The 72,089-nt window shown below is 45.7% G+C and overlaps 1 pseudogene; it reads right to left on the bottom strand.

The window, feature by feature from the left end:
- Positions 1 to 27,611: 27,611 nt before the first annotated feature.
- LOC146854222 (actin, cytoplasmic 1 pseudogene) lies at positions 27,612 to 34,852 on the bottom strand (annotated as a pseudogene).
- Between the last annotated feature and the right edge of the window lie 37,237 nt (positions 34,853 to 72,089).

Raw genomic sequence — 72,089 nt, forward strand, 5'->3', positions numbered from 1 at the left:
GTGGGGGTGTGTGAGTTTCTGCGGATGAGCTGCGGGTGCACTCCACTTCATTCACTTCGGCAGTGGGGCTGTGTGCTTATAGGCAGGTACGTCTGCTTCCAGCACTCCTCCATTAATCTCGGCGGCGCTGGCAGCATACCGCCATACCTTCCGCCCCATTCGGCCACGGGCTGTGCGGTGCTGCGCTCCGGAGGCCGCTTAGCAACCAGGGCTCACCTTCTGCCCGGCTGGGCTTCCTTTTAACGCGGGTTGGCACCGCGTGGTCCACGCCTCTTGAGGGGGTCGCAGCCGATGCGGGTGGGCTCCGCTCGGCGTGCTTCTCCTCCTTCACCGGGCAGGTCGCGGCCGATGCGGGTGGGCTCCGATCGGTCCGCTCCTCTCTCCAGTCACGGCGGCAGGCTCGACGGGGTCGGGGTGGGCACCCAACCTCCTCCTGCAGAATCGCGGCGTCGCGGCCGATGCGGGTGGGCTCCGATCGGTCCGCTTGTCTTCGGGGCGCTTCCCCCCACCAGGGTCACATCGACCAGCGCGACGGAGTCGGGGTCGGCACCGACTTCCTCTCCTGCACTTTGGGGCGGTGTGTACGCCCGCAGGTCTTCGTGGCGGTGCGGGGTGGACCCCCGGTCACCGCTTACGCCCGGGGCTCTTCACACGCCCAGCGGCGATCAGGCGCTGTTCGTGCCTGCTGGGGGTTCACACGCAGGCAGCTCTCTCCCCCCTTCAGAACAGCTGGGCTCCTGCACAACGGGGCACAGACCCCTCGTCGCCATTGTTATGTTGGGCCCTAGGCCCTCAAGCTCGGTGACAGGACTGACACGGACACATCGTTGGGGTAGTGGGATACTGGCCACGAGCATGTGCGCTCGGCCTTTTTATTATCCTCGTCACCTGGCCCAGTGACGTAGGTGGTGGGTGGGTGTATAGTGTATTACACACACATTGGAACACTAGAACGTGTCCATGCTAGGACACTACACCCCCGAGCAACTTTTCCTCCATCTGACGAGATGCGTTACTACATGAGATGAACACCGAATCAGAAATTCAGGGGCATATTATCAAGGACGGCGTTAAAAAATTATCTCCGGTTTAGCGTCAGAAAACTTCCGCTAAAGCGGTGATAATGGGTTTGATAATATGCCCTTGAGAATTTCCATAGAAGCCCATGTTCTGGTGTGAACATGGGCTTCTATTGGAATTCTCCTTCGTGGCTGCAGAATATAATCTGTTCCATTCTCCCCCTGTACCCTTCCTCTCTTTGAAGCCTCGGGGAGGAAATAGTGTCCATTCGTTACAGTGTGTTTCCTAGTTCCGTTTTATTTTCGCTGCTGGCAGGTCTGTGATAGTGCGTCGATTGGCTCTTCTGCTTTCATTTCCCTTTGTGTGTTTTGTTTTCTAAGAGTTTCCATCCCTGGCAGCGTATGTGACTAGCATACAACAGGAATAAAGCTGGCAGATTTCATCTTGTCTAGCCAATGAATTCAACAGTATAGATCGCTGTGGGTGGAGGGGGGTGTTAACAGCAGGGAACTGCAAAGGATATTTCCTGGAAAGTGTAACCCCTAGGGTTCGGTAGTCCCTGCAGGGGCCCTCAATAACCAGCCCCCACTCCCCCCCACCACTGTTTCGTGATTTAGGAAATCGTGATATTCCAGTGTAATTTGGGGAGGCACGCGATGACCGCTATTCTAGCTGATCTGCAAATAAAGAACATCCTGTTGTTTGCTTTATTACTGCAGCGCCAGCGACCTCCTTCCTGCCCTAGGATGAGATAATTAAATCATGGCCTCAGAGCCTGGCCGGCAGCAGCAGAGAGTCACCTTTACACAACTCTCCTCCCTGCTGCAACAGTTGTTTGGGTGCGAAAGACATATATCACTTCTACTTTTTTATTTTATTTTGCCAAACACTTATAAAGCCAAAGGGTATGGCATAATGTCCGTGTTAGAAATGGGATTTCTGGTTGGCTAAGGCATGCGCCTAAGCCAGGCAGAAACCACCACTCTAGTCAGGGCAAGGGAGTTACACGCTGAAGATAACCCCTGCTCACCCCCTTGGCAGCTTGGCACGAGCAGTCAGGCTTATCCCAGAGGCAATATGTAAAGCGTTTGCGCAACACACACACAGCAGCAACACACTAGACACACCACAAAAAGGAACTCCACACAACGTTATATAAAAAAAGTAGCCTTTGTATTATCATAAACACAGTAGAAAAAAAATCACGGGGGGCGTGGCCAGCCATCATGACCGCTTGGATGTGAATCCGAACGGCTCCATCCCAGGCCCCATGACTAAAGTTATTTAGAGGGTGCTCACCGGTTCGCCGAGTCCCACCAAGCTTTGTGTTTCTTGGATGAATCCTCCGGCATGTGGATCTATTCCTGAGCCTCGAGCCGACCAATTCAGGACTTCAGAAGCGGCGGACCGGATTTGATGAGGCGCCTCAACAGATGACGGTCCGTCGCCAACGGCATCCTTGGAACCTGTAACGCTGCCCCGTCACCGCCAGCACAGCCCCGGGTTCTGACCGGTTATCAAGCATGGAGGGGAGCCTTCGCGAGCCCCCTCCTCCCCGAGGAAGAGCAGCGGTCTGGCGAGAACGGGGCCCAGATGGGGGGTGCCGCGACGGTATGGTTCGGGTGAGTGGCAGTGCAGGCTCATACCGGAGCAGTTTACCGGCAGCCCCATCCTTGCACCGGAAGACGGCAAAACACCCCGGGAACGATCCAGGTGATGGGCGACCCGAGCAGTGCAGCAAGTCTGTTCTTGAAGTGGTGGCTGCCTGACTTCAACATGGCGGTTGCCACACGCAGCGAGTCACCATTTTACGGCGAGGGTTCTCCGATAAGTGCCACAGACCCGCAATGAGAGCCAGCAACAACCTGCCTCCTACCTATACCAGGGCCCTGCTTTGAATCCACAGCACTGGTCCAGTGCCACCTACAGCAGCACCATCAGGGCCCTGCCCCGGGTGCCTCATTTATCACAAGCTGTGGCCTTGGCACTCTGGCGGGGGCAAAACAGCATAAAGATGCCAGATCACATACAGTGCCTGCGGGCGCGGCTCGCTGGGCGAAGGGGGCTGTGAAGCAGAGTGGATGACACGGAGTGGGAACCTACCTCCTGAGTAGAGCAGCTCATCTTGGCGCCGCAGGACCAGTAACCCGGGGCCATGGATAGACCCCCTGCTCCCGGTATTGGAGTAGTTTCATGACGCCCAGAAGCGAGAAGCCATCGACCCCCAGGAGACCCCCCGCTTGTGAGCCGAGCCTAGAAGGTGGTCTAACAGCACGCGGCCTGAGCATCGAGTCAAGGGTACGGTTCAGGGAGATCCTCGGGACCAGGTCAGCAGGGAATCGCTGTGGGGCTTCCCCTCTGGAGACTTATCACGCGGGAAGCTTACTGCTGTGGAGGGCCCTAGGAGGCCACTTCCTCGGTCCGCATATGCCACCCAAAAAGGCTCCAATCAACAAAGTCTGTGAATTACTTTGGCCAACCAGGTACGGACCCCGCCAAGGAAACCGACGCACAATTAAGCGGCAACATGGCGCTCACCCGGGAGGATCTTCTAGCGTCACTCAGAGACTTTAAAAGGGAACTGAGAGAGGACATCAAGGCCAACATGACTGCCTCCTTTGAATCCTTCAGGACAGAGATGAGAGAGAAGATGGTGGCTCTGCAGTCCGATGTAGACTCAGTGTGGTCGCGTACATTAGATGTAGAGGCAAAATGCCATGAACTGGAAGAATGACTGGGCCCACTGGAGGAAGACACAGTGTCACTCTTTGAGCAGCCGCAGGCCTCCGTCCTTAAATGTTAAGATCTCGAAAATCGCTCCAGACGTGACAACATAAGAATTAGAGGCCTGGAAGAAGGATGTGATGGACCGGACCTGGAAGCATTTCTGGTGGGCCTATTCCCCTCAGTCATCGGAGAGGGGAGTCGAGAGGTGAAACTTGTGCGCACACACAGAGTGGGACCAAAGCTACCTGGCTCTAACAAAAGGCCACGGGATGTCCTTGCAAAATTTAGCTCCTTCAAAACAAAGGAACTGGTTCTGCAGAAAGCAAGAGGATCGGAGAAAATCACCTTTCAGAATGCTACCTGTTCACTCTTCCAAGATGTAGCCCAGGCCACCCTGATACGTCGACAGCAATTCCACCCGGTAAAAGAAGATCTGAGAGAGCAACAAGTCAAGTACAGATGGACCTACCCCTTCGGCATTGCCTTCCACATGGATAATAAGCCGGTTCACTGCACTGACCTCGAAGAAGCGATGGAGCTCCGGGCCCTCAGACCTCCCACCTACCCCAGCGAAACCATGCCACAACGCAATGAGGGGACCCAGAGAAGGGAACAGACCAGCGCCGGTGCCTGGAGGATGGCAGGTCGAGTAAACAAAAAGACTCCAAGTTAATGGCGGACAGATGCAGGTACTCTGGGTACATTATCGAGCAAGCAGATCCACCTGAGGTGGAGTGACATTGCATGGTGGCAAGATGATTCTGGCGGTCACGGTTGCCAGACCGCAGGCTTCAAACACCCTCATAGACTTCCCCAACGTGGTGCCTCTGCCGCCCACTGAGCGAACTGGGTTTCTGGTTAGAAATATGGAACCGCGGATGGCTATATCTGCGTAAGGGAAGAAGTACACACCCCGATTATACAATATCTGGGGTAACTGGGAGCGGAAATGGGCTCGCTCCTGGGGTTGTCAGACAGGAGTTCCTCCTCTGAGATGGAGGTTCCTACAACTCACAGTTTTACTTGTGTGTTGTTTTATTTGTTATGCATCATGGTGATTCATTATTTTGCGCCGTTAAGTGGTAACGAGTGGGTGGGGGAGGAGGGGGTAGACGAGGGGCCTTGGTAGGATGTACTGCAGGCTGGGTCAGTCATACCCTGGAATATGGCAGTTAACTCTCTTTCCTGGAATGTAAGGGGGCTTAATTTCCCTAATAAAAGGCAGTCCCTATGGAAGTACCTAACGGACCATCAGATCCTCCTGGCCGCACGGCAAGAAACACACCTTAAAAAAAGTGAAGAGGGTAGGCTGAAACACAAGAAATACCCCCAGATATTCCGTTCTTCGGCTGTCTCGAAGCACAACGGGGTAGCCCTCCTATTTCACTCCACAGTCCCCTTCAATCACCACGCTACTAAATCTGATACATTAGGGCATTTTTTAATGGTGCGGGGAGAGTTCAGGGGCAGGGAGTGCACTATAGCCACACTATATGCACCTAGCACAGGACAACTAGACTTTATGACCTCTTTCCTGACCGGACTGGAGGGGTTTGCCAAGGGTAATATTTTGCTTTTTAGGGGACTTTAACCTCATCTGGGGACCCTTGTTGGACACGACCCATCCCCAACGGGCTGCGGGAGGGACATTTAGTAAATCCCTTAAGGCGGCATTTCAGCGCTTGGGCTTGGTAGACGCATGGCGGGACACCCACCCCACCGAGAAAGCCTATTATTTTTTTTCCATTCCCATAGAATCCACTCTAGGATAGACCACACCTTTCTCAGTCAATCTCTCCTGGGAGTGGTATCAGATTCCCGCTATCACCCGATCTGCCTTTCAGATCATGCCCCACTAGAGACCACATTAGACTGGCCTGCGCCACGGTCAAAACACAGACGATGGTTTTTCCCCAATGTTCTTAGCTGGGACAGACTTTTTAGAGACGACTTAAGGGCGACTATCACGGAATTCTTTAAGAATAACGACCCAGCCCTGACCTCCTTCACCAACAATTGGGACGCCTTCAAGGCGGTGATCCGGGGCGATTTGTATAGAATTAATCACAGCCCTTCGCAACCAACAGAAGAGGGAGAGACTACTACTGGAGAAAGATTTACAGGCAGCGGAAAAGAATCACCAAGAGTCCCCATCAAACCAATCGCTCCGAAAAGTCACAGCCATTAAGGGTAAATTAAAAGCCATATTGCCTAACAGGGCGGAGCACACATTGTTGAGATTACAGGCGAGAGGATACGAAAGTAGCAACAAGATAGGCACACTCCTAGCACGCCAACTAACGGCAAAACAAGAAAAAGCCTTTATCAAACAGGTAGTGGATAACGCGGGCGTCTCCCACTCCTTGGGAGAGGGTAAATCTTTTGGCCGATTCTACAAAGCACTATATTCTGCAGATCCAGTTGACAACCACGCCCAGGAGCAATACTTGCAGTCACTCTCCCTGCCCCGGGTCTCGGCCCGCAGCAACAAGGAACTGAGTAAGCCCTTTGCCAAGGAGGAGGTTCAAAAGGCTATAGATGCTCTGAAATTACAAAAGGTGCCGGGCCCAGATGGGCTTAATGCCCACTTCTATCGTACGTTTGCTCCCGACTTGACCCATCACCTGGTGACCCTATTTAATGAGATAGCAAAGGCACGCAAAGTCACGGACACCATGGGGGAGGCCCTGGTTACACTCATCCCAAAACCGGGTAAGGACCCAACAAGGTGTGCCTCTTATAGGCCAATTGCTCTCCTGAACCTAGATGCTAAACTGTACTCCAAGATCCTCGCTATGCGCCTGGAAAACCTCTTTCCGGCATGGATCGATCCCGACCAATTGGGGTTTGTCCAGGGGCAGTGTCTGACGCCTTCACGCTCATGAGAGGGACGCGACAGGGCTGTCCACTGTCCCCCATGTTATTTGTGCTTAGTATTGAGCCTCTAGCTGACAGGATACGAGCCCCCCATGACATCAAGGGGGTGCCCTTCGACACGGACACACACAAGATTTCCCTTTTTGCAGATGACGTGCTCCTGTCTATTACCGACCCACACAAATCGCTTCTGGCAATTTTAGCAGAGCTTGAAGGCTTCGAGAGAGTGGCGGGATTTAGGGTGAACAGCTCCAAATCGTTCCTCCTGAACTTGACCTTAGCAGCGGTGGATTGGGAGCGTTTAAAGGATACCATGCCTTTCTGTTGCACAAAGAACTTACCTACCTAGGGGTTAAACTCACTCCAAAGCTCTCGGGGCTCTATAAGGCCAATTATTTGCTTCTACTGAGACAAATTAAGGCTGACCTCAACAGGTGGAGAGCGGCCTACACATCCTGGATTGGTCAAATAAATGTGATAAACATGAATATCCTCCCTCGCCTTCTCTATCTCTTCCAAGGCCTCCCGATTTCTGTAGACAGGGAATTTTTTGTTGACCTCAAATAAGCGGTCACCAAATTTATCTGGCAGGATCAAAGAGCCCGTCTCTCACACCGGACTCTGGTACGGCCAAGATCAGAAGGGGACCTAGCCCTCCCGGATTTTAGACGTTATTATCGTGCAGCCCAGCTGCGGGTCATCACTGAATGGTCGCTTAGGGAATCTGAAAAGCACTGGCTGCATATGGATCACCAGATAACGGGCAGGGCCATTTGGGACCTTTTATAGATAAAAAAACAACACAGATCCCCAAACGCGTACATCAGTACCCCCACAGCCACTACTCTGAGAGTCTGGGATCTGCTTACTAGAACTCTATCCCTGTCCACCTTTCCCTCGCCTTAGACCCTCATTCATTTTGATCCCAACTTCCCGCCGGTCATGCAAGAGGGGCCATTCACACAGTGGAAACAGGGTGGTTGCCTAATGATCTCTCACCTGTATAAGAAGGGAACTAATTACTTTTGCGGAATGCGTGAAAGAATTCCAGCTAGAGGCATCTGAGGGCTTCCACTACACGCAACTTAAACATTGGGTGCAGCAACCACAGGAGCAGCTGGCCGCCACCAGGGACCTGCTCCCAATATAGAAATTTGCACAGTCAGGGAGCTCCTCCAAGTGTACTATCTCTTTTTTGTATGCCCTCATCCAATCCCTGGGACCTCGGGAGAGACCGAGACACAGGGTTTTCTGGGACGCCACCCTATCCCACCCAGTAGAGGAGAAGCAGTGGAGCCGCCTCTATAAAGACATAACCAAACATAATCGCTCTATGTACCTCCGGGAAGCTCATTACAAAATTATGTACAAATGGTACATGCATCCGCAGAAGTTCCATAAATAATTCCATAACACTTCCGATAGATGTTGGAGAGGCTATGGATTATTGGGGGTTTAAGGCACATTTGGTGGGACTGTCCATCCATTAAGCCATTTTGGAGGGAAATTCTATCTCAAATAAAACTGATCCTAGGGTATCCCTTACCTGAGATAATCAAACACACACTCCTGGGGATTCGTGATCCACTACTGAAGAGACAAACAAACAGTCGCAGAGCCATTGTGTGGTTGTGTCTTGGAGCGGCTAAGATGGCGATCGCAGCGGCTTGGAAGAAGACGGAGGCCACCTCCCTCACACAGTGGAATGTGAGATTATGGCGAGCGCTAGCGCTCGAACGACTGACGGACATTATGGAGAACTCTAGGAAAGGCTTTGACTACATTTGGTCTCCGTTGGTGACATACCTCTCGGAGGGGCTACCCTTATTTGCATGTAGCCCCAGACTAAGGGCCCTTCACCTTTTCCACATATAACTGAGTAGGGAGCCCATCACAGGGTAATATCCCCCAATTTGCGATGCACCTGGACTCTGCTCACCGGCCACCCCACACAGCATATCATTTTGCACCACTTACACCATGATGCACTGTTTACACTAGTTTCCTTTTGCTCTTTTTCTACGTGTTTATGTTCTTTCAATGTTGAGCATAGTATTGACAGCAGACATTCACATTCTCATTCAGTGCCCCCACAACCGGGTCACTACCAAGAAGACCTGCTAACAGAACCGAGGGGATTAAGAAGGGGTGTAGAAGCATAGATTTATATTGGGTCTGTTCCTCATCCACATGATGTGTTTACCTGAGAGATATCTTTAACACTTGACCTGTTTACTGTAAGAATGTACCTGTCCTGGTTTTTTTTGTACTGTGTCACTCCGATTAAATTCAATAAAAAGAATTTGACAAAAGAAACAAAATCACACAATATACACTGTGCCAACTGGCACTAGGCAATATTCACAGGGGACTATATAGAGGACAGGGCCAATCGGGCCACTGTCAAAACCATCACAAAGCACAAGTAGCAAATGGAAAACACAACCACTATCTACTGGTACCGTAATGACCTCAGCATTATCACATTAGGCATAAAACATATCCTGTATGACATTAGGCATAAATACATTAGGCCCAAACCTCATTAGCATAAACACATTACGCACCAGGCCTCACCAGCATAAACACAGTATACAATAACCTCCTAAGCATACATCACATTATGCATTAGGTATCACCAACATGAACACATTATGCAATCACCTCATAAGCATAAACACATTACACATTAGGTATCACATTAGCATAAACACCAGAAGCATAAATCACATTAGGGCCTTGCGCACTATCAATCATGAAACTGACCCCCTGGACAACTGGCCTTTCTATGGGGCTCAAATGCCCTATGTCCTAAGTGTCAGGGTGTAGCTACCAATGCAGCAAAGCAAAGGGCGCAATGCGCTGGGGCCAAGGAGTGTATCTCACTCCTTTATCTTCATGAAAAACAAAATGCCCCTAATGTTGCAGCTGCCCACTACAGCGGTGCAGCTGTGTAGAAGACAGAGGCACCGGCACCTCTGTGCCTTAGGGGAGGGCACTGACAATGTGCACCGACACACCCCCTTGCTTCTGGTTAAAGACAAAAGTGCCCCTAAGGGGAAAATGGCACAGGCATTACACGTGCAGCCTGAGTCCCACTCCGGGACTCCTTAAAACAAATGTGCCCCCTGGGAGAATGAGCGCAGGCACCACGGTGCCCCGGGAGCATGAAATCGGCTCTGGTCTGCCACTACCGTGGCCTGGGTTCTGGTGTAAAGAAAAGGTAAAGGCTCAGCCCCACTCACCACTCCTTGGGTGGCTGAGCGAGAGCAAGCACTGCTGTCCTCCTGTCTTCGGCATACGCTGGGCTCTTCTGACTTCACCAGGCCGCTCAGGGAAAGGGGCACCGGCCCTGCACACAGCCAGGCTCCTCCTGGCTTCCGGGGACTCTCTGGACTTCTTTGTTGGGCCTGGGACTCCCTGGGAGGTGGGGTAGGCTCTCGTCCTCCCTCCTGCACACACCCCGGCTTTTCCTGGCTTCCAGCCGCAACTCCCGCCTACAGTCAGGTGGGGGTGCCTGACTTCCGGTTTTGCCGCTCGCAGCGGCTCACTTCTCTTGTCGGCTCCTTGCGTGCGGGCTGGGCACCCGCTTAATATAAAAGCAATTGCGGGGTGGCCATCCGCTCGAGAGCACAAATACGCGGGGTGGGCACCCGCCTTTAAATTCTGCATAAAGCAAGGTAGGCTCCCGCTTGCCGGAACTGTGCAAATGCGGGGTGGGCTCCCGCTGGAAACCACCAAATGCGGGGTGGGCTCCCACTCGATTCCTGCGCAACTCAGCGGAATCCCTATGCTGGGGATTCCCTATCTCCATGCAGCGCAGTGCTGCAGACCCAACCAAACGCTCCTCTGTTTGGTACTTTAAATATAGCGCTCACAAGGCGCTAGGAGCCCCAGCTCCAGCAACGAAGTTTTTAGGGGCACAGCTGGGCGCCTTGGAAGGCCAGCACACAGGCCCTCCAAAAGCGAGGCAGTCCCTCGTGGTGGTTCCTCTTGGTGCCCAGCAGCAGTAACAGGCCCTCCAAGTCACAGGAACAGCTCTCCTTTATGGGGTCACAGCCCCTATATTTATATTGCACATTGGCTTTTTCTGCCCTGGCACAGGGCTTGGGGGAACCAGCAAAAACTGGTTCAGGGGGGAATTGGAGCACTCTGTTTACCAGGCTCCTCTTCCCCTTTGTCAGGTGGGGGCTCGTCATCAGACACACCACAGAGGGACGGAGCCAGCATTGTACAGGCTAGGCACAGACCTATTCGGGGACCAGTGACTTCTCCTCCCACTACTCCAAATGCAGATGTCCCATTCAGCCTAATGCTGACTCACCCTGCCCCTCCTGGAGCCACACACATCTCACCAGCCCGTGCCACTCAAAAGCCAGGCATGCAATTCACATCAGGCAGGAAGACACATGGCACACAGAAATGCCAACTTCTAAAAGTGGCATTTCTAAAATAGTTTTAATAAATCTGCGCACACCATTGCGCAGCATTTATTATCACTATTCCAAATATACCAAACTTGACAACGCTGCGCCTCTCTTATCAGGAATTACCACTGAAACACTTATCAGGGAATCCCCAATGCATTCCTATGGGAGGGCAGCCCCACAAAAGTGAGAAACCAAAATGGCTGTTTGTCGCCACCAGGACATGTCACACACTTAAGGTACATGTCCTATCTTTTACCTACAAAGCACCCTGCCCATAGGGCTAGCTAAGGCCTACCTTAGGGGTGACTGACATGCAGTAAAAGTGGGGTCACAGACATGGCACACACTTTAGGTGCCACGTCACAGCGGCAGTAACACTGCGCGCACAGGCCCTGCAATGGCAGAGGCCTGGGATAGGTTTGAAAGGCTACTTTGGTGGGTGGCGCAAACAGCGCTGCAAGCCCACCAGTAGCATTTAATTCACCAGCCCTGGGTACATGAGATACCACTTTACAAGGGACTGAGAGGTAAATTAAATAGGCCAAACAGGTGTAGACCAATCTTACCATATTTATCACAGAGAGCACACGGACTTTACACTGGACAGCAGTGCTAAAGTGCCCAGAGTCCTATAAGCACCAACACCATGTCAAAAAAAGGCTAGGAGAAAGGCAAAAAGTCTAGGGATGACCCTGCAAAAATTGCCAAATTCAACAGTCAGACTTTAGAACTCGGAGACTGGGTTTGAGTCTAGGAGTGGGCTCAACATTCTGTGATTCTGGACAAATTGCTTAGTTTCCATGTGCATACAAAAATGAATGATGTTCTTCTGTAATGTAGTGGAGGGTAAATCCCTAGGCAATCAAGTGGTCAACACGACAAATAAGGACTCATATTAGGAAGGACATGGTTTGAAAAAACTCAGTGTGAGAGGTAAAGTACTGTCTAAAACATAGTTAATTTTATTCTCATTTTCTTAAAAACATATCTTATCGTGAAACATGACAACAATCGACAATAGCCATCCTAATGGTGGCACAACACAAATGACATAACACATTAAATATGACAAACAATCAAATTGATGGCCTATATAACAATTATTGGGACATGATGCTGGAATCCTAACAGAAGAAGGATGGCAACATAGTGGCTATATGATGGGTCTTCAACGCACGTTTCGGAGCTCTGTGCTCCTTCATCAGGGAAGCCACAACTTTGTCTGAATAATAGAGGGAAAGAAAATCGTCTCTTCCCACAAATTGTAGCGTACTGGGGTATCAGAAATGCAACAGACTGATTCTATCTGATAATAGAGGGTGTTGACATGGGATATATAGTTCTCATGCTATGGTAAGTATACACCAATCAAATTTCAGGATTACTTATAGTCGAAATTCAAAAGATATATTACAGGTCACACTCAAGGAGTTTCTGATAATAGTTTAATAGCGTTGCTTATCAGTTTTTTAGGCTTCGTAAAAACAAGTTAAAGCATTCTCATAAGTAAAAATGAACTGCTGACCCAAAGAATTTCACGGCAAAAATTGGTAACCTCTCGAAGGGAGGTCAGAATGTCTGATAGTATTGAGGCTAGCGACCGATCTGCATGGCCCCGCTGATATGTGGATATCATTCGATGCACTTCCGAGACATCCAGCAGACTAACCTTGTTCTGAAATGTAACTGGTGCTGATGTGAAGCACTCCAATACTTTCTGGTCGGGATCCCGCTATGTGAAAACAGCTGGGAAAAAAAGACAAAGAGCAGCCAATAGGGTGCAGGGATTCAAACAAGGTCCTTTGAATGCTGACTTTCTGGGGGGGATGTTACAGCTGGATAACAGAAAGAGGCGGTTTTATTCTGCTTCTAAAAGAAGGGACATCGATCATGATGTTAAGTTGGGCATTTCCATTTTTTTACAACATCAGAAGTCCTAGGGCCCTATTATGATATGGTCGGAATTGGCTCCGACCATTGGTTGGAGCCTTCCTGACCACATCGTAATATGCTGGCCGGATGACCGTTTGGATTCTCCGTCCGCCTCTATTGTAAAGAGGCAGTCAGAAAAGAATCCAAACTGTCATTTCGACTGGCTTCCGACGGGCTCGAAGAGTCTGTCCACCAGTTGAAATGTGGCCAGTAATCCCAAGGGCGGTCTTTCCGCCTTGAGAATTACAATGTCTGGTTTTGGTAGCCTTTCTGTGCTGGCCTTTCTGACACAGAAAGTCTATCAGAACTTAACTTTGGGGGCCCCTAGTAGGGCTCTCTTGGGTGCTCAGCCTCTGGTTAGAGGCCGAGGGGGCACCAGTGCCCCCTATTGATCCCTGCAACCCGTGGCAGGCACCTTGAGGCATCACCAAAGGAATTCACCAAACCCCCCTGCGAAACCACGGACATCACCCCCTCCCAGGACCTCTGCAACAAGCTTGGCTCCTACTTCCATCTGAAAATCAAGTCCCTCTACGACAACTTCAACGAACAGACACCTGACTCTGAAACCACTCCCTCCTCCAGCAATGCCAGCCAGCTCATCATCTCCTCCTGGACTCCAGTCATCACCGAAGACACTGAATCGACCTTGAAAGGCATTCACTCAGGAGCCCCTACGGACCCTTGCCCTCCCCTCATCTTCCAGAGAGCCACGGCCGCCATCGCACCGGAACTACGACACACCATCAATGCCACCTTCGATATCGGCACATTCCCCGATGACTGGAAACGCGCAGCAGTCAAGCCCCTACTCAAGAAGCCCTCAGCAGATCCTACGGACCTCAAGAACTACCAACCCATCTCCCTCCTCCCCTTTGTGGCCAAGGTCACTGAGGAGACTGTCAACATCCAACTAACGAAATTCATCAAAGAGTACTCCATCCTCGATTACTCCCAATCGAGATTCCGCAGCAACCACAGCACTGAGACCACTATACTCACCACTACAGATGACATCCACACCCTCCTCGATTCAGGATATGCCACGGCCCTCATCCTACTTGACCTCTCTCCAGCCTTCGACACAGTCTCCCACTGCACACTCACCGCCAGACTCCACAACGCCGTGATACAGGGAACCGCCCTCGACTGGCTCCGCTCTTTCCTCACCGGCAGAACCCAAAGAATCAGACTTCCATCCTTCCTCTCCACACCCACAGAGATCAACTGCGGAGTACCCCAAGGATCATCACTCAGCCCTATGCTCTTCAACATCTACATGGGCCCCCTCGCCATCATCATCAGACAGCACGGACTCAGCATAGTATCCTACGCCAATGACACAAAGCTCATCCTCTACCTCACCAAAACCCCATCACTACCAGACTCAGCTTCCAGGAAGGAATGAAGGACATTGCATCCTGGATGAGCAGCAGCTGCTTGAAGCTCAACTCGTAGAAGACAGAGATCCTCCTCCTCGGACCCTCCCCCTCTGCATGGGACAACACCTGGTGGCTCATTGCCCTCGGCAGCCCCCCCACCCCCACAAACCCCACCTGGAACCTCTGAATTGACCTCAACTTCTCTCTCTCCATGATCCAAAAGATCAACTCCGTCACCGCCACCTGTTTCAACACCCTCCGCATCCTTTGGAAGACCTTCAAATGGATCCCTCCCGAATCAAGATAGACCATCACCCACACACTCATAACCAGCAGACGGGACTACGGAAATGCCCTCTACGTCGGGATCAGCAAGTCTCTGCTCCGCAAACTCCAGACCATAGAGAACACCGCAGCCAGACTCGTCCTCAGCATCCCTCGACACAAACACATCATCCAACACCTACGAAACCTCCACTGGCTCCCTGTCAAGAAGAGAGTAACTTTCAAGATACTCACCCACACCTACAAATGCCTCCACAACACCGGACCCCAATATCTCAACAAATGTATCTCCTTCCACATACCCATGAGAAACCTCCGATCCGCCGACCTCACCCTTGCCGAACCCCAGCGCATCCGCAGAGGAAGAACAGGTAGAAGAACCTTCTCTTACATCGAGGCTAAGACCTGGAACGAGCTCTTGATCAATATCAGATGCACCCCCACTCTGCACATCTTCAGTAAGACACTCAAGACCTGAAACTTCGACTGACCAGAGCTGTCCCCCATCCCCCAGCGCCTTGAGACTCTCACGGGTGAGTAGCACGCTTCAAAATTCCCTGTTTAAGATACATGAGTAACAACGATTTATTATAAATAATGGGAATGTTTCAATTCTGAAATTGCAAGGCTGTGAATTAAATATTATTGAGACGTGTGGAAGGAGTATTGATCTTCAGTAATGTGTGCTTTATGTTAGATATGCATGCCCTTTTTGTCTCCACCTCTCATCCATCTGCACATTTTCAACCTCTTCTCTTTCCTCTTCAGCATCCTCTTCACTCTCCACCAAAGCATTTCCTCGCCTCTCCCTCATTTCACCACCCCCAAACAGACACTACACTCACCCACATTTAACCACTTTATTGCCTTTTGCTTTTGCCTTGTAAATATTTTGAATCTGTGTACCCCTTCAAGCATATTTACACAGAATTTCAATTGCAACTGGAACACATGAACATTGTTCTGTATGCTCTGCAGAGACACCAACTCACTGACAGGCACTTTACTTTGCCTTCAGCCTCAGTCAGCACTAGTGCTCTCAATCATATCCTCTCATAAACAGCTGGCAATACTCAAAGTATGCACTATTCAAGAACAAGATGTACGAATAAATACAGAAACATAACATAATGAAACAGCTAACTTTCATGGGGAATGCAAGATTAAGTAAAGCGCTTGAAATAAGAGAGGAATTGACATGCATTACCTTAACGTTTTTTAATATTCTCTCTTGGTAACTTTATTTCAGTCAAAGACCATAAAAGCACAGGTAAAATATATACATGCAAAATAAAATACATAAATATTTAAGCACATAGGTTAAAAAGTTATTAAACAAAGAAATATCAAGGAAGACATAAGGAACAATTCAGTTCATCGATATTAAGAACAGTTAATCACGGCAGACCTCCTCCGCCACATACCATATAAAAAACGGGAGACAGAAATCACAATGGGGGGTGAGGTATCGTATCTTAAAATCCTGCAGGCTTGGGCACATTGTTTTAGGCCCAGGTTTCTACACAATGGTACTAACCAGGATCTACGTATTGCACTATAAGCAGGGCAGAAAAATAAAACGTGGACCATATCTTCTTTACTTTCATTACAAACTGGGCAAATTCCCTCTCCTCGTCCAGCCCATTTACAAATCAATGCCCCAATCGGGAGGCAACCGTGCCTTAATTGTGTATATAACTTTTTTGCCATGGGGGTTGAATCAAATCTAAGAATTCCTCTCTCCTGGGCACAAATTTTATTTGCAGGAATTCTATGGTGAACCTACCCATTACTGGCGAGCGGTGCAGCAAACTTAAATTGTGCTGTCTAAGTAGAGCCAGCAACTCAGTTCTCCGTACCGCTGGGCAACTTTCCTCTGGGGTCTCCCATAGTTGAGGCAAGCCTATTTGATGTACAACAGCTATGATGTGGGATAGCCAGGGTATATTTCTACTCTTCAGCTGATCCCAGAGAACTCAGCTCTATAATCACCAAGTTCAGGTACTGTCCACAGCCTTCTCCAATACAAAAGGGGTCGAGTCGCTAGGAGTTCCGAGATAGGCTCTAGACCTAGATCTAATCTCAGAGGTATACGCGGAGTGCTCTGGGGGAGCCCTAATAAGTTCCTGATAAATGTGTGCTCAACCTTAGAGAGGCTCAATATACATGTATGGCCCCAAAGTTCTGCACCATACATTGCGGCAGGTCTAGCTTGGGCACCATAGATTTCAAGGGCTGGGGAGACTGGCTTAAATTGAGTTTTCCTCTGAAACTTACTAATACCTCCCACTATCTGTGTGAGCCTTGGGGCAGATTTGGTTACCTGGGGACCCCAGCCGAAATCTTCAGTCAGGGTAACACCCAGATATACAAAAGTTCTAACCCTTTCAAGTGGGGTACCATTTAAAACTGGGCTGGGGCGGGTGCCTTTCGGGGGACCGAAGATCATGAACTTCGTCTTTTCTAGGTTGATCTCAAGTCCCCGCGAGGCGCAGAATGATACAAAACCGTCCAGTACCCTCTGGATGCCTGTAGAAGTTCGAGACAACAGTAAGGTGTCGTCTGCGAACATCAAAGCAGGCACCCTTCCGGACGCCAGCCGAGGGGCATCGCTATCCCTAACAATATCTAGCTCACCCACCAGACCATTTATGTAGAGGCTAAAGAGTGTAGGGCCCAGGGCGCAGCCCTGGCGTACTCCTCTAGTTACAGAGAAGCGGGCCGATAGTTCCCCATTCTTCCCACATCTAACCTGGGCATAATTCCCTTCGTGGAAACGCTTCAGGACGTCTAATAGGTAGGGTGGAAGGTCTAGTTCTTTCAAGACCCTCCATAGATTTTCCCTGGGCACAAGGTGAAAGGCGGCCCATAAATCTACGAAGACCAAGTAGAGGCTACCAAGCTCAATACTTACAGTCTTCCACTAAAGGACCTGTAGCCTAAAGAGCTGGTCCAGGGTCGAAGTCCCAGATCTAAAACCAGCCTGGAAAGTAGTTATTACTTCATTCTCATCCGCCCACCTAAGTATTCTAGCCAGAAGGATCCGGCCCATAAGTTTCTGGGTTGTATCCAGAAGACTTATCAGCCTATAGTTTGAGGGGACTAAGGGGCAACCCTTTTTGAAAATGGGAACAATCTCGGCCCCTGCAGTTTAGCTCCCAGCAAAACCGCATTAAACAATACGGCTAGGTACTGTGCCCAAATTTTTGGTTGGGAACGGAAGAGATCACCTGGTACCTTGTCAAGGCCTGGTGCTTTGTTAGGAAGCTGCCTAGCAATTGCAGATTCAACTTCCTTGACTGAGATACTCTAAACACTTCCAGAGGCCAGCCTCACCCCAGCGTCCAAATGACCTGTCTGGTCCCCCCAGTCCGAGGCCCCCCGCAGTCGATACTCGTGCGGGAGGTCTAGGGCCGGGGAGTACAGAGATGATCATCTGATTGTAATGTCCTAGCCCTATTCAAATGTTCAGGTATAACAGCCAAGGGAGAAGTGTAAAGTGCGGCAAAATGTGACTCCCACACTGAGGAAGCAATATTTGGTAAAAACGATTCCCTGCTATCTCTCGTAGCAGAGCTTACCAATGCCCAAAATAGTTTAGCATCCTTTGACACTAGGGCATCCCTCAATTTTTTCCACCTATCTTCTTCCCATTCTATCTTGCCCCTAGACAGTTCCTTCTTATACATCTGCCTAGTAGCCCTGATATTCACTATGTTTTTCGACTTAATTGCTGCCAGGAGCTCCTTTTTTAATTTCCTGCAGGCATCATTAAACCAGGAGTGAGTTTTCAGCACACACCTCTTGGTTCTGCCTACAGGATTAAAAACATCCCTCAAGACCTTAACTAGTGTTTTATGTATTTCCAATGCCTGCAGTTGTCCAGTTGAAGCACCCATCTGGGCTATAAGGGGTATCACAATTTGGTAAATTTTTGCAAGCTGTGAAGGTGACTCTGCAAGATGGGGCCATTTCACCCTCCTTCTGTTTTAGTCAGTACGAGGGGGGGCATTGCCATAGCAGATTTGGGATCAGGATTAGTTAGTCCAAAAGACCCTGGATTAAAAGTTAAGACCAGGGCATTATGATCACTGTCCTGTCTTTTTTCAATTCTAAATTCCTTCAGCTTATCCCAATTTTTGGCTTCTACCATTACATAATCAATGATGGATATTTTATTAGCCCGATTGAATGTTTCTGTTGCTGGGCGGTCAGGGTCCATTCTCCCATTGCACGCCCGCAGGGGTGTTGCAAGGGAGAGGGATTTTGCTTGTAGCACCAAAGGTGTCCATGCTCTAACTGGGACGATGTTAGGATCCGGAATGTGCCATAGCACATCTACTTCATCCTGTTTGTCCAGCTCGACACTTCCCAGCGGTTCGAATTGGCAGTTAAAGTCCCCACCAAGAATTATAGCAGTAGAAGGGTCTAACCCCAAAATAAAAGAGCCCAAGTCGTTAATTGTGTCTGATTCTTGGCCATTTCTAGTTGTGTTCGAGTAAACATTTATTAATGCTACTGGTGGGTTATTTGGAGGTTTTAGTAAGACACACTGGACATCCTGGGATTTTGTTTGGATTTGTGTTGCCTGGATTCCCAGATGTGTGCCTATCCAAATTGATAATCCACCGGATGGGCGGCCTTTACCGGTGGACACTGCCAAAATATCAAAAGTAGCGAAAGTCGGGCTGGAACTCTTTTCCAATGCCCAGGTCTCTTGCATTAGGCAAATATCATGCTTTGCCATAAATGCGGCCCACTCCGGAGTATGTATTTTGTTTTTTAGACCGGCTATGTTCCATGAGACCAGTTTTAGGTAACCTTCCACCAAATTTTCAGAACCCTCAATTGCCATACTCCCTCTAGTACTAGTCCTTTCCAGAGGTATCTGGTCAATTTTTAAGTCCTCCCTAGGAGTTGATGATAAAACATTTCCCTCTATTGTCCCTACCCAACTAGGAGCTTCATTAATGACTTGTGAAATTTGGTTTCCACCTGATATGAGTCAGTCCACCTCTTCCAATATGCTAAACCTGTTCCATTGCGGTTGTAGCGGAAAGAGGGGGGCATTGGTAGACCTACCTTTCCTAAATGTCCCCCCATTTTCCGGATTATGGAATTGAAGGTGGCACCCCCTGTTATCAAACCTGGCTCTAGGGCAGTATAATTCCAAACTAGGGGTAGGATAAAAATTTGAGAGATGCAGTGGACAAATTTGAGTGTTTTGCCTATAGGGAGGAGTATTGCAGATATACTCTACAACGGAGGCATCCCTGAAATTCAAAATTATTACATCACCTGCTACTGTCTTTGGGTCCCTCCCAATCCAACCCACTCTTCTGGCCAGCAGAATTTCGCCTGAAGCATTCGCTGGCAAGGGTCTATTTACCGTGAGCCACTGAATGCACTTGTTTTTTAGCTCACCCTCCCTTTCTCTTTTCCCCTTACTTAAGGGTGGTACTCCTACAAGTGCTACTACATATGGTTGGGCTTCAGGGGGTAGATTAATTGTTGGCAACTGTTGGGAAGTAATTCTTAATGTTGCAGTGCTTTTCAATAATGAATTAATTTTATCCCCCTTTTCACCTTCCTTTGCCTTAGTTGGAACTTTATCTGCGGCACTTGCCGGATTTCCTGCAGTTTGGCTACTCTGTTTCTGGAAGCCACTACTAAGTAAAGCTTGGGGTGAAACAGGTGTGGGTTTTTGAGTCCCTAACGTGGCTCCTACGCTGGTAATCTGTGCTGGGGGACTATTATTTCCAGCTATTATGTTACAAGGAGCGTTATGTGATAAAGCTTCAGTAGCAAGGGGTACAGGGGTTCTTCGTAATTTGGCTGACTCAGTTATCCCTCCCCCTCTAGTATTCATAATGGAAATGAGTTTATCGAGTTTTGATACCAGAGGCTTAAGTTGAGTAACAATTGTCCGTTCCAAGGATGCTTGTAAGTCCGAAACCATATTAGCGACCCAGCACGGTATTCCTGACGTAGAATCAGCTAAGTTACTAAACGGGGTCACCAAATCATGGTTTGTAGAAGTATTTTTGCCCGGTTTGTTTGGGATATTTGCTCTCTTATTCCTAGGGCAAGGTTTACGTGCATCTAGCCTTTTCTCAGTAAAGGGGGGGGTTCAAAGTAATTGGGCGATCTTGGGGGTCTATAGGAGTTTCTGCAGGCATCTGACTACAGGGCAAATCTACATATGATGAGGTCATATATGAGCTAACCTCCAACGCATCAGTCATAGTAATCGAAGTGTCTCTTTCCTGAGTTGGCATGCATAATGATGGTGTAATAGATAGCCGTCTCTCCGTGTTCTCAATGGCATTTGCCACAACACCGATGGTCTGTTGCAGCATTTTATCAATGGCGGTCAAAGTAGGTAGAGGTTGAGGGTCTGCTGTCAGCAGCTAAGTATATGACCGTGTGGCTGGAGTTTTAGTTTTAAGTTTTTTTCCCCGATTAATCATTTTTAAAAGTTGGAACACAAAAAATATAATACAAATATGGCAAAAAACCAAACACTATCGGGAAATAAACTCGTTTTACAAATTGCCCACAAGTGTGTAGGTGTATATCAACCCTAAAGGGGTCGGCAGTTAGGGTCTTAATCACAACAGTACCTTACTAGGCGTTGCCTTGTCAGTGTCACATCCTCATGAAAACGGAAATGAATAGGGGGTGGCCAGTCCCGTCCTCCTCCGTCCCCGGACGGCCACAGACGGCCCGCCATTTGTCCGGGCTTCGTCCGGCGCCGCCCGCGCGCGTCCCGCGACGCGGAGGGAGCCGTTTGCTTTTAGCGCCTACAGGCGCGGAAGTCGCGCTGTGTGGGGGCGGTGACAGTGGCGAGGCTTCTGGGATGCGTAGTCCTGCGCTCCCCTCGACGCACACTGCAGGCACCAGCAACTACAGCGGTGAGGCCAGGAGAAGCGTCCGCACCAGCGAACCAGCCAGCAACCAGCGAATTCCCAAATCTACTGCCCAGGTAAGTAGGCTCCACTCTGTCGGCCTTCTGTGAAAGACTCCCGCTCCACCGAGGGAGCCGTTTGGTTTTAGCGCCTCCAGGCACGGAAGTCGCGCTGTGTGGGGGCGGTGACAGTGGCGAGGCTTCTGGGATGCGTAGTCCTGCGCTCCCCTCGACGCACACTGCAGGCACCAGCAACTACAGCGGTGAGGCCAGGAGAAGCGTCCGCACCAGCGAACCAGCCAGCAACCAGCGAATTCCCAAATCTACTGCCCAGGTAAGTAGGCTCCACTCTGTCGGCCTTCTGTGAAAGACTTAATATTCATTGTTTGTAAATAAATCCATGTTTTTGACATTGTTAACTTAAGGTCATGAAGACAGGGCCAGTTTTATATCATACATCAGATAACTGTCTGCTGTAAGCACATATTTCTCACTTTTTGCTTGACTCAGATATGTGGATCAACTTCGCAAGGGAACAAAAAAACCTGCTTGTTGTTTTAATCAATTTTTCAGGGTAACAAATACAGCAGGTCTACTTCTAAAGGGGCCAGCGACCTGCAGCCAGGATATGGGGCGTCACAGTGGGGGAGGTTAGTATGACAAGGGGTCTCAGAACAATGTACTTAACACAAGATTAGCATTTTAACACTGATCATTACCGAGGACAAGGCACCAAATCAGACATGCTTACATCCACTCATACAAATGGGAATAGGTGGGATCTAAGCCTGTGAATGACGGACATCTGGAATAATGCAGGGAAGAAGTCACTGGCCTACAGTGCATACCACCATAGACCACCATGGCAATGAAGGGCTTTAGAAAGGCAAGCCCTGTGTCGTGCATCACAGTGTAGAAAGTTGATTTACTGCCGGACTTCTGTCTCCTGCTTCAGAGTGAGGTGGGAAAGGCAGCATGGGACATACAGCCCAGACTTAAATACATGAATTTGTTTGGAAATATGAAGTTATTTCTAAATTAAATAAATCTATTTAATATTTTTTTTAATATAAATGTGTAGGAATATCTGAGTGGTGCCCGAATGGAGAAACCACTTTTGGCCCTTTTCATCCTACTTGAAGCACTGAAAGAGATATTGTAAGATAAAGTTGCAAATTACATGCCAGTATATTTCTACTTTGATTTCCAGTTTGTTATCATTGATTCTTTCAGTTGTCTTTCAATATGTAACATGAGAGAATTTTATACTTTCAGAAATGTACCATTTAAACCAGGCCTGGGCGTAGTTCGCGGAGTTTTGCTACGCGAAACTCTGCGAAGTTACACAAAACTCAGCAAAGTTCCGCGAGTTGCAGAGTGCAATGCGAACTGCAGTTTGTGCTGGTATTCCTGCAGCTCGGGTAGAAATTCTTCCCGAGCTGCAGCTCGCGCTCGCAAACTTACCATTCGCGATCACTAACATACCGTTCACGAGCGAGGAAAAAACTCCGCTGCAGATCACAAATCAGATTTTTCTGCACTCCGCGAGCTCTGCGGAGTGCGGAGTGCAGAAAGCTCCTCAAACTCCATGTACAGAGCGAAATTCACCACCCAGGCCTAATTTAAACTGTTTTCCTAGGGCTGCACTTTCTCCGAATGACATGAATGCTTTTGTGCTCCTAAACCGACAGGAAAAATATGGGCACACTCATATATGTTCCCAGCTATTAATGTTCCCAGGAAGATCAAAATCTAAAAGGATATATTCTGTAACGAGTCAGTCAGTCACAAAACCTTAATCGGCCAATCATGGACATAAAAGTACAGATGATAAAAACGTTTAATAAATATAGCAGCATTACAGAGTTCAGAACACATAAGAGGACAGGGGATAAAATACAGTTAGTTTCATGAAACACAGTACATAGAAGACATGCTAAAAACTAAATACATAAAACATATATTAAAAAAGCCTGGTGGGTCTCAGATTAACGATAAAAAAAATTAAAAAGTTAAAAATTAGGTAATATCCTAAAATACTGCTATGAAGGACAAAGGTGTTACATTGAGCCATTTTTGTTTCTAACCCCCAGTGAAAGGAAGGCACATTTTCCCACTGCCTCTGTAAGCAGAGTTGTATCAATGTATTATGCACATTATGTGCCACACTTTTTGATTTTACTAAAATTACATCTATTATAGGTTTACTTGTTGGGATTCCAACCAGCCCTCTTCATCCATTGGTATGGTTTGTGTCATTCACCCTTTTCTTCTACCCATTACAGGATACAGCATGAGGCAATGGATCAGCTCATTACAGTTGTTGGCTAACTTCACCATGAGTGATGACATTTTGCCTTCTTATAAGGATAACAGCTACACAAAGTTGCTTTCAACATATATATGTAAAGTGCACCGCGCAATCAAAATTCCACAAAGAGTTAGTCCATTGTTTTCATATGACGTCCAAGGTAATCTTTATTTTTCATAGAAATGGAACGGAACAGCTGACGTGTTTCGTCCACCACATGTGCACTTCAACAGGACATAGATTGGCGAGCCACAATTCATCATTTTAGGACACTATAGATTCCTGGTATGAATATTGAGCTTCAATTCAACAAGTCCCTATATGTTTAAAGGCAAGCAAATCTCATCCTAATTCCAGAATATATAGTAGAGACGCACCTTGATATGTGCCGTCTCCATCTCCCAAGCTGGGCTCCCTCCGTGAGAAAGTAGCTTTCTTCAGTGGAAAGGACGACTACGGCAAAGTATGCTCTGTGAGGCCAAAAACATAGTTTTTCTTCTATAAAATGTCAAATTTTTTTTATACTAGTAAGGGCCGAAAATCATGGCAAAACAAAACACTTATTACAAAGGAAAAATGCAGGCAGCCAATGCCACCCCCAGTGGCTTTGGCAGTACTTGTTTTGGTTTGTGCCATGCCAGACCTGCTGCAAAAGACTGACAGGCTACAGATAATGCTGGTGGTGTCTGGGTTGGTACTTTTATGGGTTGCCTTTACAGCTCAAAGAGCCTTGCACAAATGGCACCTCCCAACACAGCTTCTGTATAGGTAGTGCGGCTGGTACTTTTTTTGTGCTCTGCTGTTGGTCCTCAGACAATGAGACATGTGACATACTCGGGGGTAGTTTCACATGAAAATCTACAGAAGACAAAATGAAAACAGATCTTATTTCAAAAGCCACAAAACCCATCCATATTTTCTGAGGTATATGCTTGATTGTGTTTCAGTGACATCCAGGTTTTGTTTCTTTAGCTGTACTATTGAGACGGTGTATTTTCTGAGGGTTACCCCTTTATTCTTTCTTTGTACAGGTACAACTGTGTAACTCGCGGGAACTGTCACTTCTGTGTCCTATTGAAATAATGACTAGGTACCAGTTGCCCCTCTTAAGTATATCTGTGCATTATCAGATGTTAGTGGGCGGTTATGATACCCCCAGTTATGGAGTGAAACATATAAATATTCTCTTGACACTTGAATAATAAATGTATACGTTGCTGGGTGTATAAACATTCCAAGAAAGGAAGGCTGGGTTGGCCCTGCCATAGGTCCGTAAGTTTGACCTGCAGTTGATAGGTGCATTGAGGGCCCGATTCACAGAACTAACTTAAGACAAAATCCTAAACTTACTACCATTTTCGTATTCACAGAAGGCACTTACTCATTTTGGTATTCACAGAAGACACTTACTCATGTCGGTATTCACAGAAGTTAGGAGTCCTAACTTTAGGACTCCTAAATGCCTTCTGTGAATACCGAAAGTCTTAAAATTAGGATTTTTTTCAGTTTAGGAGTCCTAAAGTTAGGACTCCTAACTTTACTACTACTAAACTGAGAAAATCCTAATTTTAAGACTTTCGGTATGCACAGAAGGCATTTAGGAGTCCTAAAGTTAGGAGTCCTAACTATACTACTACTAAACTGAGAAAAATCCAAATTTTAAGACTTTCGGTATTCACAGAAGGCATTTAGAAGTCCTAAAGTTAGGACTCCTAACTTCTGTGAATACCGAAATGAGTAAGTGCATTCTGTGAATACCAAAATGGTAGTAAGTTTAGGATTTTGTCTTAAGTTAGTTCTGTGAATCGGGCCCTGAGTAACTGAGGGCCCGATTCACAGAACTAACTTAAGACAAAATCCTAAACTTACTACTTTTGGTATTCACAGAAGGCATTTAGTAGTAGTAAAGTTAGGATTTTGTCTTAAGTTTGACTCAAGACAAACTTAAGACAGACTTAAAACAGACTTAAGACAAACTTAAGACCGACTTAAGACAGACTTAAGACAGACTTAAGACAGACTTAAGTTAGGATTTTGTCTTAAGTTTGTCTTAAGTCTGTCTTAAGTCTGTCTTAAGTCAAACTTAAGTCAAACTTAAGACAAAATCCTAACTTAAGTCTGTCTTAAGTCTGTCTTCAGTCTGTCTTAAGTTTGTCTTAAGTCAAACTTAAGACAAAATCCTAACTTTACTACTACTAAATGCCTTCTGTGAATACCAAAAGTAGTAAGTTTAGGATTTTGTCTTAAGTTAGTTCTGTGAATCGGCCCCTGAGTTCTCTCACTACTACATATTTCCTCCGTTTGGTGTGTATTACAAAAATATAACTTTGTGAGCTTAGTCTACTGTGTTGTGTAAGTTTGCATTTACAAATAAATAAATATTCATTGCAAAGTAATGTAATTGTAAATATGAGAATTCCCTTTTGTAACTCAAATCTGTTAAAGGTGACTTGATTTCTGCAGTCTTGTGTTGTCACCCATCCCTCAGTGGTTTGCAGCGCTCTATTGCTGCATGGCTTGGTTCATGGTATATACACACTCTAAGGAATCTGGTTGTTGGGTGACTGGGGTGTCAGCCTTCGTCAAGCAGCAACCACAATCCTTGTTAGGGTGAGACACAGGCCAACACTAAATTAACCTGTGCACAACCATTGGGAAGCATGGCACAGAACAATCAGAATTAGAGGCAATGGGTAATGTATTTGTGCAATACTCCAAACAGTAATAAAGGGAAAACACCACACAAAAAGGATCCCACACCAATTTAGAATAATGTAGTTATTTTTAATAAATGAAACAAGACCAAAATGACAATAATCAAATTAGTAGAACCAGAGTTATTCAATTTTAAAGATTTCAGTGAAAATAGTGCCAGAAAGCACAAAGCAGCAACTGTGAATATCTTGTCACGCAGGTCCTGGACAAAGTTCAGACTGACCATTATAGAGCGCAGCAGTCCTTCTACCTGGCAGTTTCCACAGGGCAGAGGTGCACTGAAGAGTTGGTGTCTGAGGTCCTTTTTTGGTGTCTAAGATCCAATATTTATACACAGTTGTGGCTTTGAAGTGGGGAAGAGCTTCTGGAGGCACGCCTTTGAAGGAAGAGCATTGGTGCCCTGCCTTCCCTGCACTGGCTCCAGACTAACTACTTGGGGTATGGAGCCCTTTTTGTGGAGGCAGGACACATCCTATTCAAGTGTAGGTGGGGTTGTGCCCAGCTCCTCCCTCCCATCCAGGCACACCTAAGCTCCCTATTTTGTGTGACTGTCTAGAAGGAATCCACAAAGCCAAACTGTCGACTACATCCAGTCATGTGACCTAGAGACAGGCTGCAGCCACCAAATGGCTAAGGCAGGAAAATGTAAACTTTCTAAAAGTGGCTTTTTCTAAATTGTGATTTAAAATCCAACTTCACCATAAGTTAGGATTTTTCATTGCACTTCAAAAGACACCAAACATTAACTTTTTACCTACTCCCATTTGGAAATGACAGATCAATAAATGAAATATGTAACTCCAATGCTATCCTATGGAAAATGTTGGACTTGCGAGCAAAATGAATGTAAGAGTTTTTCACTGCCAGGGCACGTACAATTTAACAGTACATGTCCAGCTTTTTAAATACACTGTACCCTGCCTTCTGGGCAGTCCAGGGCCTACTCTCGGTGTGACTTATATGTATGAAAAAGGAAGGGTTTTGTCCTGCTAAAAAGGTTTATTTTGTCAGTTCGAAATGTTAGTTTAAAACTGCACACACTTGCGCTGAGGAGGGGCAATGATCTTAATTTTCATTGTGCTTGGTGCCAGAGTTGTGATTTTCTTCTACATTCTGTCTACAGGGGTACATTGTGGTACCACCAGACAACACTTTGTTGGCATGCAAATCTTTTCAGATATCAACATATCTATCATACTTCATGATAGAGTTGTATGTGGTTTCATGAATACCACATGATTCCATACGAAGGAAGGATGGCTGGAAGAGAGCCTCCGGGCACCTGAACCTCCCTTTGCCAATGGTTATCACCTGCTTATCCTGCAATTCATAGCTCTTCTCCAGAGAGGATGATGAAGCAGCAGTGGCCATTTCCTGATCGAAGTTCAGGACAACATAGCAGAGCTTCTCCTTGATGTCACCCACAATGTCTCTTTCGGCTGTAGTTGTAAAGCTGTAGCCTCTCTTAGTCAGGATCTTCATGAGGTAGTCTGTCAGGTCACGACCAGCCAAGGGAAGACGCAGGATGGCATGAGACACGGCCTAACCTTCATAGATGGGTACAGTGTGGGTGACACCATCACCAGAATCCATCACAATATCAGTGATACAACCAGAAGTCATACAGGGACAACACAGCCTGAATAGCCACATACATGGCTGGGGTGTTGAAGGTCGCAAACCTGATATGTGTCATCTTTTCTCTATTGGCCTTGGGGTTGAGTGAGCTTTTGTTAGAAGTACAGGATGATCTTTTGGGGCAACACGGAGGAGGTGTGGTGCCAGATCTTTTCCATATCATCCCAGTTAGTGACAATACTGTGTTCATGAGGTGCTTCCGGGTCAGGATGCCATGCTTGCTTTGATCTTCACCTTCAATTTTGTTCCTCTAGTCCTTTATAAATAATCCCTAATTAGCTGGTCTTCTGACATCAGTACAGTGTGGTGCCATTGTGTGGGGAGGGAGGGCTTACCTGTACACTTATTTGAAGACATTAAAATGAAGTGCACATGTTCAAGGAAAAGATACAAAAACACTGCACACACAGGCTGCAATGTAGACCTGAGACATGTTTAAAGTAATACTTAAGTGGGTGGCACAATCAGTGCCGCAGGACCACTAGCAGCAGTTAACTTACAGGCCCTGGGAACAAACAGAGCCACTTTATTAGGGACTTACAAGTACATTACATATGCTGATTGTGTATAAACTAATTCTACCATGCTTTACAATGGTTAGCAGTGGTAAATTGTACAGAATCCAAAATCCTGCAAAAACAAAGTCAGCAAAGCAGTAAGGTGCAGCAGGGTTAAAGGCAAAGAAGTTACACATACTACACACAATGATTTTCTACAGTGAAGAAGTAAAATGCAAAAGGGATAGTGCAGGGTACAGTTATATATAAACCACAAATACATACATACATACATACATACATACACACATATGTACGTACGTACATACATACATACATACATTTATACATACATACATACATACATAAGACATACATACATTTATGGTGCAAGAAATGAGTAAGGACACCAGGCATAATATAGGATACTATGAATTGTATAGAGAACAGGTATAATGCTGGACAGTACAGAAATAGTAGGGACACCAGGATGATGAAGGGGTACAAGAGATGATGTATGGCATGCGGGACAAGTAGGAACAGAGGGTAAAATGTAGGGTTTATGGGAAAGGAATTGATGCAAGAGATGATGTTGTATACATTGAAAGGGAATGGCCATAAGGAAGTATGCTGTACACAAGGAAAGATTAGGGACACAAGGAATAATGCTGTATACAGGGAAGAGTGGAAATAGCCTACGTAATCTAATCATCAGTTCTAACAGACACATTGATGGATTGAATGATTGAATTAATCGCAGTCACTGGTAATCACATGAGCTGTATTCCAGTCCATCGTTATTTTGCTCACCATGCAACCTCAGTTTGGACCCGGCCATATGCAAATCAGTCTTGACCCCGCCCCGGTGGGAAGAGTCCAACCTGAAAAGTCAAACAACGCCCTCCCTGAACTGAAACATAAGCAACCCAGGGTCGTTTTCACCCTAGTTAGTACTCATCGCCCAGGTATAGCTTGGTTTCCGTGACACTGTGTGCATGGATCCCACATCTAGACTTACCTGTTCCACTTAGGGCGACACATTAAAGTATCCAAAAAAGTGATTGATGGAATGCTTGAATTAATCTCAGCCACTGGTCATCACTTAAGCCGCATCCCAGTCCATCGCTAATTTGCACATCATGCCTCCTCAATTTAGATCCAGCATGGTGGACAAAAAATGAGGGATTGGGATGCGGCCCAAGCGATTGTCAATGGGTGAGATTATTTCAAGCGTTCTATCAATCACCATGTTGTTGTTACATTTACTAATCAAGCATGGAACAATTTCAAAGTTCACATTGACAATTTATGGCAGTAGGTCTATTTGCATGTGCGGTAAATGTTATGCTATATCCAACTTGTTTTCAATAAAGTACAATCCAACCTTAACAAATATCTTTGGCCAAAAATGTATAAATAAATCATATGCCCATCCACCAGCATGTGTTCCTAGAATCTTTTAATTCATTTTTGCAAATAAAGATTGTTTATTAGACTTCACATTCTTAAAAACAATGAAAACATTTTTATCATTCAATCAGTGTTCTTATGAAGTGCAACTACTCACCCGTGAGGGTCTCAAGGCGCTTGATGGATGATGGGAGTAGCTCTGCGGTTACGTTGAAGAGACAGGTCTTCAGGTCCTTTCTGAATTGTGTCAGTGATGGTGATTGCCTGAGGTGCAAAGTCAGGGAGTTCCAGGTTTTCGCAGCAAGGTTGGAGAAGGATCTTCCTCCAGCCGTGGTCTTGCAGATCCGTGGGATGGGGCCAGAGCCAGTCGGGCAGACTGGAGATGTCTGGTGGGATTGTAGAAGGAGAGGCGATGGTTGAGGTATGCAGGTCCGGCGTTATGGAAGGCTTGGTAGGCATGCTCAAGAAGCTTGAAGGTGATTCTCTTGTTGACAGGAAGCTGGTGAAGGTCTCTCAGGTGGCCGGTGATGTGGTTGTGGCGTGTGATCTTCAGGATGAGTCTGGAAGAGGCATTCAGGACAGCCTGCAGTTTTTTAGGAGTTTATGGGTGGTGCCAGCATAGAGTGTGTTGCCGTAGTCAAGTCTGCTGCTGACGAGGGCATGAGTGACCGTTTTCCTGGACTCAGTGGGATCTACTTGAAAATCTTATGAAGAGGTGGAGTGTGTGGGAACAGGAGGATGAAATGACTTTGATTTGGTGGTTCACTGAGAGCGAGGAGTCCATGTTAATGCCAAGGTTTTGTGCGTGGTCTGTGTGTGTGGTGGGGATTCTGAGCACTGCGGTCCACCAAGAGTCATCCCAGGTGGAGGAGCCCAGGATGAGGACTTCAATCTTGTCTGAGTTAAGCCTGAGGCAGCTGTCTTTCATCCAGGTGACGACTGCCTTCATCCCATCGTGGAAGTTGCTCATGGCGGATGAGTGTTCATCTGTGGGGGAGAGGATCAGCTGGATGCTGTCGGCATAGGAGATGATTTTGAGCTTGTGTCTTCTGACAATGGCTGCAAGCGGGGCCATGTAGATGTTGAAGAGGGTGGGGATCAGGGAGAACCCCTGAGGCACTCCACAGCTGATCTCTTTGGTTGAATGATGGAAGTCTGACTCTGCGTTTGGTCAGTGAGGAATGAGCAGATCCGTTCTAGGGCTTTGTCATGGATGACGGCATCATGAAGTCTTGCGCAGATGGTGTGCTGGGAGATGGTGTTGAAGGCAGCTGAGAGGCCCAGGAGATGAGGGCTGTAGTCTTGCCTCGATCGAGGAGCGTGTGGATGTCATCTGTAGTGGCAAGGAGAGTGGTCTCTGTGCTGTGATTGCTTCTGAAGACTAAATGGAAGAGGTCCAGGATGTTGTTCCTTTTGATGAGCTCAGAGAGTTGGGCGCTGATGGCTTTCTCAATGACTTTGGCTCGGAAGGGGAGCAGAGAGATGGGTCTGTTGTTCTTGAGGTTTGTCAGGGCGGCAGAACGTTTCTTCAGTATGGGGTTGATCTCTGCTTACTTCCAGTCTTCCAGGAAGGTTGTGGACTCAATGGAGGAATTGATGGTGCGGCAGAGTTCGGATGCGAAGGAGGTGTCGGCTCTGTTGAAGATGTGATGAGGGCAGGGGTTTGAGGGAGCTCTGGAGGAGATGCTCTTCATGATCCTGAGGGTGTTGTTTTAGGTGATGGTAGTCCAGTTGGTGAAGGTCTGCTGTGGGCTGGAGTCATTGAGTGTGGTGGTGGCGGGAGGGGTAGATGAGTCTTGGGTTGCAAAGCTGTCATAGATCTTGTTGATCTTGTTGACCTTGCGGTGGAAGAAGATGGCAGGATGTCTGCTGTCTCTATGCTGGGTATCTCAAATTCATTGACCACGCCGAAGAGTTCTTTGCTGCTATCAAGACAACAGAATTTAAAACAGAGGGTTAAAACAAAAACAGCTACAAAACAATTGTATATCTAAAACATTAATTGCTATTAGTTTCATATTTGAATAAAAAAATAAGCTACAGCAAGTGCCAAAATGCCCCTTGCACAGTCCATATTTTTGTATATTGTACATGGGAACCTGCAATACCTGTATAATAGGCTGTCCCTGGTTTCCCGATTACAGATGGCTTGTGTCATCCCTAGTTACCTGTTATTAAGAAATAATGTCACTGCTCAACTGTAATAACATATTAAAGTTCAACTATGCTAGAGCCAGCAGCCAAGATGGAAGGCATGACAAGGAGCACAATTAAAGAAAATGAAATGTGGCTTTTCCTTTTCGTTGTTTTCCTAGATGAGCAGTGATAAATAGAAAAGAGATATTTATGGCAACATGTTTATTATTTCATACTTTAGGTAATTATAGGAAAAATAGAATCTCTTTGAATGTTCCTACACATTTTCTACAGTATTTTTTAAAATACGACTTGTATTAAACTGATTTTGATATCTTTTTGGGACCAATATCGGAGTGTTTCATTCTTCACTAGAAATTCTAATTCTGTTCTTCATGTTTCCAAACATCCTATCTCTTTTATATGAGCAAACACCATAAAAAAGATTCAAGTGGTTTGTAGGAAGAGTTATGGTGTGACCATTAATTTTAAGGAATAAAGTACCCCTTGCTGTTCATTATAAAGATATTGCAATTCACGTTGGCGTTCCGTGACATTATAAAGGAACTTGGCATTCCATGACCTTATAAAGGAACTTGGCCTTAGGCCTCGTTGCACAAAACTCCTTGGTGACTTGCAATATACTAATAATGTATTAGAGGGAGTATTTTATCTTATATCTCAAGCTAAGGTTTCATCAATGTTTGGAAGATTTATATAAAGCTTGAAGCCTGTAGAGTCAGAGCAACTACATGTATCTTAAGATAGATTCAACATAGATATGGCATAGTTAAAATAGGATACTCCCTTGAATCCACCATCCTTTCCAAGTAGTGTATGTTAGATGCTCTTGCTTTAGTGTTCAATGAGCACCTTCAAGTAATTAGAATGACCAGCCTTGCAAAAGTCTGTGACACTTATCTACATCTAAGGAACAATTTTGCTTTTGCAACATCCCTCTTTTTATAAATGTATGGGACTTTGTGGGCCAAATTATTCTACAAATATATAAAATGAAGGTGAGGGCATCTTTAGCCTTGTCCGTTAAGATATTACTATATACTTTGCTACTGTTCAAGTTGTAATTAGACAGTTTGTCCTGGTAAAGTGAAGTTATTTATTTTCGCATACTGTTTGATAGAAAAAAAAGTTCACCATGCCAAAAGTCCCGTTTGCATCCAAAAGAATTATACCAGACTAGCACTTTAGACTACAAAATTAGAACATACAAATAAAATGCTAGAAGTTGTGGAAACAGCATAGGGGTTGGTTTGGGTTAGGGGACAGGATTAGGGAGAAGGTTAAGATTAGATTTTAATTAAGTAAAATATCTGGATGTTAGGAAGTGGATAATGAAGCAGAATTTAAGATCCAGTAGGGTGAGGGTGTGGTACTTAAAACCTGCTGTGCTGAGCTTATGGTAGTCAAGGAAGGGCTGGTAGTATGTGCAATGCTGTAGAATTCCTGAATTCTCATGTTTTTTGTGGATGGTGGCAATCATCATGGATTTCTGGGTAACATTCTTCATGTTTAATCTCATCCTTGCCAGTTATCAAGTTGCTATATTGCTGGAGCCAGGACCCTTGCTTCATAGATTTGTGATTCATGTTTGTGAAACATATCTTCTTAAGAGTTGCTGAAAACAACTAAATTACAGAAAATGTATTCTGGAAGTTGATGTGTTTGGGAAATAAACTCTGAACTAAGCTTGTTCAGAAATGTCAACTCTTGAACTATTCTGTTTAGACATTAACATCAAAGACATTTGGAACATTGTAGGGCTCATTGAATTGTAATTCTTTTTTATGGCAACCACAGGAATTATTTCATTAATTTATCATCGATATCAATATCTATATGTTATGGTCACTAAGGTATCAGTGATGGTTAATAAAAAGTGATATATGTCTTGTCGAGATTGAGGTTTACAAGAAAGTAGCCAATGTTTAATTACTTTGCAGTTGTATTGAGGTTATCAGATGAGAGCCAACCAATTCTGGAAATTTAGTCGTAAAGGCATGAATGGTAAGGGGATATGTGTGCTTAAAATTGCCACTACCCGGACTGCCCCCCTAGCCCTATATTTCTAACCACCTAACCCCCACCTTGCAGCCTAAAACCAGCCCTGCCCTTCAAACTGGCACTTCCCCTCCCCTGAGGCCTAAATCCCTGCTCTCTACTATAAACTACCCCTCCCTGCCCCCCACCTTGAGCCCTAAAACGTACCCCTGCACTGTGCATAAAACTACCCAACCCCCTCCATTGCCCTGAGGCCAAAAACCCTGCCGCAAAATAAAAAACTGCACTTATCCCCCGCCCTGAGCCCTAAAACCGTCCGTACTCCTTAAAACTCCCCCCCAAATCCAGCCCCAGCCCCATTCCTTAAAACTACCCATTCCCCCTCCCCTTCCTCCACCCTGAGCCCTAAAAAACCCGCCCCTTCCCAAAAGTACCCCGACCCCCGCCCTGAACCCTAAAAACAACCCCACCCCCAAAAACTACCCCCAAACACATTTCCAGCCCCACTTACCTGTCCACGTCCAGAGCTTACTGTTCCGACTCTTCCTCTTCTTCTCCCTGCCCATCCTGAACACTAGACCTCTATTTGCCTTAATCAGGGCAGATGCGTTGTTCAGGCGTTGCTCAGTCAAGCGTGGTTGCGCTTGCGTTGTTCTGGCATGTGAGGCTCTGCCCATGTTGTTCTGCCCGTTCCCTTAAAGTTAGAGGTAGCTATCTTACTGAAATGGAGGGAGTTGAGTTAACGTTACACTGGTCACTTATATTTTGTTGCAATTTTGTTCCAGGAAATGTTTGCTATATATTAAAAAGTAGAGAGTTGGCCAAACTGCTCTTTAAACAGTACATCCTTTCATTGTTGAAGTTAGAAGCTAGAGGTAAATGACTGGTTGCTGAATGCTTATTTAATTGTCTTTAGATAGTCATTCCAATCTGTGACTGTACGTCCTCAGGAAAGTGACGAGGCATAGAGTGATTTTCAGTGTTGGTGGTTTTTTCTTATTGCATTTCTCTTTCCCAACTCCAACTATTTGTTTCAGATATCATATTGTGTGTGGGAAATAGTGGTTGTGATGATGGTTGGAAGAGTGCATTTCCCATGAACCGTACACTTAGCATTCAGCAGCGGAGTAGTAATTCATGGCTGAATGCTGGCAGTCTTCCTGCGAGCAATGTGATGGGGAACTGAATTGCATTCTTCCCACAGCCTCTTCTGACACACCTCAAGCAGGTCACTGCAGGAGTCTGTTATCTTTCCAGGCCCAACACTCTCCACCCAAAGTGAAGAGCTCACCTTGATCAACAAAATTATCTTTGAGGAGAAGGGAACCACTGGAATGGATTGTTCCTTCCTCTTCACATAATGGAATCCTTAAGACATAAAGGGGGAGCACATTATAAATAGAAGATTTTGAAACTAGCTAACTGTGGCTAAGATTTTCAAAATGCTTTCACATTTCAATGGCTTTGATCTTCAAAAGTGATATTTTTGAAACCACTAGATGAGGATAAGATATTTTAACACCGCCATACTTGTGAAAGCCTATATCTATGAAACCACTGAATGCAGTAGAGATTGCTTATACTTGGGTACACTTTCTAGAGATTTAGCTCAAAATCCACCAAATGTGGGTCATTTATCTGATACTGATGTCAGCCATGGAACTCAGGAAGTATAGCAAGTGCAAAACAGGAGCTCAGGAAGCAGGTATTTAAAGTCACATATCTACCCAGTAGCTTAGCTAATTTAAAGGTAGTTAGCAGGTATATACTTACCTGGAAATCCATACCTTCCACTTACAGGTCAGAAAAAAAATAGAACAAGTTGAGAGTCATGTTACTAGCAACCAGGGGCACAGATGCGCAGGTGCAGAGGGAGCTCACCGCAAATAATGCTATAAAGCTGACCTTCACACTTGACAACACCAGCATTGGCCCCAGTTTCTTGTGTTTCCTGTACAGGTGTGGCCTCCTCTTCTGTACAGTGTTTTACAGAAGAGGCACTCTTCCAGTACTCTTTTCAACAGTAAGTTAGCTTGTTCCTCAAAGGCAGACGATGTGCTTCCAACAGGGTTAAGGTCCCTTAAATATCTTCTAGTTACCAGGCAGCTGTGCTGATGTCTCCACAAGCTAGACCCTCTTCAGTGAGAAGCAATCCAACCTGTTTGCTTTAGCAGGTGGCCTTATTCTCCAGGTACTCTATTGTCCTCCTTCCAAGAGTCCTGATCATACTGTTCATATCCCTGGTCTTGAAAATCCCTGCCTCCTGAGCTTGGCATATTCCCAGTATTTATTCACAATTTGACAAATCACTTCATGTCAATGTTCAAAGGCTTTGGAGCACCTCCAATCAGATCTTCATAAATTTCATTACTTTGACTTAGCCTGCACCATACAGCACAAGGTAGGCCCAGATGTTCCGTCCTCAAGTCATCAGGAGTAACTCTATAAATTAAGTTAGGTGATATTTAGGTAACATTAAGTGCCACTCGGTGCATTGATGTGACTTCACATGTGAGGGTGATTTGAACTAAAATGGTGGTCAGTGTTGCATATTAATGCTATGCGCTCCAGGACCCTCATGGTTCTGTGCGGAATCTGGAGAGGAAACACGTGATATGCTGGGAGGTGTTAGGGTGTACATAATGTTGATTATGAGATAATGCTTAGTGAATGCTTAGGAAAAAGGAAGTATTTGACTGCAGCTCCTGTGTGGCATATTTCATTGTCATGCTCTAGGGCTGCAGAAGATGCTAAATGTGGCATCGAGTAGGGGATATGTGTCACTGAGAGTTTGCTATGGTACGGCAAACTGCTTGTGTGTGCCACGTGTGCCTTAAATTGATACAAATGCAAAAACAACAATTGATGGACAGAATGCAGAACAATGTCATACATTCACCCCAGTACAGAGATATGGGCATAATCCATAATTTATTTTGCTCACCATGCCATTCCAGTTTGAACCCAGCCATATGCAAATCAGTCTTGACCCTGTGCCTCATGGGAACAGTCCAGCCCGAACTGCCAAGCCAGCTCCTCCCTGGACTGGAAACAAGCATCCTAGGACCGGTTTCGGGGTTTCACCCCTCTTCAGCCAGGATAGCTTGATTCCAGTGGCATGGAGAGCACGGGAATGATGTTGAATTCCAAAAGTTCAAAAATGTACAAGATGAGTTAGCAATCACTCAAGACGGTGTAATACCGCAAGGCTCAATAATCATACCAAGAAGCTAAAGACAGCAGATCATCAAGGTGGCCCAAGAAGGACACCGTGGTATTGTGGCCACCAAGAGAGCTTTAAGAGACCAAGTGAGTGTGGGGGCGTGGCTTAGCCGGCTGCAAGATGGCCGCACTCTGAGTGGGCTCTGCCGGCCAAGCCTTCAATCCGCCATAATCCTGCGGAGTGGCGTGGATTTGACTCTCCACGCCTGGAGATCCTGTCTCTCTACACTGCGGGGCATCAACTAACCAGCCTGTGGGCACCATCCTTCGCAGCAGCGCCAAGAAATCACCCAGTGTGCCCGGCCACTGCACGTGGCAGCCGAGCCTCTTCGTCCGCACGCTGTCAGTGGGCGGCGCTCTGCTGCTGCGGGACAGAATCACCACCTGATTTGCTGTGGCGAGGCCTGTGGGCACCGGCGCTGGACTTCGTCGCCGAGCCGGTCATAGACAAATATTAATGTTTTCCTTTGGTGGAAGACCTAACTTTGACAACCCGTGACAAAGTCATCGAACGGCATAATGACATTTTTGCAACGTTGGGCATCCACGAAATCCTCAAATCTGATAACAGCCCGCCATTTAACAGCAAAGAATTGAGAGAATTTTTTGCCCGACTCAATGTCAAACACCAAAAAGTACATCCCTCTGGACCCAGGCCAATGGTGTAGTTGAACTAATCATGGGCACCCTCAAGAGGGTCATTCAACGAGAATCCATGGAGGGAATCGATCTAAGCCAAGCCCAGTGCCAGGCCCTCCGGGCTTATCGATCAGCCCTTAAATACACAACTGTGAGATGCAAGCCACCTTGCTATTTGGGAGAGGCATCAGAACAAAACTACCCCAATGGACCTCAGATTGAACACTGAACAATGGTAAGGTTCAAGACACCAACGTGATTTGGAAAAGAAAATGTTATATGAATATATATTTTTGATACAAAAAAATCATGTATTGCTTTTGATTAAATAATAAATACAAAGAAAAAGCATTTATGTTGTGAAGTCAGTACACTTATGGGGTACATTGTGGGGTTTTGTTATATCAATTTAGAGATTTTTCTACCTAGTAAAATCAGATAGGTTGGTTAAGAGGTCTATACTTCAATATTTCTGATTTTTTCCCCCCTCTTGAACCTTAATTTAACCGGGGAATACCTTTCTATATAGTGTATGTGAATTGGTATATCCATGATTGGCTTATTTGGTTTGCCTGTTAGTCCCTAGTAGCGTGGCCTGTGTGTGCCCAGGGCTGGTAAACCAAATGCTGCTGGCGGTCCTGCAGCGCTGGTTTGCGCCACCCACAGAAGCAGCTTGTAAAGTGTGTCTCTCAGACCTGCCACTGCAGTGTCTGCGTGCAGTCTAGAACTGCCATCTTGGCTGTGAAGTGCACCCACTTCCCAGCCCCTGAACCTTCCCTTGACATCATGTAAGTCACCCCTACGTTAGGGTGCATTGTATGTGTAAGGTAGGACATGTTCTGATGTGTGTAGCATGTCCTGGTAGTGAATTACACCCAATTTCGTTTTTCACTACTGTAAGGCTACCTGTTCTCCATAGGCCAGGATGGGAGGTTTGGCTATTACATTCTATAGTCCTAACTGACCCACAGAACATGGTAGAAAAACAAATTTAGTATGCCTGTGCTCAGAGTTTATTTTTCTATTCTGTGTTTGAAAATACCACTTTTAGAAAGTAGGTATTTTCTTGCCTAAGCCTTCCAGTGTGCTCTGCTGTTATGTGTATTGGCTATCTGGTTTTGGAGGGACAGGGCAGGCTGAGCCAGATCTGGGTTGAATAGAGAGATCTACATTGGAGTATGGGGAGGGGTAGCTCCTGGACCTGAATAGGGCTGTGCCTGGCAAAGTGAATGCTGGCTCCACCTCCCACTGCGCGTCTGATGGCAGAGCCCCTCTTTCTGAAAGGAAGGATGCAGCCTGGTAAGCAAAGTGCTCCAGGGCTGGGCAGAACTGGTTCTGGCTGGGCTCAGTGACTTGTAGCTTCTGAGAACAAATACTTTTGGGGTATAAATATCTGTGCTGAAACCCCTACAAATTGTATTGCTCCTGGACAACAAGAAGAACCTCTGTCTGTGTAACTGAAGGAATCTGCAGGAGAGGACTGTCCTTGTGCTTGTGTGCTGTTTCTTGGACTGGCCTGCAGTGGTTACTACTGGACTTGGAAGAAGAGGAAAAGGACTTTGGAGGAACTTTTATTTTTGCTACAGCAATCACCCAAGGGCTAGAAGAGAGCTAGCCTCCTGCAGGAGTCTCAGGCACATCAGACTCTACCACCAGCCTCCTGTTTCCTCCCAGCGAGGATTTCTATCTGCAGGTGAGGCTCCTGTGAGTTCCAGGGCCTCTAGTTCTACTGTGGAGAAGAGAGTGCTGAAAATCGTCGCTAACGCCCATTAGCGAGCCGCCGCAGCTGAAGAGCGTAAGGAAAATCATCGCGCTGCTGCCGCTTAGTGCTTGCTACCGGAGATCATCGCATCACCTGTCTGCGGGTTGCCAAAGGCTCTCTAACCAGAGATCATCGCATCACCTGCTTGAGGGCTGCCAAATGCTCACTAACCCGAAGATTATCGCATTGCATGTTTGCGGGCCTCAAAGCGCTCGCTAACCAAAGATCATCGCATCAAGTTCATCGCTTCACGACATCGCAGCGCGGACGCTGAGCGTTCGCCATTTTCATCGCATCGCATCAGGATCGTCGCTCCCTCGCGGAGCGCCATTTCTTTTTATCGCAACAAGATCGCACACACAACAGGCTCGGCGCATCATCCTCCCTTCGCGGCAAGGATTTCATCGCATCGCCAGCTTAGCGTGTAGAAGTTTGTCGCTTTGTTCTGCACACAAATCAGCGCATCATCCTCCCTTGCGACAAGGATTCAACGCATTGCTGGTTAGCATAAGGAAAATCATTGCTACAACTCCTTAGCGACATTTTGTTTGCTTTGCTACAGAATCCAGGTCTCTTGTGAGTAAAAGGGTCGCAGAGACCACTGCCTTGAACTGATCTCCTCTTTGCACATTTTACACTATTTTTGCAGCCTTTCAAGAGTAACCCTATTTTCTAGTATTGTGGATTTTTACTGTTATTGGTCTTGTGTTAAGTCTATATATATAAAGATACTTATTTTTATAACTACTTGTGTGGTGTCCCTTTCTAGTGTTCTTCACTGTGTTACTGCGTATGGTCATAAATGCTTCACACACTGCCTCTGAGATAAGCCTAGCTGCTCGTGCTACGTTACCACAGGGTTGAGCAGGGGTTATCAAAGGGTGTATCCCACTTACTCTGACTTAGGAAGAATGGTCCCTACTTGGACAGTGGCCAGCCATTGCCAACTAGAGACCCCCATTTCTAACAGTCTGTTACAGGTTGCAGCGTGCAAGGGACATATGGGAGCAGTACATCGTCCTGGACAATCCATCGCTTGGTGTACATCACATTTTAAACACCGACGCAACACTTGTAAAGTCCTGAAACCATGCATTAGGCTACCTCGCTAGCAGGTCCGGCTCAAGCTCCTGAGCCTATGTCGTTGTTGCCTTATCAGGGTGGACCTCGATCATCTTGGATCACTTGAGCCGGCGGACAAGCGTGAACGCCTCATCAGCTAATTGAGGAAATGTGATTTTAGTGATGTCTGCCACTTTTTATTTAACAAAGTGGGAGATACAGCAGATTGATGTTATGCTCTCTAGGACCTTTGTGGTTTTGGGTTGACTCTGGAGAGGAAACACGTGATATGCTGGGAGGTGTTCAGTGTGGTTAATATTGATTATGAGATTATGCACACTATGTGAGTGTATGCTGAGAAATAAAGAAGTATTTGAGTGCAGCTCCCATGTGGCGTATTTCATTCGCATAATCCAGGACTGGGGAAAACGCTGCAGTTAGTACGGAATGCATGGCATAATTATTATAGATGATGGCATTTTTCTGTCTTCTTTTTTTATAAGCTACCAAAAGTGGTTGCCTGTTAATTTCAGATATTTGTTTTGATGTACCTAAGGAAGAGGGAGGTGATTCTAGAAGTTCTGTAGGGAGCCCATTGACATGTTCAGCACAGATTTAGGGCTGAAACATGTTGACCAATACAAGGTAGTGAGAGAGAAAGCCTAACAAGTATCTAGGAACCACTTCTTTTTTAGCTTTTAAACTTGCATAGGATAAGTACAAAACTGAACAAAGTAACCCAAATACAATTTTAACTGCCTGTTCCTGTGACTCTTCACCTCTCACTATACCATTGTTCAGAAACAATATAAAAAAATTAAGAAAAAACTACGCATGAGACTATCTTGCATCGCTTTGGAGCTGATGAAGGAGGTCCCGATGATGAAGCAATAGGGGTACTGACCTTTTTTAGAAAAACAATTACAATGAATGGATAATAATAAACAAGAAATAATGTCCCCATATCCCTACAATAGATCTTCTGCACTCTTTTTTTTCAAAGACATAAGCTACTGGAAGGTCAAACTAGTATTATGGCACGGTAAAACACCTCTCTCTCCTTGGATAAAGTTACCAATCTTGCCACCTTTACGAAATACCTCACGAAGATGACACTTTTGTAAGGAAAGGTTGGAATGTTGCATGGCCTGTTTCCACACAACAAAGGAGAAGATTTGCCATAAGAGGCAAGCTATGGTACACAGCAAGGGAAGGTGTCAGGGACAGTTCCAGGTGTGTTATCAGGTCAAGCAAGCATTTGCAATACAATAGGTCTCGCATTCGTGAGAGTTTGAGATATTGGCATTGTAAATGACAATGCCTTTTATTTATGTGTTTTGAAAACTTGCAAGAGGTGCATAAACATGCACTTTGTACTTACAGTCTTTGCTTACGAGAAGCAACGCTGGCAGTAACTGCGCCTCTTTTGCTGCCGGCCTTGCTTCTCGTAAGCAAGGACTATAAGTACAAAGTGGGTGTTGTGACGCACCTCTTGCAGGTTTTTGAAACATTTCAATAAAAGGATTTGTTATTTAATGCCAATACCTCAAACTCTCGCAGATGTGAGACCTATAAATCTATTCCAATGTCCAATGCATGGAAATAGATGGACAATATACCCTCACATCTCCTAGTTGCACCCCTGTAATACAACTTTAACTTGTAAATTAGGAGGAAATCAATTACTTATATGCGTGACTAAGCAAAGCTAGGCCCACAGTTAGTGATGCTACACCACATAATTAAATAATACTATCTTTTGACCCAATAAAGTTAAATATTTTGAAGCTAGATTCTTCCTCCAGTTGCATCTTTCTGCTCAATTTCGAACAGAAACAAATTCTTCTGTTGACAGTGTTCTTCTTATTACCCCACCAGGCAATATTTTTTAAGGAGTCATGCACTTATTGAACTTTTTTGAAACTGTGAGAGGTTTGTAAATATATATATATATATTCCAATTGCAAAGCACCCACAATTGGAGACCCACAGACAGCGTGTGTTCATTTCTTTATTTCATCAGGAAGTGCAGCAAACAAACTTGCAAGCACAGCGAGATTCTGCCATCAATCCCCCAACATGTTTCAGGCGTCCTTCCGCCCTTGCTCACAGGGATGGCCAATTGGAAGAAGCAACGAGCAAGTTACTTTTAAGTTATTCCAGAGTCCCGCCCATGGGCGTGTCAGCTCAATGCCTTCTGGTATTGGTAGTCCTTCTTTATGTTAATGCCGTTGCCAGTTCTCCTTAAAGGATATTAAATACCACAGTGGGTTGCTCTGTTTAAACAAAAGTTGCTGTTGCACTGTCCTTTCCCTGGCAAAACGGCTCCAGCGCCGTTCTAGTGATGGCGCTGGACCCGTACTTCAACGGGAGGGGTCTCCGTGACCTGGATGGGTCGCCAAATATTCCAATTGCAAAGCACCCACAATTGGAGACCCACAGACAGGGGTGCTTTGCGATTGGAATATATATATATTCACTGAAAAAACCATAGGTTTCTGTGGAAATTTAGCGTACAAACTGAACATTATCTGCGCCATCTTGCCTCTCCCCAGCGCCACGCACAACTTATGCACGGCCGCCATTTTAGGCACCCCGCTCTCTCCCCGCTCACTCTCGAACGCCAGCGTTTTCCCTTGGCGCTGCAAGCATCCCCCGCGCGCCGGCCACCCCCGCTCTCTCATACAGGCCATAAACCCTCTCCTTCTGCGCGACCCTGCTACGGAACCACTTCCAACCGACAACCCATACATGGTCATGCCTCTCCTTTGATAACCCCCTTCCTCTGCGCCCCATCGTCTGAACTGGTCCCAGGCCATCACCTAGCCCTGCGGATGCAGTTTACTGCCCCTACTGTAAGGGAAACACCCCACATCAAAGGGATTACAGTAGATCAAAGCCCCTACCCCCTGAGACCCGGCCAGTTGCACACACCCCCGGGAATTAGCGGAATTCCCTACTGCGCGATAGCCATCTCCCACTGCGGGTAGGGTGGGAACTTCTACTGTATCTATGTGTGGGATCGGATCTGAGCCGGGGCTTCAGGGGATGTTCTTTCAGGCATCAAGGGAATCTCAAGAATGTACTATATGTAATAAAGCAATAAACCAGTGTATAAGAGACCAGGTCTCAGAGATGCAGTTAGAGCACCTCGTGACGATACCTTGCTGTCTGATCTGATGTGTTCTGCTCCGACGGAATAAAACTTTGTTTCCTGCCTTCCAGTCTCCGGCGCCTGCCTCTTTTATTGGTAAATTATCGAGTGGTATGAGAGGCGATTACCGCCGGGCAAATACTTGAAAGATTATCAACTGAAACTGCCGCTACCATTTAACAATTGGCGTCCCAAACGTGGGGCCCATCAGCGACACGTGGATCCAGTGGGAGAGGTCCCGACGACAGAGTGAACGACTGCAACGATCGGGAGAGCTCCTGCCCAATAGACCCTCGTCTGGCAGCCGATCATCCGAACTTCACTGGTTCCGAGCAGACCTCTCTCGAGTGATTTACGGTCCTGACTGGGAACCATCAGGAGTGCCGCGGCAAATACGGAGAATAGAGGACGATCGGGCGCTGGAGGCGGAAGACGAGAAACTGTCCACGCGGTCCGGGTAAGGTCGTGAAATACGACAAAAGTGCGAAATAATTGATTGATTGTTTGAATACTAGTATTGCTCATTGATTGTGCTCATTGATTGTTCTCTTTGAGATATTCGCTGTCTACAAACGGGGAGGAGTAGAAATACTCTCTCTCTCTCCCTTTGCAGATGGTGAAGGGTAGGTAACGCAGACTTTTGTCCCCGTTGAAACCCGTCGTGCCTATCTTTATCTCCCCATTGATTGATTGTCCGAACATTGATTGTTTTGAAGAATAGTACTTTTTGAGATATTCTCTGTTTGCAAATAACGTAGAATAGGAATATTCTGTCTAGTCTTTGCAAATAGTGAAGGGTAGGTAACGCAGACTTTTGTCCCCGTTGAAACCCGTCGTGCCTATCTTTATCTCCCCATTGATTGATTGATTGATTGTCCGAACACTAGTTGTTCGATATTGGTTCTTTGGAGGTATTCTCTGCTTACAAATAACGAAGAATAGAGATATTCTGTCTAGTCTTTGCAAGCAGTGAAAAGATAGGTAGTGCTGACTTTTGTCCCCGTTGAAACCCGTCATGCCTATCTTCTCCCCACTGATTGGTAGTTGGTTCTGCCCGGACCGCTTATTAGAGGTGAACCATCCGGCTCCACTGGAAGGCACCCCTAATAAGGACATGTTCACTAAATATGGACTAGTCGCCGTAGCTTATAGCAAGCTGTGGCATAAATATACCAAGAAGGACCCCGAAAGTCAGTGGCCACTGATGGGATCCTTCGACGACCGCAAGATAGAAGCGCTAGAAGTAGCCCTGCGTAGCAATAAGACGACGCCTACTATGCTTGACAGTATTGGCATGTGGCGCAAAGAAGCGACGCAACGGAAAAAGAGGGAAGAAGTAAAAGCAGAAAAGGAATTACGAAAGGCAGCTCACCTAGCCGCTAAAAAGTTAGAAGAAGACATAAAGGAGAGAAGGGAAACTAAACTAAGACAGGAGCCCGAAACCTCAGGCCAGTACGCTGTTAGGACCCCTTCTTTGCTCTACCCTGTATTGTCCTCCAAGCAGCAAACGAATGACGAATTACTGTTAGGTCCCCCGACCATTTACATGCCCCCTCCGTATGCACCCTCCCAATCGGTAGTGCAACACCCACAACCCCCGAACACGAACGAAAGCAGTACAGGGGCCTCGGCCCTCACGGCCTCCGCGCCGGCTGAGCCTCTTGTACTGAACCTAACGTCGACTACAACGCTAGACGACCATGAGATAGGAAAGAAAGAGTCCACCAGAATGAATCGGTTAACTAAAGATGAACGAGCAGGAATTGACAAGATAGTAGGGACGCTGGTGGAGCGAAAAGAAAGTGAGGAGTATATAACGGACGTGTATAAATCGTATGCCGACAGCCGCAGACGACACTTCGTCGTACGGCTCTGTTATCACACCCTGAATACATATGAGGATAGGTACCACGATAAAGGTCCCGAAGGCCTAGCGGCCCTATATAGGAAGGTAGACATTGGGGAAGAAAGAGAGGGCGATGTAACGAACCTCTTCACTCGTACACTCGAGGTCTACCGACACCTTAAAGAACATGGACAGACAACCAAAACAGAAACCCCCATAGCAACTAAGCCCCAGGGAGGAAGGGCCGATGCCATGATGCCCATTAAAGAAGCTGCCCCCTATTGGGTCCCCCCACGGGGTCAGGGAACGAACGACGACATCAACCACCAAGATGCGAAGGGAAGGGTTGTATATAACTGGGTCTACCAGCCGTGGGACCGGCAAGATATTTTGACCTTTAGAAAGACCCTACCCGACTTGAGAAAGAACCCGACTGCCTTCTACACTGAATTAGGCACAGCCTTAGGCTCAACGATAATGACGTTAGCAGATATCGACTTGTTCTTTGGGCTATGTCTGCCGGCTGATGTGTGGAAACAAATCCGGAAAGTTGACCACGCTGAGCCGTTCGGATATACCTGGGTACAACTCGATACCATAGATAAACAGCGAGAACCTGGACAGAAACCCCCGAAAGCCATCTTAGAGCTCCCAGACAAGATTGTACAAAAGCTGAAGACTTTAATCCCAGAAAGAAAGGTAGACTGGTCGATAGTGACGGCTTGCCGCCAGAAACCCCAGGAGGATGTGTCTGAATACTTCTCCCGATTCGAGACTGTGTTTTCCGATTACAGTGGCCAAGACATGACCACCGCAACCGGACACCACCTCTTTGTCCAGAATTATGTAAAGGGTCTGTCTCAAGAAGTCTCCCAGAAGCTACAGACCAGCGAGAGTAGTTGGGCAGCCTCCAAACCCGCAGCAATTCTCCAGATGGCCCAATACTACGAAAATCAGAAGAACGAGAACGATAGGGCGTCAGAGAAGAAGAAAAAGGAATTAAAGGAGAGGGTGATGATAGCGCAGTTGCAAGGGGTGACCATAGGAAGGGAACCCCCAAAAGAGAATTACCAACCAACCGCCCCTAGAAAGCTACCCCCTAGAGACCATACACCTACACCCTACAACGGACGGAGAGACTTAGATGGAAATCAATGTGCGTTCTGTAGAGGGTTCGGACACTGGAAATCCCAGTGCCCGGTCCTTCTGGAAATAAACAAGAATAGGGACCCCAGAGACGCAGCATACGACCACAGAAATAGAGGACAGGGACGAGGGCACACGAACAACACCATCAACGACAGGCCAGGCAGACCAAACACCTTTGATCGCCCCCGCCAAAACCAGTGTCAGCAGTCCGACTATGAGAGCACTCATGACTTCGCATAGGACCGCCAGGGGCAAGGGAGGGATCCAGTCGAACTCCGTGTTGACCAGCAAGGTCCTTACGTCACCGCTAAGGTCTTGGGCACAAAATCTCCATTCCTGGTAGATACTGGGGCGACACGTAGTGCGTTATCTAAACGACTGATTCCTAGGGCACCCTTGTCTGGCTCACACGTAACCTCAATAGGCTTTGACGGAACGCCCTCCACTAACCCCTTATCAGCACCAATCTCCTTTGACTTAGAAGATAACACCACTGACACGACCTTTCTGCTCTCCTCCAACACCCCCGATGCTATTATGGGACTTGATTTGCTAAAACATTTTCGAGCCACTATCAGATGCTCCCCAGACGGAGTTCGAGTCATCCTACACGATAACCCAGATCTGTCCAGACCCTGTCACACTCGGCGTATGCTCTCTATAACCGATGCTGATATGTCCCTACTCGACACATTACCTTCACATCTATGGGCTAAAACCGACTCAGATGTAGGGCGCATGGTGATCGACCCGGTACACATAACCGTCCGACCGGACGCAGTGCTCCCAAAGCTTCCACAGTATCGGATATCACCCGAAGGCGAGAGGGCATTGGTGGAAATCATCGAGTCCCTGGTCGAGGCAGGAGTGGTAGAAGAAGTAGTGAGTAATGTTTGCAACAGCCCTATCCTACCCATTGTAAAGAAGCAAGGCGAGGGGGATGAGAAAGCCTACCGTTTCATTGTTGACTTGCGAGAGGTTAACAAAGTAGTCATACCCCAGTACCCCGTAGTCTCAGACATCACCACCATCCTCACCCTGATTCCATCCACCGCCACCATCTTTACTGTTATTGACCTCAAGAACGCATTCTTTTCCATCCCCATCCACCCAGACAGCCGCTACCTGTTCGGCTTCACTTTAAAAGCCCGTTCGTACAGATTCTGCAGGGCACCCCAGGGCTACACTGAGAGTCCCAGTATTTACAGCCAAGCCCTCAAGAGGCAACTGGATGCAGTCCAACTGCCCGATGGAGTGGTATTGATACAGTACGTCGATGACATTCTTTTGGCGGCCGACACCACTCCTCTTGCCGTCACAGCCACCATTCACCTCCTCCGCTTCCTTGCGGAGAACGGTCACAAGGTCTCCAGAAAGAAATTGCAATTCTGCCAGCCCCAGGTAACTTATCTAGGCCACCTACTATCCAAAGACGGGAGGAAACTTACCCCTGACCGAATTCAAACCATCCTAGAAACCCCTGTTCCCAAAACTCAGAAGCAAGTACGATCCCTAGTGGGCCTCACTTCCTTTTGTCGACAGTGGTTGCCAAACTTCAGTCTCACCATAAAGCCTCTGCTTTCCCTGCTGGCTAAGGATGTCCCCTTCCCCCTCCCCTGGACACCCGAATGCCAATCCTCCTTCAAAGAATTACGAGACGCCCTCTGCTCGGCCCCAGTCCTAGGAACCCCAGACTACACTAAACCTTTCTCCCTCTACACCCACGAAAGGGAGGGATGTGCGTTGTCTGTCCTAACCCAGTCCATAGGTCCTAAGCAACGCCCTTGTGCCTACTTCTCTGCCACTCTCGACCCCGTAGCCAGAGCCTTGCCCGCCTGCCTTCGAGCAGTAGCCGCCGCTGCTGTCTCTATCCGACAAAGTGAGGGGATCGTGCTCTCGAACCCCCTCACAGTATTGGTACCCCATGCTGTTGATACCCTCCTGAACCAAACCAAGACTCAACACCTGACTAGCGCACGACTGACTGGGTATGAACTGACTCTGCTTGCACCCCATATCACATTGAAACGATGCACCACTCTGAATCCAGCTACTCTACTACCTCTCCCTGACGCTGACCCCAATGCATCCCCTATACATGACTGCGTGACCCTCACCGACGAACAAACCAAGAGTAGGGTTGACCTCCGGGATACTGCCTTCCCGGACCCTGACGGAGAACTGTGGGTGGATGGCTCATGCATCAAGCTCCCTGATGGCACCACCTCAGCTGCCTATGCAGTCACCACAGCTCGAACAGTCGTTGAGACAGCCCGCATCACACAGCGATCCGCACAGGCGGCTGAACTAATTGCCCTCACACGAGCCTGCATCCTGGCAGCAGGGACAACCGCAAACATTTACACAGACAGTCAGTATGCCTTTGGGGTAGTTCACCACTTCGGGCTCTTATGGAAGGAGAGGGGATTCTTGACTTCTCATGGCACACCCATCCTGCATGGAGACCTAGTCTCTGCCCTGACCGAAGCAGTCCTCCTCCCCACACGGTTAGCTGTGATCAAATGCCAGGCACACAAGAAGGTGACAGACATTATAGGTCAGGGAAATGCACTAGCTGACATTACTGCCCGAACCACAGCCGAGAATAGGTCCACGACCCGTATGTACGTGACCAGGTCACAAACTGAGAAATGGAAGGATGCTAGGGAAACGATTAGGGATATCCAACTAGCCAGCACACCACACGAATTAACTGAATGGGCCCGGGTAGGATTGAAGGACGATGACGGTTGTTGGCGAACTAAAGACTCGAACAAATGGCTGCTACCCGACTCATACTTGATCCCCATGCTGACCATGGCACACTCCCCCGCGCACATAGGGTCTGCCCCCATGATCGAACTCATCTCCAAAGTCTGGCACAACGACAGAATACCAGACTCAGCCAAACGTCTGGTCCAACAATGCCTAGTATGCCTCCAACACAACCCTGGGAAAGGAACTGCTGTACCCCGGGGAGGGTTTGGGGTCCCCAATCACCCCTTTGAAGTCCTACAAATGGACTACGTCCAGCTAGAAAGGTGCCAAGGTTTAAAGTATGTGCTTGTCGTTGTATGTGCCTTCAGCAAGTGGGTGGAAGCCTACCCGACCCATGATAACACCGCTATGACTACCGCAAAAGTACTACTGAAGGAATTCTTCCCCCGATACGGCCTTTGTCGAATTTTGTGGAGCGACAATGGCCCCCACTTCGTAGCCGAAGTTATCCAACTCATCTTAAAAGGGTTGGGTGTAAAACAGAAGTTCCATGCGGTCTTCCATCCCCAATCTGCAGGCCTGGTTGAGCGACACAATGCCACATTGAAGCTTAAGATAGCAAAAATAGTCGCCACCACAGGACTAAGATGGCCAGACGCTCTCCCACTAGCATTGCTATCAATGCGTTCCACCCCCACCAAACACCACTTAACCCCCTACGAGGTCGTCTTTGGGCGGCCCATGAACCTTTGGACTGCACCAAAACCATCATCCATCCACGACGTCCCGGACGTCCTCATGTCTGACTATTTGTATAACCTAACTAAGACGTTGTCTGTTATCCACCAGCAGGTGCTGCACGCCATTCCCGATGTTTCCAGGGGCCCGGGACACGACATCCAACCCGGTGACTTCGTCTTAGTGCGTAACTTCCAGCGCACCAAGAGTCTGGAGCCCCGGTGGACGGGCCCCCTGCAAGTCCTGATCACCACCCGAACAGCTCTTCGAGTGGAGGGGAAACGCAATTGGCTGCATGCACACCACTGCAAGAAGGTATCACCGACCCTGACAACCACGGACAACATCACCACCCAAGAGGAACTACTGGACAAAGACCGACCATCCCTGAACCGCGGCCCGGATACAGAGACACTTGAGTTGATTGAATATCCCGATCCCACTGTGCCATCCAAAGAAGGGTATAACTTGCGACGAAAGGAGAGAACTTCGGCTAAGCAGACCACAGGCTAAGTGGAAATCTCAGAACGGTAGCCTAGTCACCTAAAAGGCCACCAGGAGAGAAACTAAAACAAAGTCTGTGGTTCTGCCCGCTACCGAGTCTCTTGAAGGTGATGGAAGCGCCCGACATGAAGATGATGGAAGCAACCGGACGTCCGAAGATCCACTACAGAAACCCAAAGACTGACCGAATGCACAGCTTAAAGACTATTGCACTTTTCATTACCCTTCTCTTTTGCCTTCTCCTCATGGTCACCTTCTGGATCATGGAGGAGAGCACACCCGCTCATAAGACATTACTGACCACCGTTCAACCTACCACCACGAAAGAACATCATCTGATCTCGCTTTCACCCCAACTCCGAGAAAGGCGTAAGGAGTTCTGGAATAACTCTTTTGTGCAGTTGCTCCACCAACACAATCTTGCTACCAACGCCACTAATTGCTGGATCTGTGGACTGCTACCACATGCCACTGGACACTCTATCCCTTTCATCCCTTCACCTTTTTCTGTCCATGGTTCCTGCCTCGCCTGGCTAATCCTCCTGCAAGAAAGCTACAAGGACAATGCCACTTCCGGCAGAACCATGTCACACTTTTACCATGGGTTCTGGCTGAACAAAACTGGAAGAATTTCTGCCCTCTTCTGCCCTCTGAGATCGAACACTTCCTTTCACATGGACATCCCTGCCAAAGAACGAGTTGAAATGCAAGTGTTCAACAATCCAGCCAGACCCACCTTCTCTTACCTCCGGAAACGGACGGCCGCCACCCTAACAGTGGCCCTGTCCGTCATCAACATCACTGGGTCTGTATGCCTCGAAGGCCTGGGGGCACAGCTGGTGGGCCACAGCTCCTGCCTCATCACCCGAACATTGGACTCAGTTGACCCACCCTCCTTTGTTGCCTCCCCGAATATGTGCTTCGTCTGTGGTACTAAGGCCTACACCTGGCTTCCGAAAGGTTGGGGAGGCACCTGCTACATCGCCTTTGTCCTTCCTCCGACGTATGTGGCTCCAGCAAACCATCACCGACAGAAACGGGCCAAAGACATTGTGCAGGCCGACTCCACCGGAGCACAGTTCATGGACGCAGTCAAAGGCCTTGTTCCACTCTGGGGTCCGATGGCAAACAGCCGTGCCATCCGCCACTTAACCCAGGCAGTCGAAACGGCAATGAACATTACAGCTGGCGCCCTCGCCAACAACACCGCTGAGCTTCAGGCCGTCCGCCTGGTGGCTCTCCAGAACCGCCTTGTTCTAGACGTGGTTCTGGCAGATCGTGGAGGAGCATGCCGCATCATTGGGTCCAGCTGTTGTACCTACGTACCGGATAACTCACCCTCAGTCTACAAAGCAATTGAACATCTCCACAGACTGTCCGCAGAGGTTCATCAAGAACAAGAAGAATGGTCACTGGGGAGTTGGTTTTGGGACACTATTAAAGGTTGGGGATGGAGACTGTTTTCATTTATCCTGATACCGATTGTGTTACTATGTGGATGTTGCTTGGGGATTCAGTGTCTGCCACCTTTATGTTCGCTTTTTATGAACTGCATCTGCCCTAAGACTTTGGACTTTGAAACTGAGCGGATGAAAGCTCTGAACGAGGTGGAGGTACGGGGTATTATGGGGATAGATCCAAACTAGGCAAGCTGGCGAGACATGTTAAAAGGGAGGACTGTGGAAATTTAGCGTACAAACTGAACATTATCTGCGCCATCTTGCCTCTCCCCAGCGCCACGCACAACGAATGCACGGCCGCCATTTTAGGCACCCCGCTCTCTCCCCGCTCACTCTCGAACGCCAGCGTTTTCCCTTGGCGCTGCAAGCATCCCCCGCGCGCCGGCCACCCCCGCTCTCTCATACAGGCCATAAACCCTCTCCTTCTGCGCGACCCTGCTACGGAACCACTTCCAACCGACAACCCATACATGGTCATGCCTCTCCTTTGATAACCCCCTTCCTCTGCGCCCCATCGTCTGAACTGGTCCCAGGCCATCACCTAGCCCTGCGGATGCAGTTTACTGCCCCTACTGTAAGGGAAACACCCCACATCAAAGGGATTACAGTAGATCAAAGCCCCTACCCCCTGAGACCCGGCCAGTTGCACACACCCCCGGGAATTAGCGGAATTCCCTACTGCGCGATAGCCATCTCCCACTGCGGGTAGGGTGGGAACTTCTACTGTATCTATGTGTGGGATCGGATCTGAGCCGGGGCTTCAGTGGATGTTCTTTCAGGCATCAAGGGAATCTCAAGAATGTACTATATGTAATAAAGCAATAAACCAGTGTATAAGAGACCAGGTCTCAGAGATGCAGTTAGAGCACCTCGTGACGATACCTTGCTGTCTGATCTGATGTGTTCTGCTCCGACGGAATAAAACTTTGTTTCCTGCCTTCCAGTCTCCGGCGCCTGCCTCTTTTATTGGTAAATTATCGAGTGGTATGAGAGGCGATTACCGCCGGGCAAATACTTGAAAGATTATCAACTGAAACTGCCGCTACCATTTAACAGTTTCAGGCCTGATATAGTTAGGAATTCGCATTTAAAAAACCTTAGAAATTCACTGAAAAAACAATAGATTTTAGGGGTCTTATAGTTAGCTGGACATTTCACTCGAACAAAACCATTGAAATTCCTCCGATATAGTTAGTTGTACTAACTACATCTCGTGCGCCCGCAATCCACTGCTGATGATGTCACATATTACATCATTCATGACATGGTCAGTGACATCACTGATGACATCTCAAATGACATCACTGATGACATAACAGATGACATCATCCAGAGAATGTGGTTTGGTTTGTTATTTAAATATGTATTATATATATAGCAATTTGCATTGAAGAATGAGTGGATATATAAATATAAATATCTGGATGGAGGATTTAGTAGCAGTGTGATTGACTGTTTACTTGACTAATTTATAGTGTCTCACTAAATATATTGGATAGTGACTAAACTGTGTGAATATCTGTATCACTTTGTCAGTTGTTGTGTAAACCGCTGCACTAGTTGGTTACTAGCTACGTGAAAGTCTATATTATTTATTGATTAGTTAACTGACTATTTGTATGGGAGAGTGAATGTGTGTGTGGTTCAGTGGGGGGTGTGTGACTGCCCAAAGATGTGTGAATAGTTGATTCAGTAGGTATATGAAGTTAAAACAACATGTTATAACAGTTGTTTGGGTGAGTGAATATCTTTATGAGTGTGGCAATGAGCAAATATATGTCTCAATGGTACATGTCCAACAAACTAGAAAAATAAAAGCCAGTGTATGTGTCAGTTGTTGTATATAAATAAGTATACATAAGACACAGTGATTGTATGAGTGACTGTATGGATAACTGTATAGTTGTAATAGTGATTTTAAAACAAACTAAGTATGAGCTATTATCTCTATGAATAGATGAAGTGGTGTTTTTATAAGTGTATAGCTAAGTAAAAGTAAGTATGATCCATTGTTTGCATAAGTGAGTAGGATGACTTCATAAGTGATTAGGATGTGTGCTGGTGTGTAATGTCGATATAGGTGTATAAGTATATTTGATAGTGTTCTATTGATCATTGACAGCATGTATGAGTGAATCTATAGGTAAGTGATTAGATGTGTGTATAGATCTAGGAATCACTGAGTGGGTGTTTAGAAACTTGTATTGGTGTGTCAATGGTTTTAAATCTGGCACTCTCTATTTTACAGTGAGTGATGAAAGGTTATACTAGTGTATGATGAGGTGTATCTGAACACGTGGATGATGTCATCAGTGATGTCATCAGTGATGTCACTGACCATTTCATGAATGATGTAATATGTGACATCATCAGCAGTGGATTGCGGGCGCGCAAGATGTAGTTAGTACAACTAACTATATCAGAGGAATTTCAATGGTTTTGTACGAGTGAAATGTCCAGCTAACTATAACACCCCTAAAACCTATGGTTTTTTCAGCGAATTTTTAAGGTTTTTTAAATGCTAGTTCACAACTATATCAGGCCTGAAACCTATGGTTTTTTCAGTGAATTTCAAAGGTTTTTTAAATGCTAATTCCTAACTATATCAAGCCTGAAACCTATGTTTTTTTCAGTGAATTTCAAAGGTTTTTTAACTGCTAATTCCTAACTATATCAGTCCTGAAACCTATGGTTTTTTCAGTGAATTTCAAAGGTTTTTTAAATGCTAATTCCTAACTATAACATGTCTCAAACCTATGTTTTATTCAATGAATTTCAAAGGTTTTGTAAATGACAATTTTTAATGTATTAATTGGCATACTGTTTTTTTTATACTGATTTGCTACATTCTCTCAAATAACATATAATAATGTAATCAATCTGTCTGTGAGTACTAATATCGCATCAAAATCCATTATATTGTATCTAAGGGATACTTGCCGATGTGTAATACTAACTAGTAACCCGTGTGTCATTAAAATGGCCGCTGAAAACGCGGGATTTCTACTGCGCATGCATCTACTACATCTACGTAGTATGACGTCTTCTGTTGCTTGTAGGGAAAACTTTGCAGCTGCGCAATGGCTTTCAAAATGGCTGCTTGAAACTCACATGTTAATGCGCGTGCTAAGCTGCAACTAACTCATGCAAGTTCTGCTAAGCTATTAATGCAAAAGATATATTAAGTAAATGGGGTTAGAGTAGAAGTAAGTGGTATGCAGTGAATTAATTTATTTTCATATTCTAACATATTCTTCTTTGACTTTATTAATAGTTCGTTTTTGGGCCTTGGAGGGTGACTGGCATCTCTATCCCACTTGACAAGTGCGCAAGCGCACTGGATCCCCGTTCTGAACTATAATGGCATCATGGAACCACTGCCAAGGATATGTACCCTGAAAGCGCCTGGGAACTTCAGATTTTGAGCCAGCGAGAGGAACTAATATGAACACTATATCTTAAATATATTGATCCACATTCAAAATGTGGGTGGGAATAAAGCTGGGGAAATTAAAATTAAGGGGTGGGATATTAGACAATAGAACTAAAGAAAATATTACACTTGGTATGGTGTGATGTCCTCTCCCCACTGTCTGGCCCAATCAAAATTAGGGGTGTACATGGAATTGAAACATTTGGGGTGGATCATACACAAGTATAACAGAGGTAGGTTAGTTAATTAGACACACTCTATGGCACAAGATGCAGATGCTATGCTGAGATGCTGGCCGAGCATGCTGTGAGTTGATTGAAGAATCCAACACTAGGGAAAATTTGCGGAACAACCAAGGAGGCCCATCTAGGAAGGGGTCTGGACGAGCCCGAGCTGGAGAGAGTAGTACCAGAGAGGGGTGCGACGCTGGCGTTGCACTAGAAGAGGTCACCTTACCCGTCCTGAACCTGTCCCGAATCTTTGACACCCTGATGTCCAGGTCCTCACACCATCCAAGGTAAATATAATTCTGTGCGGTAATGTCCTCGTATTTGTATTCTATTTCTCTCCTTCAGGTACTGTCATCACAAGAATATTTAACTGTGAATTGATCTTAAGCTAACTTGCTCTCTTCCCTGATGGAGAGAAGTTTGGCGTGACAATGTGTATTTGACTTGACTCACAAAATAATTTGATCAGATACATTTTTTAAATTTCTTATGTGTCTGTGGTCTTTTGAAAATCAAGATAATGTAATTTGTTTACCCATTCTAATCTACAATCAGATCTATGGACTAAGCCTGGACAAAGCACTACGCTACGCTCGCGTAGTTTGCGAAGTTTGCGCTACTTTGCACTACGTGAATTACACGTAGCACAGTGCAACCACGCGTAGCGTAGTGCCGCGGTCATTTTTTGCTTGCTCGCGCTCCTCAACGTCAAGTTGGGGACCGCGAGCAAGCAAAATGACATCCAGGCGAGACTTTTTCCTCGTTCGCGATCAGCAACATCAAGTTGCCGATCGCGAGCGTGGAAAATAAACCTCCCGGCGAGATTCTCAACGCGGGGAGGTCAGGTTTCTCATTGTGAGTGGTCGCTTATGCTCGCGACCGCTTGCGATGAGAAACTACCAGTCCGCGTTGAGAAAGCTGTCGTTCAAGTAAAAATCTACTCGAGCGGCAGAAAACTACAGCTCGCACTGTGCAAGATGCCGTTTTCAATGATTGCACAGTGCCGGATGCTTGTCCGCACTGTCCAATCATTGAAAACGGCATCTTGCACAGTGCGAACAGGGTACTATGCAGTTTGCGAAGTGCTACCCGTAGCTCGCGTAGTGCGAAGTGCACTTTGCGTAGCTACGCGTAGCGCTACTTCGCGAACTATGCCCAGGGTTACTATTGACACGAGGACATTTACCCAAAGAACAGGGTTGGTAAGAAAAGTTCAAAGGGTAAATCAAAATTGATGTCCGGCGGATATTTTCTAGCTCATTGTATGGATGTATATGGGCCCAAGTGAGTGTATATGTGTGTGTGTGACCAGAGCTGGTAAACTCCGCTGCATCAGTTTTTCTTGGTAGCAGAGGTATGGTTGATTTAGTTAGTTAGGTAGGGGTTATTTTGTGAATTTGAAATATTGATTTATGTTTTAACCAAACCCGTTATGTATTGTTTCATGTTGTCTGGAAGTTCCCGGGAATATTGAATAGCGGTTGGCGAATGAAAGCCACACTGCAGTGAGGTTACTGGTCCGGATCGAGAAAGTGCTGAAAGTTACGTAGGACTTGAAGCACTGCGTTAGGGATTTTCTTTGTGTGAAAGTGAGAATAATTGATAGCAAGGGGTTCGCTGTTGAAACTTTGGTCTTATATCACCTAGGAAGGGTAATACTGAAGGAGTAACAGGTTCTCTGATGCTTGTGTGAAGAGTAAGCAGAAGGGTTTTACTCGCAGTGTGTGAAGAGTAAGCGGAAGAGTTTTACTCGCAGTGGAAGCAATTTGACTATTCTTTGAATTTAGTGGGTCGGATACAGTAGCGAATGTTTCTACGTTGTTAATTAATGAAAAGTTGTGTAAAATTTGAGAAAAATAAGTTTTCACATTTACCTTGTAAAGGAGGGGTCAGTTGCGGGTGCTGCACTGACGTCACTAGGAGCCGCGCTGGTATTGGTTGGAACAGCGGGCGTGTAGCTGATGAAAATTTGTAAAGGAGGGGTCAGTAGTGAGGAGTAATACTGACGTTACAGAAAAGCCGTGCAAGTATTGGCTAAAAGGAACGAGCAGAGTAGAAGTTGATTGGTCAACAGAATAGAAAACGCACTGGTATTGGAGAATCACTAGAAATAAAAACGAACACTGATCGGTCATCAAAATAAATATCCAAAGAATAATAATAGATAGTGGAATTTACATGTACGATCCTACATTAATAGGGAATTGACCAGATAGAAGATTTTTAGGTTTTGCTCATGAACAGTATCTTAATCAGCACAAGCACGCAATGAACGGAGAAAAGAGAAATATGTCATTTGTGCAGAAAAGTAAGAATTATTTTAAAAAAGATAAACCCATTAAGATTAGAGAAGGAATTCTTATTCCTTCCCCGAAGACGCCTGCATCATACATGATGGTGGAAAGAGGATATCATACCTGTGTATGGTTGGAGAACTGGGTAGAATATACAAAAGATGATGGAGTATTAGCCTTTCCTGAGTTTGGAACCTTTAATGGGAGAATTTTACATAATTTACTAACTTAGATGAATGAATTAGAACCCAGAACTAGATTGACCCAATACAAAGCCCTAGAAGAGTGGGAGATTGAAGCACTTGAGCGTGATAGACCACAAAGTAACATTAGCCTGAGTAAATATTATCCAAAATTTCCCCGAGAGACTAGAGATAGTCAATTGAAACAATGGAGACAGGCCATGGTAGCGGAAGGCTTATATCCTGTGTTAATGTCAGAGGAACAGGTTGGAGGCAAATGCACAGAGAAGACAAAGTACTTGACAATGACAGGAAGTGGAGAGACAGAAGATGAACATTTAGAAGACATTCTAATGAAAAGCCCTCCACCATATCATGAGTGATTTAATAGAACGACACCTAGTGCCTCGATGTTAGGAACACCCTTGATCCCACAAGTAGTACATGACAAAACAATGGAAAGGGTACTTCAAGAAAAGGAAAGAGAAGCAATAAATAAAAATAGAGATGAATTGATACAGAAAATAGCTCAGATAAACACACATCCTGAAGCACTGACTATATCAGTAACTATAGGTCCAGTTGTTCCATTGTATGGCGAAAAGTTAAGTTGTGCTAAACCTCCTGCTATGACTGCTCCAATCATTGAACCCAGAAAAGAAAAAGTAATAATTGATGACCAAGCTAGTGAATGTGAATCGGTAATATCAGAAATGGATTTACCCATAAGAGAACAGATAATTGAAACCCCAAGACGAAATTTGCCCAGTTGCTCAAAAGAAGTTAGGTTAGAGACTTCATCAGGAGCTAGAAGTGCTACAATGGTAACCCCAGAAGAAATAGAAAAATGGGCACAAGAAGTGGAGAAGCCAAAATCTCAGCCACAAATATTGGACATTTTCAAATTAAGAGTAGAATTGGAAGAAATGATAGCTGGGAATGTGGGTTAAGACAGGTTAAACACATATAGTGAGGAAGAATTACTGTTCATTTGCAGAAGCATTACCCGAAATACAAAAATATTCCATGATAAATTGGCGAACCTGGCATCTGAGATGGGAATTGACATAGGGAGATCGAAAGTGTTGCAGAAACCCTATAGAGCAGAATTTTCTGTAAAGGATTTGGAAAACATGAATGTGTCAGGACGAAAATTGCAGATCAGAGAATTATTAATTTTATTGCAAAAATGGGGAGATTTAAACAAGTGGAAAACTAGGTGAACAAAGAAAAAGGAAGAAGCACAGGCAAATAGAACAGTATCTGAATATGCAATGAGAGAAACTGAAAAGGTTGAGAGATTGTGTCCAATGAGGGAGGTACCAGGAGGAGGATATGTACATGTCCCATGGACTCAACAGAATATTTTGTCCTTTACAAATGATTCACCAAAGCTCAGAGAAAACCTGTGGAATGGTACAGGCAGGTCGAGAGGTTTGTGAAGGTTTGAAAGGTATTGTTGAAAGATTTGGATGGTCTGTTTGACATAGTGGTACCAGCAGATTTGTGGACAGAATGCAAAATTACTATAGATTGGCCTAGTGATGAGTATCCAAGAGATTCAAAGACTGGAGCTCCGTCAGACGATGTAATGAAAAAATATCACCAGGTGATCACTTTCCTAAAGAGTAAAATTCCCCCAAAAGAAAATGATTGGGTAAAAATAGACAGAACAACCCAGGAAAAGGGTGAATCTGTACATGCTTACTACGAACAACTTTTACAAGTGTTCAAACATTATAGTGGATTTGAAAGCATAGGAGATAAGGACGACTCATTTTGTGTATTGATTTGTATCAGGGCTAAGCCAGGATATATCCCAAATGATTAAGCAACACATGCTGTGCTGGCAATCAAAGCCCATAGACGAGATCTTAAAGTATGCCATTGTGTCCAATGAGGGAGGTACCAGGAGGAGGATATGTACATGTCCCATGGACTCAACAGAATATTTTGTCCTTTACAAATGATTCACCAAAGCTCAGAGAAAACCTGTGGAATGGTACAGGCAGGTCGAGAGGTTTGTGAAGGTTTGAAAGGTATTGTTGAAAGATTTGGATGGTCTGTTTGACATAGTGGTACCAGCAGATTTGTGGACAGAATGCAAAATTACTATAGATTGGCCTAGTGATGAGTATCCAAGAGATTCAAAGACTGGAGCTCCGTCAGACGATGTAATGAAAAAATATCACCAGGTGATCACTTTCCTAAAGAGTAAAATTCCCCCAAAAGAAAATGATTGGGTAAAAATAGACAGAACAACCCAGGAAAAGGGTGAATCTGTACATGCTTACTACGAACAACTTTTACAAGTGTTCAAACATTATAGTGGATTTGAAAGCATAGGAGATAAGGACGACTCATTTTGTGTATTGATTTGTATCAGGGCTAAGCCAGGATATATCCCAAATGATTAAGCAACACATGCTGTGCTGGCAATCAAAGCCCATAGACGAGATCTTAAAGTATGCCAAATATTGAGGGGAGGAAATTGATAATAGACGGAAAGCTTTAGAAGAAAAGGTAATATGGGCTCAAGTAAAATTAGCAGAACAGCAAGAACTCCAATTAAATAAACAGTCAGAAAATCAAGGAAGGGGTCAAGGCCAGAGTGACAATAGTGAAAGTATGTCACGAGGTAGATTAAATAGAGAAGAGGCAAAGAAAAGAAAAAGAAAAGATTTCCCTGTCACGGGTGCGGGAAGTTGGGACATTGGAAAAACGGGTGTAAATTAGTACAAAATAATAATGTCCCAAATCAAAATTTGAATCCAAGGACGCAGAATGAGGTGTTAATGAGTCGCAGAATGAGGTGTTAATGAGTCAACCGCAACAGGGTATAGATCCACAAAGCCAATTGCCACCTGCCCCTAAGCCAAATTTTGTGAGTCAAGCCAAGTACAGTGTGGACACCGGATTTCCAGAAGGAAGTGGTAAGAAAAATTTTGTAACATCACAGTTTCTTTTGCAGGATCCTTTTCTTAATTATGAACAACAATGACGGTGCCTGAGGGGGGAGGAAGGGGAGTGCGTACTTGGCGCATCCCTACCGGTAGATCAGTCAGGTCCATATATTGAAGGTAGGGTAGAAGGAAATGACATCACCTTCTTGTTGGACACTGGTGCTACCCGTTCTACTGTGAGAACAGCAGACATTCCAAACCTACCCCTCTCGGGTGAAGCAATCCAAGTAGTAGGTGTCTCGAATCAACAGATTAGAACCCCAATCACAGAACCCATGGAGGTACAAATTGGCAATTTTAAGGAGATGCATAAATTTGTAGTATGCGACTCAAGCCTTTCGGTCGTAATTGAGTCACAATGGCGCCTTGGAAGAAGCCTGTAACAAAGGGCAGCAAAAAAAAGAAGCAGGTTCTAAAGTTTACTTTGGACTGTACCCATCCCGTAGAAGATGGCATAATGGATGCTTCTAACTTTGAGCAGTTCTTGCAAGAACAAATCAAAGTTAATGGGAAAGCTGGTAATCTCGGTGGTGGCGTGGTGACCATAGAGAGAAGCAAGAGTAAAATAACTGTAACTTCAGAAGTCCCCTTTTCTAAGAGCGGTCACCCCATGGCCAATAAAAGGAGTGTCAGCATGCAGGGGATTTGTTAACTTGCTCCTCACCTACCTGCTGTTTTACATACTTCAAAAGTACTCCAGGAAGCCGCCTATCTGCCATTGAAAGACTTTCCTAACTCCTCTGTGCAGGCTGGAAGAGAGAAGACTGCTTGGAGACCAGGGTGCCAAACAGGGCATCAGTTAAATTATTCCCCGGCCTCCTGCAGTATGCCTGTCTCCTCCAATGTCCCCACCCCCCTTCCATTTACCCAACCGGGGTTTCTTAGATTTGTGCTACAAAATTTCCATTTTGGTGCCGCAAAATTTGCTCACCTGTGCTACAAAATCTGCTCACCTGTGCTGCAGTATCAGGGGGTGGGAGGAGGGGTGGGGAGGTCTGATCATGCATGCTATCCCGCATGCAGCGTTCACTAAAGACGAGATTGTCTGCATCTATTGATGACTGTTTCTGGATAGGCTTGAAATACAAAGTTTGCACAAAGAGGAGCTAGCAAGCACACTATGCTCACACCCTGAATCCATAATGAGAACCACCAACATTAAGAATTAATGGCCATTTTGACTGATGCCCGGTGGAGCTACTTCGCTAGCTAAAGGGGGGATGGGCTATGGATTCCCTCCTTCACCATCACCTACCCAGCCGGTCTTTGGGCAAACTCTCCTGCGTCTCTCCAGAACAGCCCACCATCTAGGGATGGAAGCGTCCGCCACCTAATCTACGCACAATGACAATCTCTGAGCATACTCCTGATCTCCATCCTGACAGCGGAGTCCGAGCTCTATGTACGACGCCCGATGGAGTTGCTCTGTTCAGCTATTGAGGAGATCGGCCTTGGTTCATCCCCTGACTGTCACCTACCCAGTCGGACTTTGGGCACAGTTTTTCTCCCCGTCTCGCCCACCCACCCCCCCCATCGTACTTCTGTTACCCAGCTTTTTCCTTATCTCCTAGCTATCTGTTCCCATTCAGCATTCTTTGCCTACTTCCTTTGCTCCTTTCCCCTCTCACCTGAATCTTTCCCCTTGCCCGCTACACCGCCTAGCTCCCTATCCTTTTGTGCCCTTTGACTAAGCATTCCTTCTCCCCTTGTTGGGTAAAGATCCAAGATATATACGCTGGAGTCTCAGCGTACCCGCTGAGAGAGTCCACATCGCCAAGGGAGCCACTCACAATTGAAGTATGGTATGGCACCCCTGGCCAAAGCACTCCCTTTCCCCTTTTTGGGGAAGGACCCAGTAAGTAGGCCTTGGAGTCTCAGAGACCCCTCTGAGAGAGTCCACTGTGCTTAGGGAGCCTCTCGCAACAGAGATGGGGTAATGATACCACTCCCCCTGGGATCACAGTTTACTGGCCTTCGGGCGCTGCTTTGACTCGTCTTCCGGTTTGTGTCCCCGTCACCCTCCCCCTCCTCTTGCCATGCTCTGTCTCTCACCCTCCCATCCTCTTTCCCTCCTCCATTCTCTGTCTACATCCCCAGCTCTTACCTGCCCCCCCCGGAATCTCTCCCTTTGCCTGCTTTTTCCCTGACCTATATGTTCCTTTTTGTTTGTCTCAACCTTACTTGTCACTATATTGCCAAGCTCTAATAACCGTTTAAACTTTGTAAAGATGTAACCTGCTATTATTGTCTGATACTCTTGTAAAGCGCTCTGATACCTCTGTGTCTAGCCAGCGCTATATAAAACCTTAAAAATAAAAATAAAATAAATAAAAAAAATCCTGCAAATTTACTTGTAAGAAATTTATTGTGCAAAATGAATTGCACAATATATTGCACACCGGATGGTGTCGTAATACAAACCCCAGATGAAGACGGAGTCTACAAATTCATGTTAGCTAAGTAAGGGACAGAAATAAATGAAATGTATTCAATGATACCAAAAGATGAATTACCAGTTGAAGTTAAACTGACTGTAAATTCTGAAGTATGGGATTTTTCTGGAAAAGAGGTAGGCTATATAGCAAATGTAGATCCTGTGAGAGTAAGAGTGAAGGAAAGTACCATCTATCCAAATACCTGACAATGCAACATGAGTGCTGAAATTAAAGCAGGTGTTGCAGCAGAAATTAAGCAATTAGTCGAGCAAGGTATCTTGAAAGAAATTATGAGCAGTCCTTGTAATTCACCAATAAGTGGCATAAAGAAACCAAACAGGAAGTATAGGGTGGTTCAAGACCTGAGGAAAATAAATAAAATTGTTGTACCGTGTTGCCCAGTGGTGCCCAACCCAGCTGTAATTCTGTACCAGATACCATGGAAGGCAGGTTGGTTTACTGTAATTGACTTATGTCATGCTTTCTTTTCCATTCCACTGGATCCAGATAGTCAGTTTTTGCTTTCATTCAAATTTGAGGAGCATGTTTACGTGTGGAATCGTGTGCCTCAAGGGTACACTGAAAGTCCTTTGATCTTTAATCAGATCGTGAAAAGAAGTCTTGAATCTCTTGTGTTGCCCAGAGAGTCAGTCCTGGTGCAATATATATCGACGACCTGCTGCTCGCGGCGAAAACTTGAGATGACTGTGTTACTGATTCTATTGCGTTGTTAAATCACTAAAGGCGGACATAAAGTGTCCCCAGAGAAATTACAGTTTTGCCAAAAATCAGTCAAGTACCTGGGACACCAAATAGAGAGAGGGGTTAGAAAGGTGACCTCTGAAAGAATAAGGATAATAAGACACATGCAGTTGCCATGAACCCAAAGAGAAATAAGAATGTTCCTTGGGGTTGTAGGGTATTGTAGGTAGGGTTGGGTGGAATTTGCGTAGTCGCGCTACGCAAAGCTCCGCGAAACGGTAAAAAATCTCCACGAGCACGCAGAGTTCCGCGAACACGCGGAATTGCTTGTTCCGCCCGTTCGCGATGCTTTTTTCCTGTTCGCGAATGCTGTTTGCATGCTCGCGAGGAAATATCTCGCAAACACGTGTTTTGAAAGGGGGAACAAGCAAAAAATTCCGTGAAGTCGCAGATCGTAGAATTTTTGGCAATTCCGCGTTCTCCGCGGAACGCGAAAATACCCAAATTCCGCAAATTCCGCGAGCGGAACGGAATTTACTGCCCAGGCCTGATTGTAGGCAGTGGATTATAGGGTTTTCCTTACTGGCTAAACCCCTGATACAGATGACCAAGAAGAGAGCAAAGGACCCACTAGAGTGGGATGATGAAAGCATGGAAGCTTTTGCGAAATTACGAAGCTGTCTGTGTGAAGCACCTGCTCTGGGAATGCCAGATTACTCAAAATAATTTGCATTATTCTGCTATAAGAGAGATAATTGTGCTCTCTCAGACCTGACACAAAGACATGGATTAATGCGATGACCTGTGGCATATTTTTCTGCTACTCTAGACCCCGTAGCATGTGCATTGCCAGGGCTGACGAGCTCATGGTTACGCACCTGAATGCCACGAGCGGTACTGGACCTGAGAACAATTTTTGGCAGCCTACGCAGCAACCCTACACACATGCCTATTCCCTGCTGACGAGAGGTAATAACCTCGAAACACGTATCCAGGGATGGCCAACGCGACTTTAATTTTGCTTAATACTCTGGCAGAGGCGCACTCGCTGATGCTGACTTCATGAACCATAATGCTTTGGGGTAACACGCTGGTAGGACGAGCAGTGTGCGACCAATTGGATTTGTGTTAATATTCAGGCTCCCTTGAGCCGGTGGGGCTGACGAGCTCATGGTTACGCACCTGAATGCCACGAGCGGTACTGGACCTGAGAACAATTTTTGGCAGCCTATGCAGCAACCCTACACACATGCCTATTCCCTGCTGACGAGAGGTAATAACCTCGAAACACGTGTCCAGGGATGGCCAACGCGACTTTAATTTTGCTTAATACTCTGGCAGAGGCGCACTCGCTGATGCTGACTTCATGGACCATAATGCTTTGGGGTAACACGCTGGTAGGACGAGCAGTGTGCGACCAATTGGATTTGTGCATTGCCAGGTTGTCTAAAAGCTGTGGCTGCAACTTGTGTGAGCTTGGAACAAAGCGAATCAATTGTGATGGGACACCCTGTAAAAGTGTATGTCTCTCATTCAGTTGTGATTCTTTTGACGCAAACGCAGTATCTTACTTCCAGTCGATTAAATAAATATGAGAGAATCATACTGGGGGCTGAAAACGTGACCATAGTAAGGTGTACTGTTCTTAACCCAGCTACCGTATTACCTGATCCATACCAAGAAGAGGTGAGAGATGAGGTCGAACATTAATGTCTTGACGTGACTGAACTCAGCACCAAACCATGAAGAACCCTTGAAAAATGCAGATCACGAGTTATTTGTAGATGGCTCATGCATGCGTCATGAGGAAGGATGATTGAGTGCTGCTTACGCTGTGTGTACATTGGCTGGAATAGTCGAAGCATCCTATTTACCAGACGTCAGATCTGCACAAGTAGCCGAATTAATAGCTTTAATTAAAGCTTGCAAAATTGGGAAAAATTGGAGAGTAACTATCTTTACTGATAGTCAGTATGGTTACAGGGTTGTGCATGATTTTGGCCAGCTTTGGATGCAGAGGGATTTTCTGACTTTTTCAGGAACTCCTATTAAAAATGGAAATTTTGTGAAAGAATTAATTGAGGCAATTCAATTACCAAAAGAGGTGGACATGGTTAAGTGTGCTGCTCACCAGTCGGGGGATGACTATGTGACAGCAGGTAACCGATATGCTGACCAGGTTTCCCAGCACTATCCAAGACATAAAATTGCACTAAACAAGAAAATTGAAGCCTGTGGAATCAGCTGCCAACTTATGCTACTTGCAGGAGTGGGAACCAGGGAGGAGGTAAAAGGTCTACAGGATGCAGTAGAAATGAGAGAAAAGGAGGAATGGGTGAAAATAGGATGTCAACGAAGGGCAGAAGATGGTATGTGGGTTTGTTATGATGGCAGATCAGTGATGCCAGGTTGTATGCTTGCACTTATGGCTAGAATGTATCATGGAGACACACATGTAGGCAGAGATGCTATGATCAGACTTTTCAGACAAGATTGGTTTAATGCAAAGTTCAGGAATGTTGCAGAGAGTCTTTACCAGAGATGTCAACAAATTAATCCTGGCAGGAAAACAATAGTTAGCATGGGAAAGATTGAGAAAGCAGAAGGTCCCTTTGTAAGACTCCAACTAGATTTCATTCAATTGCCTGCTTGTCGAGGGTTGAAATATCTACTTGTCATAGTTTGTTTGTTTTCAAAGTGGGTGGAAGCATACCCGACCCGAAGAAATGACAGCTTGACAGTGGCCAAACTCTTATTACTTGAACTCATCCCGAGTTTCGGTTTTCCAGTAATGATTGAATCAGACAAAGGGTCTCATTTGAATAATGAGATAATTCGATTAATTTGTGAATCATTCAAAGTCGAACAAAAATTGAACTGCGCATTCCGCCCAGAGGCTTCTGGAGTGGTAGAACAATTGAATGGCACAATCAAGTCAAGACTCGGAAAGGTGTGTGCATCCACCCCACTGGAATGGCCGTATGCTTTACCTCTTGTTCTGATGGGACTCAGAAGAATTCCTGATAAAAATACTGGATTGAGTCCTCATGAAATACTCATGGGAAGAGCAATGAGACAGGCATGTATACCAGGACACAAGCTGCTGAATATAACTGATGACTTGGTTTTGGAGCATTGCAAAGAGTTGGCTAACAGAGTGCATTACATCTCTCATCAGGTTGGGGAAGACACAGTCAACAGACAGCTGAGCCAAGCGCATGATCTGAATCTTGGTGACTGGGTAGTTGTGAGAATCGTGCCTAGCACCAAGGTGGGTTAAACCACATCAGGTTATATTGGTAACATCAACAGCTGTAAAGTGAGCCTGGTTGCCTAATTGGATTTATGCGAGCCATACAAAAAGAGTGCCAGCTCCTGAAGAAGAAAACTCTCAATTGACTCGAGCAGTTGAAGTTGCTGAAGGTTGTGCAGCTGAAGAATCACCTAAAGAAGATCCTGAAGTAGCTGCCCAAAAACATCCGAGCACCTATCAGGATGACTGGATCCCAGTGGTGGACATACCTGAAGTAATTGTAAGAACTAGAAGTCAAACACAGTTAGATTGACAAGGAAGAGAGTGAGAATCAGTTAGGTGTAGAAGAACGTGCTCAGGAGAGTAGGGATACAACTACTAGGGAACCTGAGCAGGAACAGTTAAGGAGAGAACAATATACTCACACAGAAGAAAATCAAAGCCCCATCACGAGTCTGAGGAGGGACAGATAGGCTCTAGAGGACACGTTCAGGCAGAAGAAAACCAAAGGTCAGGAAGACCTGAACAGGGTCAGATTGAGGTAGACGAACACAATCATGCTGAACAGGCTAAAACAATAAGCCCTGGACAAGGTCAGTTAGAGAGGAAATCTGAAGACAAAGATGATCAATTTGTGCCACAGATAAATGAGAATAAAAAAAACCTTGAAGAAACTGACGGTGCAGTGCGAGCTAAGAAAAGTAGGAAAGGTGATAATTGGCCCAGTATTATTAAAAGACTGAAATACCGCCTTAAAACTGTAAGTGAAGAACCTGACCAAGTAAACAAAGTATCCAGACAGTCTGGGCCTACAACCCGAAGAAGCCCAAGATTGAAGATATTGAATAATAAGTTCAAAGGTCCTGAATGGACATATGTTATTCTTGAGGATTTAGAAAATCTCGACATAAATGAAGAAAGGGATGAAAAATTGAATGCAGAACGGATTGACGAGGAAGTGAGACCCACTTGAAGGAAAAGAAAGCACTGACAAAATTTCTGAAACAAAGAAGAGAACTCTTCTTATTCCAAAATGTCTGATAATAGAGTTGCTGGAAAACCAAAATAAAGCTGTATAAAGAAGTGTTGTAGGATCTGTAAATGTAGCATATTTTTAGTCCTTATAATATGGTTAGTATTAACAGTGGCCATTCCTTACTTAATGGCTACGAACAAACAAAATAGTACTAATTCACATGAGAGAGTAGCTAACATTAAAGGAAATAGAGTAGATTTAGAAACACCAGATGAGTCAGATTTACACTATAATGTGAACCAAAATAACACTGTGTAAATATTTTTGCAAACTTAATACATTAAGTAGAAACAATGGAAGTTAGTGATTGTTATGTATGTATGAAACTGCCCACATCAGTAGCAGAAGGGGTAACTTATCATCACTTACCTTTGACATATGGTATTTCATTTAGTGTATTAGCTAGTTTGTTTTACAGAACTGGAAAGCTACAATATTATTGTTCCAATGTAGATGTCATTTTTTCAGAGGTTCCTATGCGAAAGAGCATGAACCCCGTTCTCACTACTAGAGACTCAAAAGTCATGGGTGAATATTTTCTAACAATGAAATCCATAGATATAGCTAATGCACACGAGTATAATTTAACATATAGATTACATGAGGAAGAAAATATATTTTTGAATTTAGTTTAACAGAGGAGGCAGGTTTTCCAAAGGGCCTCTAAACAGAAACCTCAGATACCTAAGTGGGCTGAGAAGGAAGAACTTTTTGGCAACTGGCGAGACTCATGCTGCTATGAACCTATATTTTGAAAAGAAAGGGAAAATCTGTCTCCATAGGTTAAAAACAGAATATAACAATGCATTTATTGGTTCCAGTGAATGTGAACATAATTTCTTAATAATTGGGGGTTGGGGACTAAAAAGAGGAACAGATCCAGTATTTCCTGGAATTTATTATGTATGTGGAAACAAGGCCTACTTTAGGCTGCCTGATCATTGGTACCGGAGTTGCTATTTTGGAATAGTATTCCTAAAAATTTATCATGGTAAAAGAATCACTGGAAGCAATGGAGATGATAATGGATAAACACGCTACAAAAGGGCTCGTTTTTCAGAAATAGTAGGTGATATATTTGGTGCATTGATACCTTCAGTGGGAGTTCTGCTGAATTCTCGAAAAATCTGTCAATTGTCTACAGTAGTTGATCGGTTATCAACTGACACTGCTGGAGGATTCTTGTTGATCAATACAGAATTAGTTGCTGTCAGATCTATGGTTTTACAAAATCGACTTGCCTTTGATATCTTATTAGCAAAAGAGGGTGCAGTCTGTATAATGTTGAAAGCGCAACATTGTTGCACTTACATTCCTGATAAAAGTGTTGAAATTGGAGGATATATATTCAAAATATCACACATTTGGAAGAAGAATTGAAACCACTGGAGGTTGATGGTGTATGGACGAAAATGACTAAAAGTTTGGCTACTATAGGTAGTTGGTTTTCGAACTTAGGTAAAAGTATCCTAGGCCAAATATTAATGCCAATCATAGGCATAACCATGTTAGTTTTAACAGTATTATGTTGGTACAAATGTTGTGGGAAAAGAAAGAGGTATGAAGTAAACGAAAATTGTAAGAAAAGAAAATTGAAAGAAATACAACTTGAAGAAATGAAAGGAAATATTTACAAAAGAATGAAAGGATCACAATACAAAAAGAATAAGGGAAGAAATGAGAGAGGTGTAGAGATTTAAATGGTAGAGTGCTAAAATTTGGCATCTGATTTAGTAACAGAAGTTAGTGAAGGCATAAAATGCCATCAGAGAGGGGATTGATGGAGCAAGGTTTCGTATAAAAGAAACGTGCTCGTATGCAATCCTCTCAAATAACATATAATAATGTAATCAATCTGTCTGTGAATACTAATATCGCATCACAATCCATTATATTGTACCTAAGGGATGCTTGCCTATGTGTAATACTAACCAGTAACCCGTGTGTCATTAAAATGGCCGCTGAAAACGCAGGATTTCTACTGTGCATGCGTCTACTACATCTACGTAGTATGACGTCTTCTGTCGCTTGGGGGGAAAACTTTGCAGCTGTGCAATGGCTTTCAAAATAGTTGCTTGAAACTCACATGTTAATGCGCGTGCTAAGCTGCAACTAACTCATGCAAGTTCTACTAAGCTATTAATGCAAAAATATAGACTTTATTAATAGTTCGGATTTGGGCCTCGGAGGGTGACTGGCATCTCAATCCCACTTGACAAGTGCGCAAGCGCACTGGATCCCCGTTCTGAACTATGATGGCATCATTGAACCACTGCCAAGGATATGTACCCTGAAAGCGCCTGGGAAATTCAACTCTTGAACCAGTGAGAGAAACTAATATGAACAATGTATCTTAAATGAATTGATCCACATTCGAAATGCGGGTGGGGATAAAGCTGGGGAAAGTAAAATTAAGGGGTGGGATATTAGACGATAGAACTAAAGAAAATATTACACTTGGTATGGTGTGATGTCCTCTTCCCACTGTCTGGCCCAATCAAAATTAGGGGTGTACATGGAATTGAAACATTTGGGGGTGGATCATACACAAGAATCGTATAACAGAGGTAGGTTAGTTAGTTAAACACACTCTATGGCACGAGATGCAGATGCTATGCTGAGATGCCGCCCGAGCATGCTGTGAGTTGATTGAAGAATCCAACACTAGGGAAGATTCGCGGAACAACCAAGGAGGCACATCTAGGAAGGGGTCCGGACGAGCCCGGGTTGGAGAGAGTAGTACCAGAGAGCGGTTTGACGCTGGCGCTGCACTAGAAGAGGTCACCTTACCCGTCCTGAACCTGTCCCAAATCTTTGACACCCTGATGTCCAGGTCCTCACACCATCCTAGGTAAATATAATTCTGTGCAGTAATGTCCTCGTATTTGCTCTCTATTTCTCTCCTTCAGGTACTGTCATCACAAGAATAATTAACTGTGAATTGATCTTAAGCTAACTTGTTCTCTTCCCTGATGGAGAAGTTTGGTGTGACCATGTGTATTTGACTTGACTCACAAAATT

Source organism: Triturus cristatus, chromosome 4_1 (genome assembly GCF_964204655.1).
Source record: "Triturus cristatus chromosome 4_1, aTriCri1.1, whole genome shotgun sequence".
NCBI classification, from domain to species: Eukaryota; Metazoa; Chordata; class Amphibia; order Caudata; family Salamandridae; genus Triturus; species Triturus cristatus.